The sequence below is a fragment of the Sparus aurata genome, chromosome 23 (genome assembly GCF_900880675.1).
Source record: "Sparus aurata chromosome 23, fSpaAur1.1, whole genome shotgun sequence".
In the NCBI taxonomy this organism is placed as follows: domain Eukaryota; kingdom Metazoa; phylum Chordata; class Actinopteri; order Spariformes; family Sparidae; genus Sparus; species Sparus aurata.
The window spans coordinates 5,218,417-5,290,505 of NC_044209.1; the positions used below are offsets into that span (position 1 = coordinate 5,218,417).

The 72,089-nt window shown below is 40.1% G+C and overlaps 1 protein-coding gene across 1 annotated transcript; it reads left to right on the top strand.

Annotated features, from left to right (window-relative positions):
• Positions 1 to 44,773: 44,773 nt before the first annotated feature.
• LOC115575040 (homeobox protein Dlx4a-like) lies at positions 44,774 to 58,567 on the top strand. The gene is made up of 3 exons (XM_030406810.1): positions 44,774 to 45,609; positions 48,984 to 49,180; positions 57,788 to 58,567. Exons 1-3 carry the CDS (start codon positions 45,282 to 45,284, stop codon positions 58,028 to 58,030), a joined length of 768 nt encoding a protein of 255 aa, XP_030262670.1. The 5' UTR covers positions 44,774 to 45,281; the 3' UTR covers positions 58,031 to 58,567.
• Positions 58,568 to 72,089: the final 13,522 nt, after the last annotated feature.

Below are 72,089 nucleotides of genomic sequence, written 5' to 3' on the forward strand. Positions count from 1 at the left end.
GAGGCTTCTTCAGTTCTAACTAACTGAAGTAACATAGGTACATTCATAATTGAAGTAACACAGTTTTTTAAGCCAAATCACAGTGTTTTCCTGAAATTTTACTGCCTAATTATAACCAAACTGCGAGCATATGACATAGGTGCTGTTTTGGTCCTGTTTTTTTGGGAATGGTGATATATGTCATTTTGGGAGTCTCTGGCAATCAACATATTCATTCATTTAGATATGAGGACCACAAGGGAAGTGGTATCTATATTTCCATTATATCTGAGAGGCAGCAGACATCTCTACAGTTGACATCTCCAAAACTCAGCTACTCACATCAAAACGGTCTAAATGGATAAGTAGCACTACAGGTTAGATGAAAAATATTTAGATTTTTATTTTGGGGTGAACTGTCCCTTTAAGTACAGCTTCAGAAAGCTGATTGCATGGCTGTAAACTCTTATTGCACTGACAATTATAATAAGCAGACACACAAACACTGCTATGTCTCTTTCTTTTTCTTCTCAGATTTCCTCCTACGCTTTCATTCTAGTTCCTTCCTCTTCCGCCTTATCCGAAACTATATCTGCCCTCACCACCTGCAAACAAAACTCAGACATCTAACGGACTGACTAGATTTTCTTCTTCTCTTTTTTGTTTTCCATCGTCATCATTCAGTGGGTCACCTTGTGGGTTCAATTCCAGTGTGCAGAAAATCAGGTTGAAAAGCCTCAGGTTTGGGACAAAACTCTAACACTAAAGGACCGATGTCAACACACATACACACACACACACACACACACACACACACACACACAGACAGAGGAAGCTGGAAAACTAAAGGAAGCTATGGTGACAAACCATTTCCCCTGTTCAGCAATTACCAACAATTCAACTCTGCACTGAAGCTCATTACACCCAGGCCTGGAATGACATTTGGAAACGGTTGAGGGGGGCCCATCGAGCGCTGCACTTTGTTGTTGTTATTATTATTGTCTGTACTGAGAGCAGCCCATTAGCACACACTCCGGTCCTCCCTCTGCCTTTCACTACCGGCACTTGTTAAAGAAGCTGATCCAACTGTTGTCCCATATCAGATGTTTGGTACAAATTATTTGCTATATTCACTGCGGATATAACAGCCCTGCAGAAACTGATAATATGTTTTGTAATATCTTTGAAAAGCAAAGAAATGGCCAGTGACAATTCAGGAAAAATCGTGTATACGCAGTATGTTCATACATTTGGAAGGAACTCACTCGGCATATTTAGATATAAATTGTATTTCTTAAATGATATCGCTCTGTGTGAGATTAACCCACAATGTATCCATGTGTGTTCAAGTAATTTCTCTTTTTTCCCCCCCCAACAGTTTAGATATGATTTAACCCCCGTGTTTTTCATAATGCCTTATAATTAATGACGGAAGCATGAATTACAAATACACATAGCTACAGGATACAGGATAGAATCACAATTCCAAAGTGAATCCAAAATATACAAATATATCTGTTACAAAGAGTTCTGTCCTGTTTTCTCTTAAAGAAAGTCCTTTCTTACTGATAATTCTAGGAATTTTTTCTACTGATTTTCTTCTTTCTAAAAATGAAATTATGAAAAGACAAATGATCTGTGATGTTTGGTACAAAGCTCGATAATGAGCATATTTTCAAGTGATAAGTCAAGCACAGCTGCGGTCAGGTAAATTAGCATTAGCTTTAAAAATAGGCAGGTTTAACAGTATCCTTGAAACTGTAATGGTATTTAAGCAAGACTGAAGACAGTCCATTTAATGTTTCATTGCTTGATATACAATTTAAAGACTACAGTTTTCAATAAAAGTTCCTGGTAACACTTTATAGTAATAGTCATAATTAATAAATAGTACATTAGAATTAATTCAACGTTAGCTAATAGTTATTTGACTGTTAACAAACAATGAGATGCTTTATAAACCATTCATTAAGAAATTGTAAAGGTTTATATACATCAGTTGTAACTTATAAGCATTAGTTGCAAACTTACAATTATCAATTAAGTAGGGTGCAATAAAGCACACATATAGCATTTGTCGGACAGACAGTACATATAGGAGACAGTATGCACACAGCAACACACAACACACCAAACATGCGGTACCAAACATCCACACTCAGGTCAGCTCAGCGAGGCCTGTTATTGAGGGCAGTTAGAACTGAGGGGATCAGACTCAGACCCAAAGTGAGCCCTTCTGCACCTCATCGCTCTGTAGTGGGGTTTATCTCATTTAGCTTGAGTGTAAAGAATTGCACGCAGGTGTTCCATTGCATCAAGCTATCAATGTTTTCCTGAAATAAAACAAAATTCATTCGATTCGAAACAGTGATAGAAGACATATTCAGATTCTGCATCGAAATGAAGTACAACTACTTGTTCTGCAGGAGGAGACTGATTGAGAGGGAAGGGAAAAGGTTTTACTGCATAAATCTGATCAGATCAAATCTTTTCTGTAATCTTTGCTTTCTTCTAAAATATTGAATCAATTTAAAAGTTAACTTGATTTAAAGAAGCTGAGACTCATCATTAAACGTAAAGGGGCCCTACAATTCACTGTTTTTTTTTGGGGGGGGGGGGGTTCACGTGCCAAAAATACTGAAATCTTGAAATGCCTTGTATCTTATAGGTTACGGTGTGTTTTCTAAGGCTACAATAACAATTCATTTTCTTTTTTTTTTTTTTTAAATGTATTTCATTTCGTATTTATCTTTTGGAAAAAATGCCCCTGAGATTTTTTCCTAAAACCCAAAGTGGCAACAGATTGACAACTAGCCTGCTTTACCCTAAACTCCAGAATTTGAAGTTATAATGATGGAATAAGACAAATCCATCAAATTGAAAAATTGGAATAAAAAAAAAGTTTGGCATTTTAATTTACCCTAAACTCCAGAATTTGAAGTTATAATGATGGAATAAGACAAATCCATCAAATTGGAATAAAAAAAAAGTTTGGCATTTTAATGATCAACTATTAAAATGCACTATTATAATTCTGTTTATTGACTAACTGATTCAGCTCTAATCCATTTGAATGTACAATCATTGTTTGAGAAGTGACTATCGACTACTGCTGTCAAATGTACAGTGGATTCAAATGTTTCCCTCTGAAATGGAGTATAAAGTAGCATGGAATGAAAATACTCAATTCCAAGTATCCTAATATGAGACTTGAGTACAGTAGTCGAGTAAATGTCCTTGGTTAGCCCTAACATCTACTCAGTTGTTTTATATTGTGCCTCTTTCTGTAGTGTGAACTCACTAAAGGACACGCAGCTGCAGACATCTATCTGTAGTATAGTCGGGGTACAAACACTCTGGCACTGACTACTAATGACTTTCCCAACTGTTGAACTGTTGCCTCTGTTGGTGATAATTGGTTTGTGTGGACAGCCTCGTGTTGGCTCTGATGTGCAGGTCACAAAAGTCACTTCATTTTTTCAGATAGGTTAAAAACCCAGGATCGGGTTAACTATTTGTTTGCAACCATCACACACGTACACATGTTTACCATCCTCCACTTCTGTCTGTGCACCAAATTTCAAATCATATGTTTAAGATATGCATACGTGGTAATATATACATATATCCATATTTATATGATAGAAGGGCACTATGAAGCACTATAGTAAAACAGTCAGTGTTTCAACTGGTGGTTCTGCACTGTAAATACAGAGTATGCCTTAAACCAATCATTGGATCTTTACTCTTCCTGAAACAGGCAGTAAGTGAATGCGCTCACTAAAGTGCTTGCTCCCAGTCATGACATTATGGCTAGTAACGTTTTCACTGTGAAAGTCTGCATTTGTCATCATGGTCAAACGTGTAGCTGGTTAAACCTTTTGTTGCAGGAACCAATACTGAAACTGTGTCAGATATAGTCACAAAGTAGCACATGTTCGTGTTTAAGATTAAACTGAACATTGTGGACCAACCCATGAGTACTGAGGATTCATGTAGTAATGACTACAGAGTCTTCATTGGTCAGAACGTGATCGTATTGATGGGTGTCGCAGCTGGTGTGCAAGACAGTCTATTGTTCAAAATGATATGTTTTGACAAAAACAGCTGATTACAAAACATTTCCGTCCATCTGTGTTACGTCAGCCTGTTTTACCTTCACCTCATTGCTTTTCATCCAAAAATATTTTAAAAAGCACACTGTGACAGAATTGAGCTTTATTACTCATTTTAGTTTGACTGAGATCAGGACTAAAGTGCCCCTCCAGCTGAGCCTTTAAAGTTTAATGGGAGCTGGAGTTAGGTGCTTAGATGTTTAAATTTGTTAAAATAAAAATTAACCTCTGGAATCCAGATGTGATGTCATGACTTCAGCTCTTTAGTGGACTCATGAAATGAGAGACGGCTAAAGCTAGCTAGACCCATTCATTTTTGTAGTGCACAACCGCAATGAGGGCCCTATTTAGACTATAGTTTTAGTATCTATAGCACATGGTCTAAAGCGCCAGGCACTAGTGCATTTAGGGCACACGTCGTAAAGGAGCTGTATTTAGACACTGAATTAGTCATGAGTGTGTTTTGGGTGGAAACTAAAATCAATCCAAGTGTTGTCTCCCATTTCCTTTAAGAGCCAGGTGTGCCAGGACCTGGAACATATTTATCAGTGCCCCACCATTTCACAAGAACAGCTTATAAACTTCATTGATTATTTAAAACTCCAGACTCGCCAAAGGGATCAGTTATTGTTTCATGTTAATTCATGTTCTATGTTCTTCTACACATCGAAAGGTCACACGCAGAGCACAGATTCATACAGGGTGGTGTCAAGCAGCTGTCCGGATAAATCCTAGGATCCTTTCCTTATTTAAGAAGCCACCACGTTTATTTCTGTTGCCTTTGGAAAGTTTATAACTACAGCTTTAGTTTTGCTGATTAAATGTGCCATGATATTTGTTGACATTACTGTGTGCATGGAAGTGTTTAAAACGACTGAAAGCAGCCTCTCAAATCATACAATTCAGAGCATATGCACGGTCTGAACCTGCCTGTGTTGGCGCTTGTTACTGTCTGAATAATGCATCCTTTAAATAGCAGGAAACAGACTGCACCTTTGACTTCAGACCAGCTTTTTGTTGGTCTATGGCGCTGTCACTGTCTGCTGCCTCAAGATAGGAATCTGCCACCAGTGCCCCTGACCACACCTCACTTTAAGACCAACACGCCCAGGGGCACACAGGCGGGAACAAGAACATTTGTGCTGTTCACACAACGCAGGTACCGGGCTGTGTCAGTCTGAAACTAGCAATGACACTTGCACTGCGCTAGAGGCAGCTAAGGAAATAGATCTCTATTCACATGGCAGCCATTTTCCTCAGACATGACGCTCAGGGTGGGAAGATCAAATGTTGTACTACTTCATTCTATCGCAACTCATGTAAACGTGTAGGGAATCTGAGAAATTGTTGACATTTCATCGATTCCTGATTGATCAGCAACTGAGAACATGATGGATAGTGATCATTTTGACGAACATCGGGCCATATTTCAAGATAAAACAAATATTAAATAACCTATTAGCAAACGTTTGACATTTACATTAGCATTCAACCACTTCATAGCTAACACGACTGATAGTGTGCCACAATACTAAAGGCTTACATTTATTGTATGTACTGTCTGGATGTAATTAAACGTTAATGTTAACTAGGGAGAGGTTGAGTGCTAACGTAAGCTAATTATTATCAGGGTTGAGGTAGCCTTCTACCTTCTGTGTGATGTAAGAGGAAAATGGCTGCCGTGTGAATACGGTCTCTGCTATTAAAATAACCTGAGAGAAAATAAAAATTCAGGGGCATCAGTGCCAATGTTAGCAAGCTAGGTTAGCTATCTTCCACTATCTGATTGTAAGCTAGTTAACCTAGCTTGCTTCCACCTTCCAAGTGAATTATGATGTCAACAGCACAGGGGCCATAGGTCTTCCCAAAGGTTTAAGTGACAGATTACTTAAAATGCCAGAGAAATACATTAACCAACACTATGTGGGCTTGTTGAATAAGGGGAATAATAGTCGGCAGCCCACCATGGAACTTGACAGCATGTGTCCTAATATCGCCAGCTTTTAGACGTCAGTCAGCAGCTGCCATAGAAACACTCACCCACTGGCCTGGAGCTTGGACACCCTTTTTCCAAAACAGTATGATCCTCTATAAAATAAAAAATAAAACAAATGAAACAAACACCCCAGCAGTATTACTACAGCTTACGTGCATCCGTGTGAAGAACATGTGTGAAGAACATTAAAACGCTCTACCATATAAAACACATTTAATGAAAACTGCTGACATTGTGTTCTTTGGATCATTAGGAGTAACAGGATTGCTGTGTCTGGGATGTCGCTGGTGAGAATTTGGAAAAACAAATAAGGTTATGTGGCAGCAGAATCCTCCATGTCTCAAAACCTGGGCAGATATAACCCCCTGCATGGCCAGATTCCACCAGAGGTAAGTGAGAAAATATGTTTTTGTCATTTGGGTGAACCGACCCTTTATAAGACAGACAAACTCAGCATAACCTCAGGAGGGAGGTAGAGGCTTCCAGGTCTCCCAGCCGCTTTTATGGGAGGAAAAGTGTCAAAATTTCCCCCCAGCTCTTTCCACTGCCGACACACTGCAGCATAGCAACCACAGACACACACTCACAAAAGCACACACACACACACACACACACACACGCCTGTTAGAGCTTCTCAAGATTTATACCAAAGACACTGAAAGAAATCAACAACAGTTGTTTGTGAAGACAATGAGGAGAGCAGGGCAAAGGTAGGAACAGCCAATATGGCTATCCACGTGAGCGTGCCAACGTGTGTGTGTGTGTGTGTGTGTGTGTGTGTGTGTGTGTGTGTATGCTGAGTGATGGTAGAGAGTGAGAAGCTTTGGCAAGGAATGTAGGCCAGTGTTTACATCATGGTGATATACATAACAGCGTAGCTCTACTTATTCTGTGAGATTATAAATCAGTTCAATTTGTTGTTTGATTTTTGGTGAAAGTTAATATTTAAATCACTGAAGAGTCCAGGCGGATTCTGACAGCCACAAACAGCCATCAAAGTCCCACAAGTTAAGTCAGGGGCCGGTGACCTGGGGCCTTCTCCAGCAAAAGGATTTTTATTTTGTTGACCCTGAGACTAGAAAACCTCTTTGGTTAGATCGAGGTGGATCTTCATTGAGGATGGTTACATCACAGCAAGGGTCATGAGCAAGGAGGCTCACTCAGAGCCAGGTGCCACAGATGTGTCCAACGTGGAAGGTTTTTAATCGGACCCAAATCAGTTTCAGTGATTGGTTGATTGGGCTTTTCTGTAAAATAAATTATGTTGCATGATTTTGTACCAATGTAGATTAAATACACTCTGACCTTTTCTCTCTTTGCTGGCTGGTTTCTTGTCGTTTGGACTGATACGGTCGCCCCTCGTCTTTGAACACTGTGGCTCCTGGTCTATCACTATCTATCACTCTTTTGTTCATCTTCCCAACTCCAGCATACCATTTTATTTCCCTTCATCACATCTCTGCACATTTCTCTGTTCCTCTCCTGACAACTCTTTCCTCCTATGTCTCCTTTGGTTCAGTATTTATGGCACTTCCTGTCCCTCATCTCAGCCGCAAATTGGAACCCTGCAGTGTCTTTTTGCATCTGACTGGTTTGGGCCAAATGCCTCCCATGCCAAATGACGAATCATATTAGTATTAGGGTAGTAACTGTAATTGGTAAGACCATACATCCCAACCCATTTTCTCAGGTGAGTCCCATTTTTCATTTCCCTCTCCTGGTTTCGTCAGAATGCTGCTGTTTTTCTTCACCTTTCCCCTCTGCTGTACAGCATGCATTCTAGTTAACTGTCTTTACAAAATACAAAATATAAAATTAAGTGCGGGGCCCATAAAACAGTGTCAACGAAACAGAACTTAAGAGGTAACTTTTTTTTTAACCTGGTTTCTATTTTCTCATGTTCTTTTGTGTCTAAAGGGACTAAGGAAACACACACCTATTTTTTGCGGTGGTCCAGTATTGAGCAAGACTGTATTTATTCTCCATTTGTTTTTATTTACGGACACTTATTTCAGCTTTTATTGATATGCAATAAACATATTTTGCGTGTCAAATAAGTGACGCTGATTACCCAAAGTCACAAGTATCACCACATAGCACCTCATTTTATCATCAGTGACAAACAAACCAGCTTCATCATGTATGAGTCAATATCCAGATGTGTTTAGAAGCTGCAGCTGGAGCATTCTTCTGATAGCTGAGGCTTTATGTCAATGATGTGAAAAAGTACCTAAACGTACCTTCCTATGATCAGCTGACGGTATCCCATTCAGACTGACAGTGACCTGACACATGACCCTGTTTGGGACTAATCTTCAGACCAGAGGAACCTTTTCATATTTCTAGGAACTTAATTCAAGAACTCCCTTTCTATCATTTTCGCACTGCAAAAACTGCAAAGAGTTCGTATTACTCCGTTTTAAGGAACTTTTTTAGCTCCTACTTCAGAACAGGTACTCCTCCAGCATCAGTCGATCTTTGAGTGAGTGAGTGTAATTTGCCATTTCACCAGTCGCCATTTTAAAAACCATGTCAGCTCTGTAAACAACAGACAACAACAGCTCATAAAGAAAAAGCCAGCAGGCTTACTTCAATTCAGGGCTCCTTTTGGCCTTACAAAAGACATCAGAATAAAAGCCCTCAAATGTGTATATAGTTCCTGGGGAACTCCCCAGTGGACAATCTCAGGGAGTCCCCAGAGCGGTCTGGTTTGAAAACGCCTACAGGTTAGTAAAATACTGCTCTATATTAGAGGTGAAAAACCAGAACTGTTTTTAAAGCACCTCATCATCTCACCATGGTGTGGTTTATTGTCCTCCAGTACAGTACAGCACAGAGGGAGACAGTCCACACTCACACACAGAGCTGTATGCAGCCACATCAGGAGTGTACTCTCAGATCTGATCTCAGCTCTGCAGTGTAGTTCTGGTCTGCTGACTTTATGGCAAGGGGGGGAGGACATGTCTGTGTATGTGTGTGTGTTCCATCTGGGTGGTCAGCCAATACATTAACCAGCGCAGATATAAACAGCAACCAGCTAATGAGGCACAGTGGCCATGAACCTGATGTTTATTTTAATAGTTACACATCAAAAAATCATGTAGCTGTGGAATCATATATTATTTAGTTTTGTTTTTGTCGTCTGCAACCCAAATGTTATGGGTTTCCACTGCCTGAAAAGGAACTGAAGAAATCATTTTCCTCTCCGGTAACTTTACACTAAAAATAGCTTTATCATTATAAGGCTGGTGCAGTGGTCATGGGCCGATTTAGGATTTACTGTCCATGCTCAGGAAAACCGTGAGGGAATTTCATCACATTTGGCACAAGCAGCCAGGTTACTGTGACCTCACAAAACACATAATTGGCCATAACGCTAGAATTAATCCACTTTGACTCTTCATATCACAATGTTTTTTGGGTAGTTACTCAGTGCCATAACTTCGGAACAGACGGGGAGATTGTGACTGAATTCCACAGTTGTTCAGAAAATACATTTGGTGATGCTCATCTTTGCTGTCCACCTTGAAACTGTAGTGATTGTAGAGATCGTCTGCGCTGTCAGGTTGAACATGTGTGCGAAGTATCCAAGTTTTTAGAGTGTGTTGTGTTCCGGTAAGCAAGAGGTGTGAAGCAAGGACGTAAAGCACAACTAAGCGGAGGCATACAACCGGGATGCGGTGACTCTGGTTTGCAGTGACCTCAGTTTCGTGCGTCGACTTGTGTTATGGCCACTGATTTGGCCACTCACCAACACAGTCAGCAGTTGCAGTTGCAGTCTGTACCGTCTTCCACACGTTTTTAAAAAAAATTACAGTAAAAAGCACTCCTGCAAAACTTGCCAGGGAATCATCACGCGTTTAAGTGTATTCAATATAAAAGTAATGCAGTGATAGTTGTCTGTACATCCATGGGTACATGGAAAATCGGCAAACTCATGCATTTGGCACTCGTTACTTTTACTGGTACCAATTTACCAAAATGTAAACAAACAGAGGCGAATAACTGATAACCCTTGGATGGCTGTGGAGAATTCACAAATTATTGTCTTTTGCAATGTAATTTGTACATTGCTTTGAGCGCCATTACAGTAGTATCTGAGATCCTGATGGCATAAAGCTATCTGCACAGTTAGATAGCACTAAATGTAAGTGACAGTTGGTGTGCATATTTATTTTGATGTATTTATTGTTTCTGATGAAAGGCCAATATCTGTCTAAATCTAAATCTAATTCACCAAACTGCAAACGGATCTGGTTGACGTGTGGAATGACTGACATTTATTTCCCACACCGAGTTTGACTGTGACATCGAGGGAATGGGAGAGAAGTTCAGGAAAGGGAGAGCAAAAAGGAGCGTGAGTGAGTAGGGGAAGGCAGATAAAGGAAATCCTCTCTTTCACTGTCTTTCACTCTCTCTGTCTCTCGCTCTCTCTCACTCTCTGCATAAATTGTTGAATTAAGAGATTAGCGAAAAAGGGCTGAGATTACCGGAGAGACACTGAGGATTAAGCTGCTCAAACATGACCATTAACCAAACGCAGGATTTTTCCGAGCATCACACAGCCAGAAATGGGGAGGCTTTACAGCCCTGCTGTAATACTGGAAAAAGGAAATCTTGAAATAATTTAATTTAATGGGATTTTTTATCAAGACATATTTGTGAAGTGCCCCTCCCAACCTCCCTAGTATTGCGAGTTACTTGCTACAACCAACCTTGTTTTCATAGTATAGATTCACACTCACAACTGACTGAAGTAAGTTGAAGAATGTTTTAAAAAAAAAGAAATGAAGTTTTTTGTCAAGTATGTCTTTTAATGTTCTTTACCATTTCCATCGTATTTAAAAATATTTACATTCTTAGTTTTTTTTTTTTATTCCTCTGTATAATTTAAACGTGGTTGACGAAAGATAATTAATGTTAAAAGAGTAGGTGTAATAAACCAACGCTTCAGCCCTCACATTTCTGTCCTGTTTTGTTTATTTGTTTGTGTTTGTTTGTTTGTTTGTTTGTTTGTTTGTTTGTTTGTTTGACTTGTTTTTCTGAAGCTAGACACTACCAGTGTATTTGCCTTTTTATAAGTTGGAAAATGACCGAAATAAACTAAACTAAACCAATAATCTTTTCTTAGGTGTCATCAAATTTGACTTTAAATGACTGACCACAACTTAACAAGATTTCTTTTGTCATGACAATATTCACTTTTTCCAGCATCTTATGCATTCAACCTGAAACTAGCACATATCTGCACACACTGTGTCTTTTTTGTATAAGCAAGCTTGTGTCTTCATAAAGAAACATAATATTTTGCCAAAAGTAGTCTTCATAGAACAGCTAGCATTTACAATCTAAGCTGTTCTAAACAAACACAAGTTATAGAGCAAATGACAAACATATTACATATTACCTCATATGTCAGCATGTTCTCTACAGTTGTACCCTCAAGATGAATCCAGTATTGTTCCTGTGAGCAGCAGTGACAATGATGAGAGCTGCAGCTGTAGCTGATTTTCTAAAATGATAACAGTGATATCAAAGGTCTGTAAGAAAAGTTTATATTTGAGTCTCATTCCCAACGAGTCAAATTCTGATTCTTTGCGGTGGCGACTGTCCCAACCCACCATCCCAGAAGCATTAGTATTTAAGCAGTTGGGAAACCCAAAGTGTAAGTACTTGAGGAGTTGGGATTAAGACTCAAAAATAAACTTCTCTTACAAATAGGACCTTTCAGAAAAGTTGCCTGATCACTGGCTATCCTGAATGCTCTTCAGCAGGCAGGCTGAGTCTTGTCTCCTCTGCCTCTCCACCCTTCAGTCTGGTTTGAAAGGTGACTGCTTTCATAAATGTTCTCACGAACAAACTGAAACACTCTCACACACACGCACACAAACAAAATCTTGATTACCAATTAAAGCAGTTATTGAACTCAACAAGGCCTGAATTTTTTTCAATTGCTTCAGTATGACCATATTTCTGACTCCTGACAATATGACGTAATGACCTTCGTAACCATTAAACAACAACAAGCATCATCAGTTAACGCTGTATTATAAAAATATATTATTCATATGGCACTTATTTGCAACAAAATTGACTGGATTATGTGTTTTATCAACAATATATGAGGAAACATGGCCAATTAACATATCTGCAAAGTTGCAAAATGTTCATGATGAGCATATGGATATGGATGGATATGTTTCGACACAAACAGCGCTTAGTTAGGATTAGAGGAAAAGACACAACGTCAAGTTGAGGTGACTTCAAGCTCAAGGCACACGTTTAGTTTATTACCATTTATTCAGAACCACTGTTTTCCCACACCTCGACCAACGCACTTTTTAAGCCGTGACAATGGTTCACCCAAAACTGAAACATATCAACCATTATTGGACAGAATGCCATGAAAATTGACACGAACATTGCAAGCTAGATGTATATGTTCTAATGTTGTAGTTACATATTGCCAAGAAGTACAAGTACCATTCATTTTAACCACAGACAGTGTTACATCACTCACAGTTGGATCACTTGTACAACTTGGATCAGTTAAATCACTACAAAAGATTAACAGCTGAGAAAGAAATGAAGATTTTTTTAGAAAAACTTGCTTGTGCTGAGATATCAATATTGTTGCATTTGACTTGTCCCCTATGCTAATATGATGGACAAACATAAACTCATGTTCAGACTAGGGGTGTCAACGTCTACACGTGTAAACGGATACACGGATAACAAATCATAACCGTTTAGAAAAATCAATAACCGTTTACACGTCTTTTTTTCTTCCTCCTCCTCCTCCTCGTTCATTTCTCATCAATATATATAGTATTCAGGGTTTCCCCTACATGTAATTGACTGTGGCGCACCGCCACGGCAATAAAAATTAAGGCATAAATAAATCCAGTGAAAATATTTTACCGTCGTCTTCCACCACAGTCTTTGGCGTTAACTAGCATGTTGGATATTTAGCTTGATAATTGGCTAGAGGATTAAAATGGTCACTTAGACCAGAGTCCTGCACTGGTCACCGCATCCGACCCGTTATCCGACAGTAGCACAGATTACATTCCGTACCAGAGCCGACCCGCTATAAATTGATACCGACGCCCGAAGGAAAATTGGACGGACGCAATTTTTAAAAGTGAAAGTAAGATAATGTTACCTGAAAGCTTCAGATAATAACATTAACTAACTATACACTTAAATGTTCCCACTAGTGCAGTTATCCGCATACATAATAGATGAATGGGGCACAATGTTACGTTGATATAAAAAAAAAAAAAAAAACCCGCAGCCACAGCCAGTGTCGCGTCACGTCACGTAACTTCAAGTTGACTGGGGGACACGATGGCGGCGGTCAACAAGCGGAGCACTGTGTGTTTTTTGAACAAACTGCCAGTGGAAATCAAGTTGAGTGTAGGCTATGTCAGGCAAAGTTGGCGTACAACAACAGCACGGGATCCATGCTAAACCACCTGTGATGGAAACACCCGAACAAGTTGGAGGGAGAGACTGCTGCTGGCATCGGTGCTACCGCAACTGCGATAGAAAGAGATCATAAATCTCCAACGTGTAACCGTGTACACGTCGGTTAGAAGCCCCGTTTACACGTGTAGAACAAACTGTAAACGTTGACACCCCTAGTGCAGACCATAAACCTATAAGATCCTTACATCTACAGGGGGGTCCCATGTTTGCGTGTGAGGTAGCACTGGGGATACTGTGAAACACTCAGTATGTCATTTCTGCTGCCGGAGGTCTCTCGATCCAAACAAAAAGACGTAAGACGGGTGTGATCGTGGGAGTTGTTGTCTTCATTGTTAAACAACCATCACTTTATGCTTAGTCACGTTCTCCAACTTCCTTTGTCTCTCTTTCAGACTCTCCCCTAGAAGTAATATATTGACATGGAAATAAATGCAACGCTATGTTACCTTACCTACAGCTCTATTGGATGATTACTGCAAAATAAGATAAAGACATTCGTTGTCTCTAGAGGATGAATTGTATCAAATTTGATCCTCTGAATGGTTCGTCTGGCGCCATTATCAGTATCAGTTAGTCCCTATGCTAATACACTAAACTAAGATGGTGAACACAGCTAACGTCAGAGTGTTAGCATGCTGGTGCTAGCGTTTAGTTCAGGGAACCGCTGTGCGTAGCTACAGTCTCACAGAACTTCTAGCCTGGCTGTCGACTCTTGTTTTGCCTGAAATTAAACACACCCAGGAGTACAGATGTGGACGTCAGTGCTTCAGTTTACACCCAATCCACCGTGACCACCTCCTTTAGAATTCACTGAGGCATAAGAACGCAGCACTGAACGTAATCCTAGAGAATTGACGCAAGTGGAAAAAACAAATTATTAGCATATCAATGTGATTTCTATTAGACTGGGTTGGATCTGATTTCTTTTATTATGACAACAGAAGCCTAACAAGCATGTTTATTGCAAAACTATAATCATTATCACGCGCACAACCAGTTCTGATTGATTATTTCCATGACATTGTCTGTCAAAAGACTAAACAATGGTGATAGAAGGTGTGTCTCTGTGTGTGCGCACGTCATGTTTTTTTAACGTAGCTGCAAGTGGACACCCACACACACACACACACACACACACACACACACACACACCAAATGTTTAACACCATATAAATTTCAACCAAGCTGTTCCTCACAGCCTCACCTTATTTTCCATAGGCACCCTCATATATACTCATTTCAAAACGGAAAACTTCACGACTTTCGATTTAACGCCTCTTTGTACTAAACACCAAAGCGAGATTCCCAAATATAGTTTCAGAAACATGCAGTGATGGGTTGTTGACTATAAAATGTATTAGTAATTTTACTGATATAAGGCTTTTGCACGATACTTCATAATGCCAACAATGTTCAGCACACACACTGCACATTTCATTGCTCATTTTCTTGACTGAATGCATTCACTTTAATTACCTAGTTACCCATTTTACTGTACACGCCTCACTGTATTATCAACTCTAACTCTCAGGTCAAAGATTCTCCTCTAACGTTTAACTGAAAAGTGTGAAAGCTCACTCTTGGGCTTGGAAGTAGACAATACAGCAAACTGTCGACTTAAAGCTGTTGTGATTTAGCAAGCTTCCTGACTGTTTGAGCACCACGTGAACATACAGTGGTAATCATGGAGTTCTCTGGAGTGATTGGATGAAGTGGGCAGGGATACCAGAAGATGCATTTTCTCTGTTACTGCAAGAGCAGGAGGAGACGAGACATGGGCTACTGACCAAACACTCTGTAACCTTGATTACTGTTGTATAGAGCTATTTAACACAATTGAAATATAAATAATATAACACTGACAGCAGCTTTCAGGTCAACTAACAAGTATTTTTCGAAGATTTTACTTCATTACAGTTTATCTGAGCACAAAGTTTGAGCAAATTTGAAAAGCATCAGGAGTTTAGCCACAGTAGAGAAACAATCGACCTTGAGTTGAGGGCTTCTTCAGTCTAACAATCTTGTCATTGTTATGTCTTAAAAAAACAATACTTATGTATTGAGTGGAGGGCTGATGGACAAAGAAAGTTTAACTAATCTTGAAAAAAGAAAAATATACCAAACATAAAACAAATTCTGTTCAATTTTGTATTTTTTTTTTTAATACAAATGTTATTATAAATGAGTGCTTTGTACAAAAGACAATTGACAAAAACAGAAAATATTGGCTCCCACCGACTCTTTCCTAACAGTATGGGAGTCAGTCTGATGGTGCCTGATCCGAAAGCCTCTGAGTTCAACTCTAGACAGGCTGATAGATGACAGCAATTAAAGCTTTCTTGTTAATGTTGTTTTAATCTAATCCATCCACACAGGGTATTCATCATTTCCCTTTAGCGCTGCGCATACATGTGCATGTGTTTGTTTATGTGTGTGGTGAAAAAGACACGGAGACAGACAGTCAAGCTCCTCGGTCTGTTTCTTTTGGCTTGACGCTGCTGCTACAGGAGCGGTCTGGGAGAAAGGAAGTGAATTGCTCAATTTGAACACACACGCATGCAATATGTATAACGACTGCACACACACAGGTCCAGCTGAGCTTTTTAGTTTTCTTCTTCATTCGTCATTTTTCAGTCACTTGGCAAAACGGCAAATTTGAAGATGAAGTTATTTCTTTTTTTGAAGGATTCGTAAAGTATCATTGTGATAAGTATCTTGAATCATTTTGATGACGACGATGATGATGACCATGATGATGAGATGATGACTCAAATGGTGATGTTGTTTAAAAAGAAAGGGTCTGAAATATGGAGACATGTTGATGACAATGATGTACATCAATCATGAGCAGTGCTTGGGACTTAGTGTAAAGGCTTAGAACCTTTGAGAGGTGGCAGTGGGCTGAGAAACAGAAAGCAATGGAATAAGAAGGGAATCACTACCACAGCTTAGTAATTTATGAGGTCGTGTGTAATTAGTAACTTGCCCAAAATTGATTTTTGCAGGCAAATAACATGATGGTCTTTTCCCTACTGTCATTATCAGATGCCTGTTTGAAATTTAAAGCCATCAGAAGTAAAGCCTGGCCATGTAAGCACCACTTTTAAAAGTAACTTTACAAAATTATATCCATTAAAAAGTATATATTGTTTTGCAATTCAACTGCCATCGAAAAGGTTTGATTATTTGAAGTACATGAAAGTCAAGAGAAACCTGACAGGTAGTGGCTGCGCAGCTCTTGGCTCAGATCAGACAGCAAACCTAGCAGAAACATACAGTTTTAGCCTCTGTCTCAACAGGAAAACTTTGTTTCATTACTTTGGATAAAGCAGGCCTTTAAGATGCATATTTAAGAATGACTTTCCAAACTGAGAGGCACTTTCCTTGAGATAAAACTTTCTACTGCGGCTTGATAATTTTTTTCCTGTTCATCCTCATTACAAAGACATCTCTGCACAGAGTCCTCAACAGCAGGAGCCCCCCAGGGCTGTGTGCTCAGCCCTCTCGTGTTCACACTGTACACCCATGACTGCACTCCCAGACATCAAGACAACTTTACTGTGAAGTATGCAGTCGACCACCATCATTGGTCGCATTGCAAACAGCGACGACAGTTCGTATTGAGGGGAAATTGACAGTCTTGCAGAGTGGTGCACAGAGAGCAATCCTCAACATCAGAGAGACCAAGGAGATGAATGTTGATTTTAGGAAGATGGAGGCAAAGACACCTGTCTACATAAGTGGACATGCGTTAGAGCAGGTGTTCTAGGTACCTAGGAATTAGCATCACTAGGGAACATGGTAAAATAAAAAACAAAACACAAGAATAAATCTTTGAGCGAGATTCTGGCCAACTGTTTGTATACAAAGGCTTTTTGTCAGGAGTTGAAATGGTCTGAGACTCCTGGAGCTAAACTCAGGACCAAATGGCACTCCAGCTGAGATTTAAAATATCTAGATGAATGTTTTGTTATGAGAGAAAACTGCACATGGAACTGTTTATCATAGTTTTAGTGTGTGTGTGTGTGTGTGTGTGTGTGTGTGTGCGCGTGTGTGTGTGTGTGTGTGAAAGGATTGTTTCTCGAGCTGCACACATTTTTTTCATTCTAAAGTGAAAAGTCATCATATCAACCTCTATATGATCAACAATAACCTGCCGCATTGACATTTTATGGATCCAGGAAAGGTATTGTTGATCAAACAAATAAATAAATATCTCATTTAAATTCTTTGTGTTCTCTCACTGTCTACTTTAATTAAAGTCATTATGGTATGATACCTGTTAGATCCCAAGTATACCCCTGTCTAGGAGGTAATGGACCAGCTCTCCGTTATAAAGGTTTAGGTCCCTAGACCTACAAGGTGTAACTTTGAAATGGGATTTAAATAGGGATTTAAGCTGGTAGCGAGGAGACTCACCTAGCTTCTCAGTCAGTACGTTTACATGCACAGCTTAGTCGGATTACAGCCATAGTTCTACTATGCTACTCAATCAGACAACTGCAATTGTCCGAGTATACATGCTGGTGAGAAAATCGGATTATTGGCCGGAGCATGTCATACCCCGGTATGCTAGGTGGCGCTGTACCCATTTCAACTAGTGGTAACAGAGCCACCTCCGGCTGACCTCTTTACGTCACCAGCAACAACAAACTGCATCGGCATCCGAGTAAGATGGCTTACGAAGAGCAAGACGAAGCTACATCTTTGTACATTTCGTATATGGTGTACATGATAATTACACTAACTAGATGCACAATAGCGCTCTTGCTTGCGGTTATTTCGGAGGAAAGACGCCGCCGTCCTTCTACTTCCGGCTCACGGCCCCAGGAAAGAAATCTCGCACCTGCGCAGAACGCAAAATCCGATCCGATGGAACGCATACATGCACCAGCATAGGCGCCGATCCCGTGGGTGCTCCGGTGCTCGAGCACCCACTGACAACGTTGAGCACCCACTGGCCAATCGGGATGGCCGATCAAAAAAAAAAAAAGAGTATCTGCGGAGGCTGAGAATAGCCCCTCTCACACAGAGACGCTGCATTAACGCTGCAGTGGCGGTTCGTCAATTGTCCGCCATTGGTCATTCACACAGAGCGAAGCACCGCTGGAGTAAAGATGAACCGCCGTGTAATTCACACAGAAAGCTGCGCTGCCGCTCCTAAAGAAACGTGACGGTACGTCATGATGATGACGTCGGGGTGTTTCCCAGGTGTCCCCCCTGTCACTCTAAACCCGGGGACCGTTTATAATGTGTAGTGATTCAGAACCCGCTAAATTACATTATTACATAATCGCCATCAGTAAACAGGTCGCTGCGTGACTCTGTCACTTGCGGGGACGGAGGCTGTTTTCTGGGGGAAGTTCACTGAAGTCTTGGTCGGGAGGGCTGACCATCGCGGTGATTTCTATCAACACAACCACTTGAGTGAGTAAAAGGTTTTTGCCGGTGACAGATGCTGTTTTTCGGGGCAGAAATGTGACGAAGAGTTGGTAGGACAGGCGGGAGGACAGACGCTGCTCCGCCTACAACTACGGTGTTTTTTTCCTCATATAAGTTACCAACGACTATTACAGTTACTACGTTACTTTTGTTTGGTCATGTAACGTTAAATTAATCGTTAGATTAGTCACGAAAAAATAATCACTAGATTAATCGTTTGAAAAATAATCGATTGGGACAGCTCTAAATAAAAGTCCTTTTGTGACAATCATTACCTTGGTGGTAGCCTATTCATTTAATTTGAGCACCAAAAAAAAAATAAAAAATTGAGCACCCACAGGCAAAAACATAAATCGGCGCCTATGTGCACGAGTAATGTGACTATCAATCGAATAATCTAGGTGTTTTAACTTGACTATGAGAAATCCGATCCAGTCCGATTTTAGTCAGCCTAAGGTGTATACATGCATCTTAAAAATCCGATCATAGTCAGACTAACCCAGTAATTCAGTAAGATAGCTATGTATTTAAAGTGACAGTTCTGGTAATATGATGTGGGGTTTTATGAGGTACTTATCCCTCGCCAGTGTATTACCTGTAGTAGATGGTCATCAGCACTCCCTCTGTGTGGTGCATTGACCGGGAGGACAGCATGACGATTAGTGACGAGTTCCAGTTACTCCATTACATGCACTTGATTACCTTTTTGGGTAAATTGTACTTTTCTTTGGAGTAGTTTTATTGCAGCACACTTTTACTCTTACTTGAGTAGACTATGGCACTTCTAATGGTGCTACATTCATTTGTAATCTTATGCAGTCATGCACATTTTGTTAAGAGGCAGGTGGTTTTGCTGGTCCCAGGTCTTTTCGATCTTAGCCATGCCTCCAAATGGCTTAAAGCAACAGGACGTTTTCAAATGACGCTAACTGCTCATATTTACAGATGAATATGGGCATAGCGCATACCACTTCCATTGTCTTATTGTCTTCACGTGATTGGACAGACCTGGATATGGGGGGCTCACACCTGATTGTGATGGAACTGAGACATCTGTGCTGAAATAACTGAACTTTAAGGACACTGTAACATGTGGACACTCTTTATATTTACTTTTTGACTTAACAGACACAGCCTATAATACACAAGATTTGCTGATTTATTTGCCAAATCATAATATAAAATAGGAGACAGCAACCAAAGAATATTACAGCGTAACTTCATGTATAGTAGCGTATAATGTAACATTTGCAGTCAGAGAATATTGTCGTGGTGTAAATGTGGCATATCATCTAATCAGGAGATGATGATTTATTATTGTGTCACAAATAAGCACAGTCGTCTGCTCACTTCTTTACCTGATAAAGACCGTCTTTGGTTAAAATAAGTCCAGTCAGACTTACTCACCATTTTAAGTTAGTTATTTTGTACTGTTACTTATGAACTTATGAAAAGCAACAGTATGTAGTAACATTTTATTGTAGGTGACATAAGTGTTAACAAAGCCCTCATCGTTTCTGCATGTACACATCTCATTCATATTGTTGTTACAGAGAATAAACACTCATAAACACTCCATAACCGCACCTATTGTATCAGCCCTTTCACAGTCTGAATACATCGGGCTCTGGAATGTCTTGTCTTTGTCTCATCCTCACACCAGAAGCTAAATCTCCTCATTAAAGTTGGCCAAAGTTGCACCCCTCTAGCAACCATCATAGTTCAGGCTGGCATGCAAAGAAGAAACCGACCTGTGTGCACACACCTTGAAATTAAAAAATAGGGTGTGATTATGAAACAAAAAACAAAGGCAGGATGGCGTGCACACACAGGAAAAACAAGTACACGCGTTCTTGGAGGTCAAACTTGGCTCCCACTTCTGAGAAACCATGGATTTTTGCCTCAGGTCATATTTCATGACTCAAAAGATCCCTGAGTTAGAGTATGTAGTACTGCAGGTGACTGGTATCTGGTAACAGGTGAGGTGTTATCTCAATCTACCTGCCGCAGAAGTCAAAGTGTTCATAAAAGATGTTCAATTAGGTGGCTTATCCTGATCCCGCTCCTTTAACCCTGCTGGTCTGTTAAAACACTTGTTTATTGGTTTTCCAATCACTTGTGCATGTGCGTCATGCTTTCCACATCAAAGCATAGCTGTTTACCGCTGTTGCCAGGAAACAATGTGGCAACCGCTTTGACATACTGTATGCAGGGAATACTCCCAACAATGTACAGGCGGGAGGAGTCGAAAAGGAGTGCAACCTCCTCGAATGTGAGATATCAAGTAGAATCAGAATCAGATTGGCTTGATTGACAGCCTTCTCCCTAAATGTATACATATAACATGTGAACATGCACACTTTAACTTCATTTCTGTGGGAGTAACTGGGCATGAACCGTAGGACAGTCATATCTAGATACCACATTCAGTTCAGGTGACAGTGCCATTTTCTGGTGAAATGTTCTTCCAATTTTTATGACATTGCCAAGGTGATAATTCCCACAGAGGGTGCACCATGGAGGCAAAGAAGTTAACTTGCACTATAGCTAGTAGCCAGATAGTTTGTTCCATAGAACCTTCTGGTAAGGCACCGCTTGAAACTGGCGAACTGACGAACCATAGGTGTACCAGTCAGATTAACAGCAAGACAGCGCTGCCACCAGTGGAGCCAGTGGGAAAATCCCAGCAATTCCACTGGTTGCATCTACATTGCAAAATGACTACTCTATGGTTTTGCTCCTTGCTCCGTCGTCCATCAACCCCTACGGCGCAGCACGCCCAGACAGCTGGAGTTGCAGGACTGAGGAGTTCCCACGATAATTATTGAATGATGCTTGACCACAGTTATACGTATGTGTTATAAACACAACAACAAACAAAAAGCTTGGTGTTGCCAACCTAAGGACGAGAAAAAGTGCTTGGAATTGTCTCCTTTTTGAGATTTTTGTGCTGGCGAAAACACTGAGTGTTGAATTATGAAAATGAACTGGATGTTGTGTTGTTGTTTAGGTGTCGACTCCTGTGCCAGATTTGTGATGAATTCGGCTCAATTAATGCCCCATGCTGCAATGGAGTAGATACGCAATGCAGCGGAACCAGTGGAAGTACACACATAGACTAGCGTGAAACCTATCAACTCCGCTGCCAAGGCAGATTGGACATGGACCGAATGCGGATTTGGTGGAATTTATTGGTAACTGAAGTCAGTCAAGAGAAGAGCAAAAACATATTTTCCATCAAGAAAAACCTTCAGGGCCATTCTTTTCTCGTCTTTCATTGAAGAATGCTCTCCAGTTCTGATACAATGGATGTATTAGCAGCTATGCTAACCTCTTCAGGAGCTGCCATAGTTGTACTCAGTTGTACACAGTTCATATCATAACCGGACTATTAAACTGCAAAAATTCTACCAAATTATAGAATTAGCTATTGGCAGAGCATGTGAGCGGAGCTGAACGGCGAGAATTTCCACTCCCCGCTTATGTGGGTGTTCGCTCCTTCGCTCCATCGCTCAAAGTTATACCAGACAGCTCCGCTCAAAGACCGCTCTCCGCTCACCTAAAATTTCATTCAGCTCCGGTGAAATCGCTCCATGCCCGCTCAAATTTAAAAGAGGGAGCAATTCCTGACGTTGCACCTATATGACCTGTCTGCTTGCTTTTCGAAATATTTTACAAACTCCATCTCTCAACGAATGACCTCTGATGTAGGCTAACCCTTGAAGGCACATGTGAGTCTGTGTGGACTTGTGCATGCCCTAGACTCGTGGAGAGCGGTATCGGAACGGAACTGGAGCGAAACGGAACCATTGCTCTGGCCTTTGGATTAAAACCCGCTCTGCGTTCTGACTATATTTCGCATGCTCACATGCCATGGCTATTGGCAAGGTAAAATTGGGCTTAATCAGTACAATGTCATCTCAGATTTAGAGTCAACACTATAGCAGATAGGGTAAGGCTGATTGCTGAGTTAAAATGCGACTGCTATAACGTTAGCCGATCACCCAGGTCAGCCACTGTGAAATTAAAATGTTTGGGGGTTTTTGGTTTTTTACATTGAAACAAGTGAAAATTCACTTGTGGAGAATTCTGGAAATAACATGCGACACTATATTGTCTAAAACAAGTCCCTATATCTGACTAAAAAGTTACTTGTTAGGTGATTGTGTCGAATATTAATATTTTGAAGAGATGAGTTTTGGCAGTAGAGTTCAATAAATTAGATGTATTTTGAACTTGATATTTGAACAAATGATGTCACTATTGTGTTTATGCTGTCTCATTTGTAGGACCTTCATCATAGAATTTTGGTTCGAAGCACATACTGTATGTCAACGTAAGTGTCCTTGAGCAAAATAATAAATACCCAGCTCCAGCGGTTCTGTATGAAGAAAACAAAAGGATTTGGTTGTAGCCTCACTCCTCATACCACGTTAACACAGTTTGACCACAGTGGTGATAATGATAATTATGAGGTATTTCATTGTTTTGAAGTGGTTCGTTGGGGTTTAACCAAGATCATTTACAGGCAACTTCTCAAAGTAATCCTCGGGACTATTCAAGGATTACCAGATTCCTTTTGTACACACGCTACAGATGAATGAAACATGCAAAAACATGTCCACAGCTGCATTCTTTTGCACAATGGAAAATTTGTCCATCCTAAGTATTTTGGCAAGCGTTATGTAGTGTTATGAATTCATACCATAAGTAGAGGCTTTCCTTTAAACAAACAAGTATCAAGCCTTTAAGCAAATACGGTTAAGTCACACCTGAAAAGCAAAGAGGAAGCTATGGCTGAAATATACAGAATGCATCTGTCTGCTGATTTATGCGTCATGCCACGCAGAAGCACATTGTACTGAACACAGTTTCACTGACAGTCGAAAGCACCCATGGGTTGGTTGATCACAGTCGGCACTTCCATTCTTCAACAAATAATGGTCAACTGTGTCCCTGGGAGATTTTTTGCGGCCAAGAAAAGTGACGTTATTAAAGTTGGAGAAGTGGCTTTCAGCTACCCAAGCAGCGCAATGGATGTCGCTGTTGGTTTATGGGACATCAGTTGTTTGGTTGGTCTACCACTTTGGTTAAGAATAAAATATCTTAAAACTGTTGGATGAATTGTCATTAAATTGAGTACAGACATTCATGTTTCATTGAGGATTAGGCCTTCTGACTTTGGTGATCCTCTGACTTTTAATCTACCGTCACCATTATGTCAACATTTATTACTTGGGTTATGATGAATCACCTGCAACACTAATGGTATTCCCATCCACTGAACTAAAGGAGTAAACATTATTGCTGTTAAAAATCAGCATGTTAGCATTGCTAAACACCATTGTGCCAAAGTACAGCTTCACGGAGCTGCTAGCATGGCTATAGACTTTTAGTCTCAGTGATAGCAGTAGGAAGTAACTCCATGGAGCAGAGGCTTTTGTGAAAAGATGTCTTGGGTTTTTTTTTTTTTTGTTTGTTTTGTAATTAATTCTGTGTTTTATTGTTTGTTTGTTTTTTTTAAGTTTTTTGTTTCTGGGTTAGATAAGTACATCAATATGTAGTATTTTCTACTACATATTAATTGGCAAAGCAGTTACAAACTGAAATCCTTCACAAGAGCGCTAGTCAGATGGATAAAATGCTGTCTAGTTGCCTCTTATACATTGAGTTTTTTTAATGTTGTAGGTTGAATGCAGGACTAATGTTACTAATATTAGTGTTGTTATCTGACAGTTGATCGTCTTCTGCTCAGAGGAACTCCCAGATCCCTGTCTTATATATCATCAGAAATTTTCAGTTGCTGTTCTTCTTTTCTGAGTAAGCTGCTGCCAGCTTTTTTCTTGTATCTCGCAGTTGGAGGTCGCAGACATAACACGTAATCAAAATGTGACACCTCTGTCCCGTCCAGTGGCAGCTCACTCTTTTTACAAGGACATCGATTCAGTAATAATTCCATTTCTGCTACCGGCTCAGAGGCAGAACAACACTGACCTGCCATTATGCCTTTGTACCTTCAATAGATGTACAAGAAACCAACTCAATCTGGTTATTTCTGCCCTCAGAGCTGCCTTGTCTGAAGACATGTTTTGCAGAAATAAAAGCCCACTCAGCCTCTGAAAGTGTCCGTTGGGGAAGCTGTATGTCATGATGAGTAAAATTACACTGCAGTGTCGCCGCATATGGTCCCTCTGTCAGCTGTGTGAGGGGACAATTAAGACATGCTAAACTTTCCCAGAGACATGTTTTCTGTGTTGGCAGTTTAAATGGGATGATAAATACTCTGGGGTCAACTGGAGGATAAGGGCAAGATCTAAGAACACAGCTGCTGAAACCGCTATCATCTGTTCTTTCATCTCATTTTCTTTTTCTTATGCAGGATGTGAAGTTCACTTAGCGGTCACACAATTTTGGTAGGTCTGCTCATATGAATTTGAGAATCGCTCATACATTGACAATTAAGTTAATTTATTTACTCGTCCTGTTTCGTTTTTGGTTCCACAATAGGCCAAGAAAAAAAAAACAGTTTCCCATATGGATAATTTGTTTTGTAAAAGACAAAATGTTGTGTGAAAGAAATTATTTTTCAATGAATCTGATCTCAAGAAGCTAACAGAGGTCTACTGACCAAAATATCTTATTAAATGTTGGTAGAGGTAACTGACAGTTTCTATTCTATTCAGAAAATTATATACAATTTATAATTCATTGAAAGTCAGAATTGTTTGACTAGTCAAGGTGGAGTTCATTTGTCAAAGTGCAAAGTTATAACACTTAAAATGAAATCTTTAGATCATCAGATTTATTTTGGCACCTGATTACCATAAACTGGCAACAAGGTTTTGCAACTCTCTCAACAGAGCGTGCGCTATACAAGCACTGGTGGACCTCACAGGACCTTATTTCAGAAAAATGTTGCATGGTAGTGATCCTGCTTGACTAGTGCTATGAACAACACATATGTGTTTGTCAATTTAAAGCTAGGGTCTACAATCCTGGAGAGCTAGCAAGAGAGCTAGCAAGATTTGAAAGTGGCACCTCCTCTAAGTTCCACCCCCTATCCCGTCAGTGCTCCGTCCAAAGCCACTCCCCCACAAACTTGAACGCGCATCTGTTAGTGGGACCAGAGATGTTCTACTATTGTAGAGACAGATCACTCTGATCATTTTGAATGGGGAAATCTGCGACGCCAAAGATGGCGCATATCCCGCCCCTTTCACCAACAGCCAATCACCTGCGTTGTCACAGCTGAACCGGGAAAATTATAGCCCAATCATGTTTCACCAGTGCATGCGCACGAGTAGTTTTTACGACAGAGACCGTCAAAGTCCTTCTAGGCCGCATAACATTTACTCCTTTCAAATGTTTATCTAATTTATAGAGTGAATGATAAGAAATGATGTATTAGACATTATCTGGTCCATACATCAATGGTCAGGTAGAGTAGAGCCAGAGCACAGCAGCCAGCACAGATTCAGCCGTACGATGGACGTCGGTGTCGTAAATCCACGCGCATACGCAGTGGAGTTCTCCCTGTAGGAAAAGAGCGTTTAAACATCATTTCTACGGTAAAGTCAATGTTTTTTGGTTTTTATTTGTATCTTATTTCACTGGCGTGCATGTCTGTACGTTTTTTTCGTCCTGCTATCACGTTAAAGGGTGGATTTGACCATGCCTCCATTCATTTAGATAGGGGTCTGGTCTCTTTGGGCTTTTCGATGCGTCGCCAAGATGGCCGCCGTGTGGCATGACTTGCCTAGAAGGACTTTGGTGGGACTCAGCAGGGAGAAGGAGATGCGGGAGCAAGACGCAGCAATTCAGCTGAATTTAGCATGGAGCAGACAGGAAGTCAAGCGCCAAAATAACACACTACATCCAGTTACTTTTCAAAATTAAACACTCCGTGTTGACACGCTGTCTACCGTACTGCGCTGCGGCGGACTCAAACCGCAACTGCTGGGGATTGCTGGAAGGCGGAGCAAAACCGGATTGGAGCCGCAACGCAGTGGAAATTGGGCCGACTCATTAGCCATTCTCATGGCTAAAAACAACACACAAAGAAGCTAACGTTAGCATTGGGCTAATACGAGCACAAACGTAGCCAAGTTGGCAAACCTTACTAATTTCATGAAAATAGCAAATCCCCCTAAAACAAACAAATAATTACCTGTCCAACAGAAAGAGAGCAACCTCTGCATCACTTTTCAAGCCCTTCACATGCCCCAGCTGTCTCCACCGCACGAACTCCGCACCGATGTTTACTCGGTACGACTTCTTTCTTTATCCAGAGCCTTTGTCGCAGCCTTTTCTGCCTCAGGCTTTCTTTTCCTTGCCTTTTTAGCGAGGTGAGCTGTTACAAGTAACGCTGGCTGCATTTTCTTTGCCATTGTAACCAAATGAACGTCTTCTCCTGCAACTCTGTATTTCTGCAGAGGAGTGTGCTGAATATTTCCGGCATCAGTGAAACGTAACGTGTGTGCACTCGCGGAGGAGGGAGGGACAGAACGAGACATGAAAGCATCTGACCAACCCGTGCATCTGACCAATCCGTGCTATCCGGGCCGGATGGCACAGATTGGTCAGATTTTTCTCAGTCCTGCAGCTGCCACAGAGGTCCAATTATTTTCGTTCCTTTTTCTGAATACATAATGTATTGACTACTCTCAGGATAGCAGGATCATTTTACCCAGTATAACAAAATGTGTTTCTGAACAACATTACAGACCCTAGCTTTAGTTGGTATTTTTTTAAAACAAGAAAGTCGCAGTTTGTCGTAATTAAATACAAATAGCATCTAGCTTCATGTTAAACCGCTCAGTGAACCTTATTGTCCCGCTTAACACGTCATGAAGAATAACATGTCGGCATACAGAGGGTACTAAAAAAGGTGAAAACCACAATAAATCTGGTCATATTGACAACTGCAGTCTGCAGTCCTCAAGGGGAGTTGGTCGGTTTTGTGAGCTGCTAATATACAGGACCAGGGCCCGTATTCACAAAGAATCTTAAGGCTAAAAGTAGCTCCTAACTGGCGAATTTAGGAGCAGCTCCTAAAAATAAAGGGCGTGTCAGTTGTAACTTTTGGACTCCTAATTTTTGAAAATAAGAGTTATTCACAAAACATTTTAAGCCTAAAAGTTGCACCTAAGTCTGGGAGACCTTAGAAGTAGTCCAGAGAACTCCTAACTCGCTAAGACCTGGTCACAGCCGAATGTTTTGAAGACGCTAAATAACAGGGAATTATTAAAACGATGTTGGATGGACCGCGAAGGGATTGAAGTTGTGGTTGAGTTGGTGAGAGACGCAATGATGTCCCCAACCAACTGAAACAATCCAATAACGCCAGAGTTAAAGTGTTTGGCAACACTCATTTGTCTACGGGAAATGCAGCTCTTCACACGGGACTAGTATTGCCTGGGGACCTCAAGTGATTTAGAAATTATCCCACCACGTCCGTGTTTCGTGTGGTGCATTCGCACAGGATAAGCGAAGTCTGTGTTTTAACTCGAATTTACTGACATTATCCCTCGGGTCGATCGCACCGGAGCCCTTGCTAGAGCAGCACAACGGTTAGATATGGATATTTTTAATATAATAACTGGTGAGCCTGTTGAAAGATGGAAAAATGCTCCTTACTGCATGCTACCATGCATGTAATCCATCTAATCAACTTTTGAGATTTCGCTCTTCTGATGAGCCTCCTGAATTTGCACCCAAAATGCTGTCAAAACGTTCATTTATAATTCCCAATGCAGCCTCCATAATTCTCGACCAGGAAAAAGGCAGAAAAAAGGTGTGTAAAACACAAAAAACCTTAAGAAAAACAAAAAACGACCCCAAATCACAGAGATGCCGATTCGCAGGGGACTAATATCATCAAATGACCTCTGTGTTTGGTGAAATATGGTAGGTAATTCACGGTGGAATTTTTACTTTACAAATTACGAACGTGGCAGATTCGCATGGGATTAAGATCACAGATGACCTCCGCAATTATTACAAATTACTGGAGGTTCCCACGATATACTAGTCCCATGCGAATAGGGCTTTTGTCAATCATTGAAAGTTGCATTCCATCAATACACAAATTGTCTTTGACACACGTTACAATATACTGGACATTGTTGCGAAATGGCCCGGATCAACACACGATTCCCGAATTTTAATGGAGAGTGGTTTGACGCAGCTTTTCGAGCAAATGCCGCTTTATTGACAATTCACGTTTTTCATCGCAATCTTCTAATTTGTCATTTTTGTCCAAAGCGTTTTTGTTTGGGGGGGGCACTTAATTCTCCTCATAAATACATTTCTTTATCCAATATCTTTTCATAGGCTTTTTCATGGGCTTGTAGGCAACTTCCTTATTTTCACTTCATGCATTGCATAGCCTAAATGACTTTTCAATGGGCTGCCCTGTCACTCAACAACCAATCACCGTTGTCACCGCTTCTAAGTGCGTCCTTATAAAATGACGTCATCCATAGCAACAGAGAGTTACTTCTAGTTTAGGAGTTCACTGTTTTCATAACCAAAAGTAGGTCTCAGCAGCTTTGTGAATTACTTTTAAGAAAAGACTCCTACATAAAAACTTTTAGGCCAATTTAGGAGTACTCCTAACGTTAAGATAAAAGTCTTTGTGAATACGGGCCCAGCTCTACAATGTTTAAGTTATGGGTTTTGGTGATCCATCAATGAGACAAAGTCACTAACATGACAGCTGGCTGTGTAGTAACATAATTACGTATTTTCACGGTGTATTTTCTTGAGTTTTATGACAAACGGCGACTTATCTTTTTAATTGAAGTCAATCATACATGTGATTTGTGAATAAATACGAACAGGGTTGAAAAACTATGTGTCTTTCTTCAATCATTACCATACAAAGTTTTTTCTGAATTAAGGTCCCATGGTGCAACATGGAATGACTTGCAGTTTTCTACTGTAAACACTCAGTAATAACATGTATAATAATAATATATATATTGCACTTTTCTTAACAATGTTACAGAGTGATTTACAAAAAGAAAAAATAAGGCATGGCAGATAAAATTAGAGTAAAGGATGTAGTCCCTCACAAGGACTTTACTTAACATTACCTCAATATGATGGTGGCTGTTTGAAAAGATTAGAAATGTCAAAAGTGGGCGCGCAGGTGGTCGAATGGTTAGAGCGCATGCCACATACACTGCTCACCCTGGTTCGATTCCGGGCGGAGGTCCTATGCTGCATGTCACATCCCCCTCTCTCTCCCATATTTCCTATCTGTCTACTGCTTAATAAAGGTGTCTATGCCAGAAAAAAAACAAAAATCTTAAAAAAGGGAAATGTCAAAAGTAGAAACACTTTCAGGGATTAACAGCCAATACAAAACAGTTTTGATAAAACTCTGTCTCTGCTCTGCTCTTCTCTCTCAATCAAAACAAAACAATGGACAGCTGCCTAGCTCTGTGCTAGAGAGGTGGGAGCAGAGCCATACCTTCTGGAGGAATAAATACTCTAAATTACTTAGGATTCTGCCCATCCTGTTTCCCAAGTTGGGAAGTCATTTTTCAAACTTAGTGTGTTTGTGAGCTTCTAAGTTATAAAGTGAAAAATGACAAAAAGAAAAAGTTATTTTGTCCCATTCATGAAATATTGCTTTACCAGACTTGTTTAAAATGTCCATGTATCATCAACAAAACGCTTACTGTCAATGGTAAGGTCATGTTTCATGACATCAAAGTTGGTAAGTTGTTTACAGTGCCTAGAGGAGGCTGATTCTCACTCACTTTTTGATGTACCTTGAGTTGTTGTCTCATAACTACATACTACACAACACCTTGTCTATGGTGCCAAGCACCCCGAAGCACTGTCTGCTCCAGGGGCCCTTGTCTGCAACATCAATTCAGCGAATCTTGCAAGACAACTCGTGAATAATCTATCAGAAATAGTGTCAACCACTGTTTATGATTGGGTTTTTACGTGTATATTCCTCATTTCCTCATTCCTCCAGTCAGCATTTTACACACACACACACACACACACACAAACAACGGGGAGAAACCCTTCCCCACAGATCATCACACAGGTAATTTCAACTTCGAGAAAAGGGGGAGAAGCACCTCAGGGTTTAATTAGTTAATTTATTGTCTGCATAAGTACAACCAGCCACACTGATAGTCAAACAGACATCATCTGTTTTTTGTTTTTTCTTATTCTGGCACTTTACAGTAGATTACCTTTTTTCCAAAGACCTTTCAAATAGTTGGTCACTTAGAATTAGGTCTTTACTGACTTAAATGTTATTCGTAACACTTGTGCATTTTCTCCCGTGACGAGTAAAATAGTCTGTTAAGTATTAATCACTTATCACCCATAATCTTTCCATGAAAAACAGAATTATACCCCATCTTAACAATTCATTCATGTCTGTATTGCTTGACACAGTATGCATGCGTCTTTGAGAAGTTGTTTTTGTTTCGGCACGCCACACGTGGCCATTGAAAGCCCATACCACAGAGATTCTAAATAATTAGAGAAGTTGTCTTAAGGCCATTTGTAAGTGTAATTTGTAGAGTATGGCCATAATTTTAAAGGTTGCTCCAAAAATATAGGGAGCAGCATATAACCACATACATCTGCTGCTCCTAGCTAACTACCTTTAGCTTATTAGCTCAAGATTATGTTAGCTGTGGAAATAATACAGAGCAGTTAGGTACATCCAAAAACTTGTTGGTGCTGAACCATTAAAAGTTTAAAATATAATAAACTTGAAAAAAGTCTGCACAATGTAGCTGCCACAAGTTAACAAGCAACGTTTCAAGCTACTGCTATTCCGCAGACTGAACAGACATACAGATTGGCTATTAAAACTATTTGTATTACATGGAGGTCACATGATGATACCGATTGAAAATACCAAAAGAAGATATATACAAAAAAACATCAACGACAGTGATGTGTATTGTTGCACATCATAAAATACGTTGAGTTATTTGTGGAGTCCTTGGCTCTAGAGTTTGCCGGGACTGGGACCTCAGATCACCACAGGCGACAACCGTTCAGCCGAACTGGATTTGGCAGCCTGACGTTGAGAGTGAACTTAGCTGGACACCGAACACAACCTTCAAGACTGTCTGAGGTAAGTTTTACAACAGGGGATACAGTAAGGAGGTGGTACAGTGGCTCTGACTAGGACCATGACTTCAGAAATGACAAGACATGACAGATGGGGATTGGAGAGGTGTGCAGCACAAGAGAAGCTCCAGAGATTAGATACAAGCTGCAGGTGGAAATCGAGTGTGGAGCCAGAATATTTTCATATCTTACTCTGTGAATGAGGACTTATAACTCCAGTAGATATTTTTGCAACACACAACTAGATGTCTTTGACATTACATCAACATGGATGTTTCTCTACTCTTGGTTGATTACGTTAGGTCATTGTTTGAATGTCCTTTTATGTTCTCCATAAACCAACATTCCTGGTTGGTTGATGTGTCATTGAAATAAAATACACTAAGGTTAATTGTCCATGACAAAACATCCTCTTTCTCTCAATATAAGATGATGATTGACTCATTTCACGGATGAACATGTCTTCATAAACCACACAGTACACAGTTGATTGGTATGTACTTCAAACCTTGACTTGTCCAATGACGGTCTTGGGTATGTGTCCAACATAGACAAAGTACAAACATGCACGCCTGTCACAGTCCCTCTCTCTTTGTCTCACGTACACCCTTTCCCTTCCCTCCCCACTGTTTTTATGCACACATACACACACACACACAAGGAGACACACGTGGGAGGGTTGACGCCGCACTGTCTGCACTGCGTTGAGGAGTATTGTTATTAACTACGGTGTGAATAGAGGCAGCAGTACATCCCCTGCTCTCTGGCTGCTGCAGGGCTGCAGGGCTTACCTTTGTTCTGCGCTCCATAATGGCACGCCATAATTACAGTCTTAGCAGAGAAGGCACACAGGCAGTGTCTACCTTACCCCTCGCCTCACCTCAACTCGCAGGGCAACAGAGGCACACACAGGCGAATATCTCTTTCAAGTGTGTACTCAAGTTAAATTATGTCAGCCCATGATGTGTCACTGTCACAGGAACAGGTTCCCATGCGCTTGTTAATCTGGCTTATTCTAAACCCTACTCACTTGCTTCTCTTCCTCCAGGCAGCTCCTCTGGGCTCATAGTCATAGATAAAGTTAATAAGCAAACTAAAATTACTTACATTTGCAGACAAGCAAGTGTATTTCCCACTCATATTGCTCCATGACTGGCTATTGATGATGACATCAGATGCGTAACACAAATAATAGGTAAAAATATAAAATTTTGTAGGCTGGCCAGGCTTTGCCTTACCCCAATATTCCATAGGGCAGGGGTCTCAAACTCAAATTAGCTTGGGGCCACTTCTGGTATTGTCGTATTGTAGTTTTCAACAGTGCAATGTCTTTCTAATAAATAACTCATTAAGACCTTGCACTAGGCTTGCCGTGGTAGTTGGTTATCCCAGCTAACACAATTATATTACTTGGCCACCGACCTCACCATCGTTCTGCTTTTTAATAAATCAATAGTGGGGCGATTTATAGGTGTTTGTTACAGGACCCAAAAGCAGACAACTAGACTTGGAAAAGGTTAAAGTAATTCATTAATCAAACTCAAGTGGAGTGCAGAGGTAGTGGTTGCAGGCTCAGGCTGTGGTAGCAGGTGGTGCCGCAGGGCTCACAGTAGAGTCGGCAGTGGCTCAGTGGGGACACAGGCGGAGACTCAGGCTGTGGGTCAGCTGGCATGGTAGCTGGGCTAACCATGACATCAGCTTTGGCTTGAGAGGAGACATTGCTGGAATGAGGAGAATCAATCCAAGGGGCAACCAGGGGGTCAGATTGCCTAGCGGGGGATACCCCCTGGAGGCCAGCAGCAAAGGCGGAGGCCACCTGGAGGCCACAGTGAAGGCAGAGGCCCTCAGGGGGCCTAGTGGGAGACCGGCGGCAATGGAGACTCTTTGACAAGTGTTGGCCGGGAAGCAGTCAGAGAGCCGCTGGCATCTGTTGGCCAGACAACTAACACCAGAGCTGGTGCGCTGGGCAGGCTTAGCTCCGGGGCGCTGGGCAGCGGTGAAGACGAACCCCTGGGCAGCAGTGAGGAACGCCACACCAGGGAGCCGGGTGTCAGGGAGTCAGGGTGTGGTCGGGGCACCCACTTTTTCTCTGGTAAGCTAGGCAGCTAAGCGAGACACTTTGGGCGTGTCGGAGGTGTCAACTGTATCGGGCTGAGGAATAGCAGGCCCTGGAGCTGATGGGAGGCTAGGCAGCTAATAGCTAGCAAACACGGGAACTATCGAGAGGCTAGTTAGTTGGTGGCTAGCAGACACTGAAGTGGACAGGAGGCTAGCAGTCTGGTGACTAGCTGACACTAGAGCTATCGTCTGAGGCATTGGGGTGTTGACAAAGTCCATGCAACAAGATGGTACCTTGTCTCTCAGCTAGGACTTTGAGGAAATCCTTATGTTAGCAAAAGAAATTACAGACTCTTTTTCTGTCTTACATAGTTGGTACTCATACCAAATCCTGCATTAGCTTGAGTAGTTTGTCTGTGATGTCTGCTGGGTCCATTGTGGCAGAATGTTCTGTGATGATTTGTAAGTCTTTGTAGCAGGACCCACAGGCAGACAACCAGACTGGGGAAAGGTTTAAAGGAATTTTTCACCAAACTCTAGTGGAGTGCAGAGTTAGAAGTTGCTGGTTCGGCTGTGGTAGCAGGTGGAGTCGTGGGGCTCATAGCAGAGTCGCCAGAGGCTCAGTTGTGACAAAGGAAGAGATACAGGTGGAACGCAGGTAGGGGAAACACAGGTGTAGACTGTAGGCTGTGAGTCAGCTGGCATGGTAGCTGGGCTCACCAGGACATCAGTTGTGCTTTGAGAGGAGATGCTGGTGGAATGAGGCACGGAAGGTCCAAGGTGGAGTAGAGGCTGGTGGCAGAGGTGCAGGAGGCTGGGTGGCATGGTGGCTTGTGGAGCAAGGGCTCTGAGATAAACCACCACATGTTGTTGAGTCGAAAACAATCCGGCAGCAAGTGGACAACAGGCCAGAGTGTTTAAGCTCGCAATGATGATAAGATGGACTGCAGGTGTGTGAGGTAGGAGCTGATAATCAGATAGTGTAAGAGAGGAGGCAACTCCAGCCATCAGGAAAGCCTGGCCGACCCTCTGCAGAGCACCTCTGTAAACACCAAAGCATAAAAAACACAAAAAGAGCCACTTCAATCCCAATCATTACAAAAAATCCAAAGATGGATGCTACAGTGAGTATCTACTCACATGCAGAAGCGGCATTACAGGTATCTCATAACAGGTAACCTGATCAAGTTAATGAGGGAAAAAGTTGCCCGGGGTCCAGCAGTTTAAGACCCCTGGCATTGTGTTTTGCACTGGTGCTCACTGCAGGCATTCTAGACAATGCTTGCGGTTCCGACAGCTGTGCCGCGGCACGTTTCAGGCAGGCATGATGCTCAACTATAGAAATGCTCCCTGTGGGATAAGAAGCAGTGCTGAGGTCAAAACAAAACCGTGTTGACACAGAGAACGTGCCTAGTGGAATCAAGGCATTGGAGATAGGGTAAGGAGATTGGTCATCCAAAAGGGAGCTGCAAATAGAGCCGCTGCTCCTTTGAGTCAGAAGGAGTAAGCTGAACTGATTCTGGCAGCTGAATAGAATGCCTCCTGTGTGCCCCCATTTGGAGGTGTTCAGGGCACGTCCTAGGGTAAAAGCGAATTTCACTGGAGGGACAACTCTTCCGGCCTGGGAACACCTTAGAATAATTCGTCTTAAAAGCCTTTTATAGAGAGAGGCATAGCTCAGTTAACTGAGAAATTAGGGTAGCAGAGGTAGTATGTGAAGACTGAAAAAGACAGCTTGCGTGACAATCGTGGGATAAAGTGAACTGCTTGTCAGATTGTTGGTTTGGGATTGGTACAAAACTTGTAAGACACAGCATTAGGAAAACAGTTGCAGACACTGTTAAGTTGTGGTCAGACAAAAGGTGAAGCACATTTGATGTACCATCTGTACACTGGACATTAGCTGTAAGCTAGCTAGAGACAGACACACTGACCCTGCGTGTCTGTATGTTTATGTAGTAGGGGTTTTTTTTATCTCCTAGATAAGCACAAGTATTTTGGTCAAGTTAAAACATTTTTAAGCTCTAGAACAGCAGTTTACTCTGCCACTGGCAAATCCATGCGTAACCACATCTTTCAATTGACCTTGCAAGCATTGACGCCACCTCTAAAATTCGACTTGTGTATATTGACCACACTTGACAATTCCATGCGCTTCATTTGCGGTATACAGAGGCCTTTAAAGTCTTCACACATTGAGAATAAAATAATAAATAAATGACACAAAAAAGACATACTGGTTGGTCAGATGCATTCCTGTTGCCGATGAAAAGTAGGAAAAAAATGACCTTCACATGGGGAAATTTCATCATTGATGTTAATGACTTCACTGACAAGATATTCATTCAAAATATAATTGATGTATGGCAAAATCAAAAAACCTTTGAAAACCTTTAGAGTCACAACTTGAGTCCAACAGGTTGTAAACACACCTCCAGTTTCAACAACCTCATTTGGAAATCCATGTAAAGATCCATTATATTAGCAGATTTGTTTTTATTGTAGTTGCATGCACACACATTCTTTCTACCCAGTGAGTGCTGATTACTGATATTTCAGATATGATGACTTTTGGTGTCACCTAAAATTGGGTGGTTCAGATAATCTTGCCAAACTGGATATTCCAACCTTTCATAATCCAGCTAGTCCTGCCCTTTAGCTCTTTTGTAACTTGTTTGTCATGTCCCCAGATCCCAGCGATTGATGTAGTTAGAGAAGGAGAGTGAAATACAATATTACAATATTATAGAAACAACAGCCAAAATGACATAAAGATATGACTGTTAAACAGTTATGTTAAAGCTGCACCACTGAATATTTTTATACTAGCAATTGGTCAAATAAATGTGTTATTTGAAGGGTGTCACTCATAGTGACAAACCCAATATCTATGGCTTAAACACAAATCTCCCTGCTCCAGAGAGTTTTTCAGCATCCTTCAGCTCATTTTATTTGTTTTGGTTTTTTCAACATCACTGTTGTCATTCATTGTCATGGCTGTCATCAATCTTGCTTAAATTGCCCCACACGTCCCCAGTTTTGTTGCCACTAACATGGCTGGATAGGTCCAAACGTCTCATTAGATGTCAAAACACCGTCTGGAAAGGTGGCCTCTGTAACAACTTCTCTGTAACTTCTGTTTCTGCACTTCACTACAGTTACTGGCAGTAAGGCATGTTGTTGACAGTGACCCACCACAGACACACACTGCTGGACTCTTCAGCCTCACAGCAGAAATGTAGGTTTGTCGTCTGATATGTAAGGATTACTTTGCGCTACAATTAACTTTTACAGTTTTTAAGCAGATGTACTAACTGTATTATTGCTATGTATTTGTTTTGCCAGTAACCCTGAATCTGTAATGTTTTACAGATCATCTGAGTGACCTTGTGAAGATCAGTTGTTCCTGCTGGACCCAGGGGAGGAGGAAGTTTTAGATTTGAAAGTGTTGTGCCTCAGTCAAGTGAAAATCAGCTTCAGAAAAGGTCTGGGTATCTACAGAAAGATGCATCAGGACGAAGCACTGTGACCTGAGAGCTCCAATACCAGCTGACACTTCACCTCAATGGAGGACCTGTTGTGGCTGTGATACTTTGTGCAGTTATATACATAAAAAAAGTATATTATCTTAGTCATTTCTAAATGTAGTAGTAAGGGTCCTGTCACATTAGAGAAATATGTTATTTACAAAGGTCTAATGTCATTTCACCGTTTAGAAAAGATGATAAAGCCTTGCGTTTAGGAGAGCCAAAAGAACTTGTTCATTTAATCCTGACGATGGAGATGTTTTGCTAGTTATTCTTTGATACAGGTAGTAACACAAAACAGTCAAACTTTATTACTCAGTTGACAGATCACAATACAACTTTTGCAATGTTTTCTACAGCACTAAATGGATATCAAGCATGTCATCTGCAGCTTTAACAGACAATTTAAAGCGTTAATATGGCAACAATATTCTGACAAGTGAAAACTTCAAGCGAAAAGATCAGTTTTACTCTAAAACATGGACACAGTCCTCACAGTAGCTGCAGATACTTTGGTTACTGTCTAGGTTTTTCCACAACATAAGCAAGTCACTATATATGTCACTACAGTAGGTTCATTCCCTCTGTTTTTTTCCTTTTCTTTTTTACCCTATAAATCATTTTAGCAATCAGTGTGTCACAGATAATTAACGTAATGTGTTAACATTACATGCTGTGCTGAATGTGCTAACATATTACATATGTAGCTCCCTCACATCAAATACTTTATAACATTACTTCACTGTGGTCTGTTGGTCACTTGTCACAAATGAACCTGTAAAAGACAAACGTAAACCAGAGTGTATGTTTAGACAGTTAAGGTATAAAATACTAATCTACCCTAAGCAACATCGTGTGACAGGGACAAATGAACAACATTATCAATATTTAACTGAGCAAAATGTCATTAAAAACTTTGATCTTGTTTGCTGATGCTGCGGATTCTCTCCCCGATTCAGGATGAGATTCCTGCTTGAACCTGTGTGGTTGTAAAGTTATTGATTTATAAACAGTTATTGTGGTGAAATTCACAGTAGAAATGCACCCAATCACTGCAGTGTGGCTGCTGAATATCCTCTTGCTAGCACTAAACCTGAAGGACAACACAATTGCGTTCGAACCGGAACTTCTCACTTCAAACACTTCTTCTTCGGTGCAATTTCTGGTCAGTGTGGACTCAGATTCAACAAGCAAACTCCCGCCCACTCCAGTTGACAACATTCTGATGTGATTTCTGGCTAATATCGTTGTGGTTTTGGAATGAGTTATCCTGCTTTCCATCTTGCATTGTTTTCTCTGACTTGCTTTTGTTTTTTGTAACTTGACGTCGTGATTCTGATTTGCTGTTGTGATTTGCACTCGTCGGCCATCGTATTATACAGTGCCTATGAGAACTATTTCCCCTTGTGTTGGTTTTATAATTGGAATCATGGAAAATAAATCTTCTCCCAAGTTGTAATTCTCTTGCATACTGAATCAGGTTGTCCTCCCGGATTTCTTTTTATTTGGCTGCATTCATTCTACGCTCTATCTTTACAAGCCTTCCAGGGCCTGCTGCTGAGGAGCATCCCCCACAGCATGATGCTGCCACCACCAAGCTTCACAGTTTGGGTTTTGTGTGTTTTTGTGGTGATGTGCTGTGTTTGGTGTTGGCCAAACCTAGTGTCTAGTCTGGTGGCCAAAAAGCTCCATTTTGGTCTTATCAGACCAGAGAACATTCTTCCAGTTGACCTCAGAGTCTCCCACATGCCTTTGGGTGAACTCTAGTCGAGATTTTATATGAGCTTTCTTCACAGCGGCTTTCTGTTTGGCACTCTCCCATAAAGCTTTGACTGTCGAAGAACCCATGCAACAGTTTTTGTATGCAGAGTCTCTCCCATCTCAGCTACCGAAAATCCTTCAGAGTAGTCATAGGTTTCTTGGTGGCCTCCTTCACTAGTCTCCTTATTGCATGGTCACTTGGCCTGATCTAGGCAGATTTATGCATGTACCATACTCCACTTCCACTTCTTATGGATTTAACTGGACTCCAGGCGGAGTTCAGTGACTTTGAAATGTTTTTGTATCCATCCCCCGGCTTATACTAGGAGTGTTGTTTTGTCTTCATGGTGTAATGTAGACAGGAATACAGATTAATGATCATGATTTCATGAATAAAGCCAAAAAAGGGAGAGAGCAATTAAAGAGGTGAATATTTTTTATAGACACTGTACATATGACATGTACAATGATCAGCATATCCTTATTCTGCAGACATGTAAAATGGCAACATTTTATAGACTGGCCTGGACCATATTGTTTATTGTCCCAGTTGGGTTCATCAGTCAAATTAGCAATTGTTTTAATGTCAATGACTCTAATGAAAGACATCATTCTTTAAAAACAGGTCACATATAGTTTGAAAATGGAAAGGTTAAGATCTATTTTCAGCCACAGATTACTCCGCGTGAGGTGCTCGAGTGAGTATTTCCTGCAACAGTACAGTGTGTGTGAAATTGACTGAGTGTGTGCCTTGAAGGTAATAATGGAAAATGACACCTAGTGCAAGAAGCTCTGTAGCACAGAAGAATACGATACATCAGGCTTACGCTGAACTTGTTATTTGAATCAAAGATGAATTTTCTATCACATCTTTTGCTTATTTTGCTACAGAACAAAACAAGATTCACTTTTGAACTTTGATCAAAAGTAAATTCTGAACATTACATTTCAAACTCGTCGAGATTGACTGATTTTGCCTTTTCTCTTTTTTCTCCTCTCTCTCTCTTTTGCTCCCTAAAGGCGTAAACTGACCTGTTCGTGTTCCTACAAGCTACTGCGTATGAGCTCCATCTCACTGCTGTCAGACGGTAACTCATCTCCACTTGATAGCGGATGACAAATTGCCTCCTTGCAGGCCAACAAATCAGTGTAGTTGTCTGAACGCAGTCATTAGCCTGTGTTACTTGTTGAATCAGAGAGTTTAGCAATGTACCCAAGTTGTAAATTCATCCATATGTGTTCCTAACTGTAATGTGGCAGCAAATAAAGACATCAAAACATACAAGCAGTGCAACATGTATAAAACTTTGGCCAGGTTAATGTCAAATGTGATATAAAAAGAAATATGAAACCTTGCATTCGCTTCAATTTTGAGACCGATTCCTCATGTTGAGCACTTTACATTCCAGATCAAGTACTGGAGACTGAAATGTTGGAGACTTGGAACCCCTGGGCCTAAATGCCGAATAGAACCCTCAATTTTATGTCTTGCACAATTGAGTTTTAAAAGAGCGATAATGTTCTCCAATGTTTTGTTTCTCTCCAGCCATGCCGACTGACCGTTTTGCCTTTTTTTTTCAGTCGGTGTTAAAAAAGCAGAGGGAAAATTTTGACGACTTAGCAAGATTGTGCCACTAAATAACAGCATTGACACAGCAAGGAGGGTGTGCCTGGCGCTCACAGAGGTGTAGTCAGGGAGGGGAGGAATGTTGGCTGCAGATGAAAGCAGGAGTGCAGGCTGGGATGTGTAGTAACTCTCCACACATCGGCCTGTTGGTATAATAAGCCGGATCCTAGAGGCAGGAGACGAGAAAGGAGGACGAAACATGCCAAAACATCTCTCACTCTGCTCTGTGTGTGTGTGTGTGTGTGTGTGTGTGTGTGTGTGTGTGTGTGCGTGTGTGCGTGTGTGTGTGTGTGTGTGTGTGTGTGTGTGTGTGTGTGTGTGTGTGTGTGTGTGAGTGCACGCGCTCTCCTCTATGCTGACAGTTCAAACTACAATTGTGTCCGGTCGGTGTGACAAGATTTATACTGTCAAAGCTAATACTGATGGGAGTAGCTGACTGTCATTGATTCATTCATTCTACAACTTCGGTCCAGTCAACTGTATTGGCACACACATCTGCATTTCAGACAGTCAAATCTTGTCTGTCTCTTTTTCTTTCTGTGTGTGTGTGTGCTTGTGAAAGACAGCAGAGGCTTTAAAGAGCTGTCAAAGCTAAGATTAGAGGCTAAAGATGGACCCTCAGGCCTCCGGGGCTGGTCTGAAAGCACCGCCATAGCCTTACTTTTAGATCCAACTTGTAGGATGGTAAATCCTCCAGGAGCACTAGCAGCGATGGACATAGTGTTCGGTTCAATCTTTTAACTGGCTACAAAACAGTTCCAATGTATCTACATAAGCAAACAAGACCATCTGCGAGAGGACTAGCTTTTTTTATAATTAATATTATAGTTATTCCTAATGACTGTTAGGATAAGGCATTCAATTAAAACTATTTAGTTCTGGCGGAGTGCTGAGGATGTATTGAGAAGTCTCAAAACCTGAGGAAAGAAGCTGCTCTGTAGTCTGGTGGTATGGCACTAAGACAAAGTTTACTCAGTTTCACCGTTGTCATCTTCCATGGACAGGCATCAACAAAAAAATGACATTTCCCTGTTGTAGTTTAAAGTAAAAGCAGCAATGCAACCCGGTAAACATTTTTTCATTACACAGTAAAGTTCTGCATTCAAAACCTTATTCAGAAAAGTACAGAAGTACCATGAACTTTCAGAATACCTGAGACTGATCGCTAGCACTGATGCATTCATGTGTAAGCAGCTGTGTTTGCATCGTAGCTATTGGAGATGGACTCATATTAAGTAGATACTGTTAGTTTAGTACAGAGGGCCCCGAGTTTAGGCTCTGGGCCCTCTGAAGGTCACAAGATAACTGAGAGGGGTCATGATGTGATGAAAGAAGAAGAAATTCTGCCACACAAATTTATATTGAATTTTTAAAAATAGTTTGTCGAATGAAAATGTAGATAGCTCATAGTAGATAGAGCTCAGGATATGGCTTTGAAATAATTTTGGCTACATTGGCATATACAATATATTAAAACATGTCGGTATTCCGAGATCTTGTGTTAAGCTAGGAGTCGGCAACAATATCAATTATCTGAATATTTTTAAGATTTCACAGAAGTTTGTCGTATAGTTTTGAGTAAAATCTTGAAAAGAAAAGTAACTGGTGATTAAACAGCGGTCAGATATGTGTGGTGGAAGGAAAAGCACAATATTTCCCTATAAAGTGGGATAAAATGGAAAGATTCCAAATCATACCAAGATATTTGACTATCTGAAGCTATACTTCCGCCTGCTGAAGCGCCAACAGTGTGACTCCATGATGCTGGCCTATCAGACTCAACCTAATGTCTAGATGTCAGATGACATCTTGCTTTCTACACGGGACTTTATTGCAGGGTCACGTTGGAAACAATGCTGCTTTCCAAATGGTTCCCTTACATTAATGTTACTGGAACTATCAAGCGGCTTTGATACAAATAAAGGCAGTGGCAACACTATCACATTAATGAATGGAAATCATTAATGAATGGTAAACAAGTTAATTACACTTTGGTCGACAGTTGTTTCCCTGTAAAGGAACAATAAAATGATTTATAAACCATTTATTTAGCAATTGTTAAGTTGCAACTTTACAATAACCAATGTATTTAATGGTTTATAAAGCATTTAATTGTTTGTTAGCAGTTACAAAACTATTAACTAAAGCTTTATTAACTATAAATTCACCATGTATGAATGATGGTAATAACAAAGTGTGTACCACGGCTGTACAGTCTACACTACACACAAATGAAGTTGCAGTTATTCTCAGCAACATCCTCCCACAATCTGTATGTTGTGTTTTTTTTTTAAAAAAACCTGGTGATTGACAGTGATGAGTCCATGTCTAATAATTCCGCTGAAATAACTTCATCCTACATTATTTTTATTCTTATGTTTTTTACATGTATCTGGTAATGCTGTGGATTTTCTGAGTTTAATTTGAAAGTAGGCTCTACAGTCCGGGATTTCCACCGCAGATGAGCATAATGACCGAGAGCTGAGGGAAATTACAGTGTCCGAGCCTCTGCTCTGCCAAAATCACAAGTTTAGGGTTTCTCCAGAAGGGCGATGTTTGTTGTAATTGTCCCTCGTGTGGGACCACAGGCCGTGCCCTCAGTGTGTGTGTCTGTGTGCGTGTGTGTGTGCGTGTGTTGTTATTACGTTGGCGTAAAATCAAGCTGATCTCAATTAAGGGCCTGCCTTATCGCCTCAGCTCTTTTTAGACAAAAGGGGGGTAAAAAAAAAAATTTTTTTTAAAGGAAAAATAGAACAATATGGTGTTTTGGGGGGAATCGGATTTTTGTGGATTAGTGTAAGTGTGTGTTTAATCAAATCATTTGGATAATAACGTCTGCGGCCTTTCACCAGCCGCTTATGAAAAGATAATTTTGTTTGATCCGCCTTTTTTTTTTCTTCTTTTTTTTTCTTTTTTGCTTTTGGCAGGGCGGGAAGAATTTCATTTTGGGAAAAGCCGGTGGGTTTCATGAGTCAACCTGCTGCCGTCCCATTTTTATTGAAATAAGGCGCGGCGTTAACTTTAAATAGGAATTCTTCTAGTCTGTCTGTCTGTAGACACGGTGGTAATTTTGTTTTGTTTAATTTAACGCGAGAAACGAGATAGTTTAACCCCCAGTTGCGTCTATGCGGATGTATTATTAGCTATTTAATTATTTTGTAACATGTTGCAAAGTATCGAGTGAATCAAAGGCCACATGCACTCACTTATCCTCTCATAAAAACACGATAGATGAGATCAAATCCCTCTTAACCTATTTCAAATCATCATCAAAAGAAGCCAAATATTCTAGCAGCTATTGTGACTAATCTATTTGCTGACTGAGTCATTTATTTGTTCGTTTAATCAGTCAGTCGGTTACTTCATTTGAATAAAGAGGTGAATCTGAATTGTATCCGAGCTAGGCGTTTTGTAGATATTCAAACCAGAATTTCACACTTGCGGAATCATATTTTAATGGTTAGAATGGCTCCTGGTGTCGCATGAAGGCCTTTCTGTCCGCCAAACCGAGAGCAGCCGGTGCTGATTGTGATTTGTGTGACACGGTGGAGCGCCGCAGCCAATGAGCGCGCCGTGTGTGCCAAGTGGAGGCAGAGAATGGTGCGTGCGGACGCACAGTGCGCTCCGGAGAGGAGGAACACACTCACTCCACTCATGTGTGCTGCCAAGCGCCTCTTCGCAAAACGGGAGCGAAGGAGAGCCGGGCTGGTTATTTTGGACGGAGAGAAGGAGGAAAATAACCCGATTTGAAGGATATTAAATCACTCTCGCGGCCGCCATTCGTCAGGAGTTCCTGCTTTGTTTTCTTTCTTCTTCTTTTTTTCTTTTTTTTTTTCCTCCAAGCGCCGCGCGTTGGCCTCACGTGCGCCCTGTGTTTCTTCAAATGTTTTAAACACCGAGCGTCACGTTTGTGGACCCTTCAGCCGGGATGTAACGAAGGGCAAATCCTCATAAACCCGCCTCACTGTCGCCTTCTCATTCAAGGGGAATATAGTGACTTGTATCGAAGGTGAACTGAACGGCTGCTGTCGGTTTATGGAAAGCGAAAAACTTCTCTGAGAGTCTCCAGACTTTGCTAACATTGATGGTGGGTTGTCTTATGATGACCCCCGCACGGAGGTCATAGCCGACTCCTCTTGTTTCCCACCGCATCACTGCCCCTCACCCCAATGATGACTATGAGCTCTATATCGGACACTTTGGTCCCGCCTGATCCGTCCAAATCGGCGTTTTTGGAGTTTGGCGGTCACGGCTACCCCGGACACCAGCAGCCCTCCCCCGGCCTGTCCCACAACCATTATCCGGTCCACGGGCTGCACGCCGTCGGGCCCTCCCAGCACGACGGGCCCTTCTCCTCTGGCGCATCCTCGTACGGTCGCCCACTGGGATACCCGTCCTATCACAGCCCGGTGAGCGCGCACCACCCCGGGGCCTACCTCCCCTATCAGCACGGCGGTCACGGCGGCGCGCTCGGACACACCAGACTGGAGGATGCAGGTAGGTTTACTAAAGAATATTAATGTGAACACTTTTATTTTTAAAAAATCACAGTTTGCTGTTGTCACCAACACGGCCCTAGATATTGACCATGTGTACTTCGCTGCACAGTGACATCGGTCATTCATTTCAGCCGCTCTTTGATTCGTTGTCGAAAACATGCCAGTGAAAACACACCAGCGGCAGCTTAAGTCTCACACACTCCTGGGTTATTTTGATTTTTTACATGGTGCTACAAAATGTGTTTTTCATTCATGGTGCTGTGTGTCCTCCCGAATAAAGACCGAGAGTCAAAATGATGCGGAGTGTGCCATCACAGACATTAAACGCAACACCAGTCTCGGGGGGGAAAAGGAAGAAAAGAAGAATTCATTCTTCACAGATGTCTCATTCCGCCCCATTAAAATACTTGAAGCGGGTCTACATTGTATTAAAAACACGAAAATATGTCAGAGCGGAGGACAATAATTGGATCCACACACAGGTCGGCCGCAGTCATGTTCAGTGTGCTTTGGGGTTGGACGGGAGATGAGTTTCAGGCCTGCACACACGGTGCGCCTCCCCACAAGAAGCAGCCGGCCCCGGCCCTGTGGTGTCCCGCAGCGGCCCAAACCCAAAGCCTCAGAACTGAGCCCATCATCTCCAACTGACATCCACTGTGTGTGTGTGTGTGTGTGTGTGTGTGTGTGTGTGCTGCCTGCTGCCGGCACACACACACACACACACACACACACACACACACACACACACACACACACACACGCTACTAATAATGATCATAATAACGATAACCACAACCAAACACTGCGATACTGATGATCACAAAATGATCATCGAACCAAAAGTCTTTCCCGTGAAAACATTTAACCGTCTTTCAAAATAAAATAACATGATATTCATTTGCCAGCACAATTAAAATAAATATTCCACATTACTTTTAAATACTATATTTTTTTGTTGTTGTTGTCATCCAATTTATAAAAGCTTTACCAACAAGACTTGGAACTTGAAATAGCCACGAAGAGCTGTTGCATTTGTTTTAACGCACTGTGTGTTTAAAATAAGTTACATTGCCTCAGTGCAATAGGCCACAAAAAAACATACAATTCCAGTTTAACTTAATGACATCGGGAGCACCAATTCTGTTTATACTGACAGCAACTATAATACAAGATGTTAAATCCATTATGTTCATTTGAAAATATCAGATGTTTGGGGGTGAAGAAGAGCACATATCAATTTTGTTAATCATATATGTTGAATTAATTGTTCAGTTATATAGAGTCTGACAATTTATAACTACCAATAATAATTCTTTCTTTCTTTCTTTCTTTCTTTTTCATGTTCTCTTCTGTAAGGCCTACCTACCATTATCAGAACAATTTTGGATATAAATTCACTTTTCATCTCGTGCATTTAATACGTTGTCCATAAATTAGAAAAAATGTGCAGCTCTTTAGTGATAGTTATGATGACAAGGAATTAAAGTAAAGGAATTAAAGTATAATGATATACTGTAATATACTGTAGACGATTCAATTCTAAATCTGTACGTCGTTGTAAATCTCAAAAAAAAAAAAAAAACTCGTAGCGAAGCCTAATTCTGTTTCGTTGACTTTAAGACCTGTGTTTTTGTGTGGTCTATCTGCGGACATAAATCAGATGAAGAGGGGAAACTGCCACATCAGCACTTCAGACTGTTTTGATCACCTCTACATGATATAACATTAGCAGAAATAAAGCCTCCTCAGATGAATACACTGACTCCACAAGCACACTTGGCATTTGTTTTATCACTATTATACTTTGTGACAAATTTACTAATCCTATGAGAGTTGCCTATAAACTCATCTTGAACTGATGACATATTGGCAGTGACTGTGAGCTGTACGACACGGTTAAACACAGCAGATTGTTTCTTTGTGTCTTTGGACTTTAACAATACATCCCCCTAAATATGTTGTTTGTATTTCTCTAATTTGAGGGGGGGGTTTTTATCATTTATTTATTTTTCACAAGAGGTCAAACAGAGAGTTCAACCCCTCCGGCGTCCAATTGACCCAAAACACAAGTCGGATAAAATACTGTACATTTCTTTTGTATTTGTTTGACCTATTGGAAATGAATGTGTTCACACATACCGTCCACATTACATATAGAGATGACATATTTGCATATTTGGTTAGATTAACACTTCAAGTTAAGTGTTACCACCTCAGTATTATTCTGCACGTGGAGTAATGTTAGACCCGTTGGAGAGAAGGCAGGAATAAAACAACAATTCATATGACAAGTCCTTTTTTAGAAACTATTTTCACATATAGAAATTAAAGCTAATGTCAACAAATGAAGAAGGTTAAAACAGCCGCGCAAGTCATACATTTAAGTTCCCAATTTCTTACAGCGTTGATGTATTTGAGTGCGGCGGTGCTCAGTTACAGAATGGGAACATCCTGTGGGGCCTTGGCTTGTCCGCAGCTGTTCTCTCCTGCCACAGCAGGCTATAAGCTCATGTCATAACACAGATCAGTGTGAGCGCACACACACTGTCGTATTGCTTTCTTTAAAAAAAAAAAGGAAGAAGAGGAGCAAAAAAGGAGGACAAAGAGGATTTATCTTTTTTTACCTGCATCCTTTGACAGCCATTCTACTTAATTTACAGCATTCTCAACATGCTGTAGTTTACATTACTGAAGTGTCGTGAAGTGGTTGTGGCATTTTTTTTCCTTGAGCTCACAGCACTCTCACATCAACCGCCGCGTGTTCTCACAGAATTGTAATGATAGTCTGTCACGCAATATTTCAAAAAGGAATTGATTTTGAAATATGATAAAAGAAAACCGTTTTATTCTTTTGAATTGTACGTAAAATTGCCTGTGAATTTCTATTTACTGTTACCAACGTACATCGTGCTGGAAGAGAGAGTCAGAGAGAGTGGGCTACTGCACACAAACAGAATGGATTCCTTCATTTCAGTTTAAACGTTTAAATCTACATAATACTGACATTCTTCTTTCTTCATCATTTATGGGGAATAGACATTTGGATTTGTCAGGAAAAACCCACATTGTTTTGTTTTTTTTTGTTGTTTGTTTTTTTAAAATTGGACAGACCTGAAAAGATCTTTGAAGTAAAAACTACAATATATATCAAGAAGCAGGACTGTAGTGGTTTTCTTGTGAGAATGTCTTTTCTTCTCAACCTCCCTGAGGCTTCAGTGTGTTATTAATGGACACTGCGAGATTAAACATTGCGACTGATCTTGTGATCTTTCCAGGAAGGCGAAATATTCTGTCCCTACAGAAATCCCCCTGTTGATATTTATCTTTGTAAAATTGTGCTCTCCTTCTCCTCCTGTTCCTCGTCTCCTGCAGAACACGAGAAGCCCACAGCGGTGATAGAGAACGGAGAGGTGAGGCTCAATGGAAAGGGGAAAAAGATCAGGAAGCCTCGGACCATTTACTCCAGCCTGCAACTCCAGGCGCTTAACCAGCGCTTCCAGCAGACCCAGTACCTCGCCTTGCCCGAGAGGGCTGACCTGGCAGCCAAACTGGGCCTAACGCAGACCCAGGTACTGTGATGGATGACACACAAACACACACACACACACACACACACACACAGATACAGACACAAAATAAACCACCATGGGCATGAATATTTTTTTTTTAATATATATGTATATATATATATATATATATATATATAGATAGATAGATAGATATAGATATAGATAGATAGATAGATAGATAGATAGATAGATATATATATATATATATATATATATATATATATATATATATATATTACTGTATGTCAATACATAATATAACGTTTTAAATATGAGCAGTCTTTTGGCTAATTTCTCTACCTGAAGACATACGTGCATCACCTCACCCTAATTTACAAAGTTTATATGACACACTATGAGGGAATCCCCTAATCAATCAGTGGAATTCATGACCAGAACATAGATATGGACATAACAGACAAAAATGTTGTTTTTTAATTCTGGTAAATACAGATAGACGTCTGATTTATTCTTGAATCTGTATCTCTCAACAATTGAGTGGAACTGTAATTGTGGAATTGAATTTTGAATAAATGACGTGTTCCTTAGTCCATGGCGAAAGGGTATAAGGGATGTCAGTATAAAAGAGGCACTGGTACATATTTGTTAACTCGTGTCACCTCATGTTCCTCTTTGTGTCATTACATACTAATATGTACCCATGTCATGTGAGGTTTAGTCACGGATGGTTTGTCATGAAATCATGGCACACACACAAAAAAAAAGGATGCCAAGAAGAGAATAAAACAAAGAGGCCTGCGTAAGCGTGCACGTGTCGGGTGTAACAGTGATTGTACAATTGAGATTTGTTTTGTTTTGTCTGTTTTTTTCTCTCAGAACACACGCACACACACATATACACACACACGCAGTCACGGGCAAATAAAGCCTAATGGCAGCCATTTTGTCTGTTACATGAAGCCAGTGAACCATTGGATGCTGTCACATTTGAACAAGTTAAGTTTTTTTGCCTCTTGTTGATTGAGTGTATATATGTATGTATATAATTAACGTAGTTTTTATGAGATGCTTTGGGATTTTATTTTATTCGTCAGACTCTGATATTTGCCACTCTAAACAGTCTGGGAACATTCCCCTGATATAACAGGACAGATCTTGATATTGTATTTTGTATTTTTTGCAGGCGTCTTACCCTCTGCAAATTATTTTATATACTCTGTCGCTTTATAAATGACAAACAGCTTTAAGAAAGGGTTCTAGCCTGTGAGGGGACGTTTTCATTACTCTAGAGATTCAGGTTGGGTTGTGGACGGCCAGAGCTGTCATTATCCTGCTGTGCTTACCATTTGTTTGATTCATACAGTAGTTAATGTTCTGTACTACTCAACAAAGGCAAAGAGCAGTAAATACAGAAGCCCCAAAGTAGAGAAAATATTGATTTAGGTTTTTCAGGATGGAAAACCATGATTTCATGGAAATTATCCATTTATATGACACAATACATTTTAAAACAGGCTTTAAAAGGTCAGATTCAGGTCTTATATTTGACCGAACCTGTCAACACATCCTCATACCACGTTGAGTGAGGTCAATTGCCAATGTTAGAGCCCTATGAAATGCATTTTTTTCCAAATACCACTTTAGTTCTGAATTCTGTTTTTTTTTAACCTACAGTAAGTTTATCAGCAGAAGGTGTTTAATAGGCTATTCGCAAGGGGATGTCCGACTTGACACAAACAGCCACAAAGTCCTGAACAAATCCTCGTTTGGAGTCTACTGATGGGCTTGCAGTAGTACTGGTTGTTTCACCTTGTTATTCACATGGGCTTTACACTGATCATTGCATGTATTTCTACAGGTCCAGTCAACAGCTAGTTGACCCAAATGTGTTTATTGCCTAACTCAAAAAAGTCATTTGCTTTTCTCTGCTCTGAATTCAGTGATGGATTTAGAATTTCGTAGTTTATTAGAGGACTTGTCTCAGACGGTCACCTCATCAATGCCGGTCCCCTGTGCGAGAGGTCCCCCAGAACATTGTCCCCCGACAAAACATTCAGTTTTCTCCTTAAAACAGGAATGCAAGTCAAATGATGGCATATTCTGCAACTTTAGCATTTTACAGTTGATTCCATTACCATTGCCGAATTCCACGATTATGTCCGTGTTTTCCACATGACCATGGCCTACATTGACTACTAAAACGACATATGTGTATCACCATTCCCAAAATTACATTGTTGCAGCGCAACAGTGGCCATGATACCATCACAGTTTGGTTAGGTCGAGGCACTTAAATAACTTGCTTAAGTTCAGGTACTCTGGTACTTTTTGGCTAGGTTTAGAAAAATTGTTTGGTTTGGGTTTAAATAGGTACATTTTTTATGTAACTTCACTTACATACATACATAACTAAATGACATTGTGTATGTTGAATGAGTTAAAAACATTCTGGAGTTAAAATTACTCACCCTTGAGTTTTGGTTTCAGACCGGCCACAAACAGCAGTTTGCTGGGTTAAAGTCAAGTGTTTGACCTAACTGCCCACCCCATTGTCCCTCTATGCTACTCTCACTCTTTATACTCAGTGACCTTTCTTCCTCCTTTGCTGTTGTTATTACATTACTACAGCCACTAGAGGTCACCACCTAAGAAGAAACTAAACTAAACTAAACATGGTTAGGAGAAAGCTGCTCTCCCAGTTGATCAGTACAGTCAGGTTTTGATGTTGATGTGGATGGGCTGAGGCTGGTTACAGTGTTCTGGCTTTGTAGGGCAGTGTAGTTTCTATCGAGCAGATATCATCCAGACTGTGACTGTTGGCCTAACCATTGTTCATCTCTGACAGGAGGAAAACAGAGGGTGGCACATTTAGCAGCGTTGTGCCAGGAAATAATTGTTTATGTGACCTATAAATGGTTAATTTGTAAACGCATTTGAGACATGATACCTGCATGCGTGTGTGTGTGCGGGTGTCTGTGTGTGCTGAGTATACATAAGCAGCTGATGTCATCAGATACACTCTTCTAATCCTGTATGAAATAACTACCACAGCCATGTTTACACTAGGAGTAAGAGATGATCTATTCGTTTGCCTTTGTCTTTTGTAGTGGCAAAGTGGTTTTGAATGTGGTCGGCTGAAAGTCAGACTCATATGCACGATTACCAAATAACCCCTTTTTCTTTACCCATTCCCTCTCAGTACTCTTTGAGGTGTTTTGGATCAGAGAAAGTGGGCTTTAACTGATTGTATAACAGTCTTTACAGTATGTCATTGTTGGGCTGATACTGTAGTGCAATTAAAGGATATCTCTGGCTATAGTTTGTGGAGTGCAGACATTTTTGTGGGCTTGGGATAATAAAGAATGGACTTGCATTTTTTTAAGCAGTTGATTCTTTCTTGCGAGTACTTCAACTAACTAACTAACTAACTAACCAACTAGTTAATGCCCCAAATTTAGTTTATTTTATATAAACAGGTCAGTGGCAAAGTGAGACCCCTCTAGAAAGAGCAACACTGCAAAGGGTTTCCCACAGTTTGCCTGTTAAGAAATGTTTTGGTTTAACGTCATGACGCCATTGTGAATTACACGTTACTTTAACTTCTTAACGCTAAACTTAGTCTTGGATGTCTGCCATTAAGAGTCACTGCTCCCAATAAAGTGATAGTCCACAATGTGACACCTCAACTTTCGTACAGATTAAACAAATACAATAGAATATGTTAATTGATGCGCTTTAGAGGTACTGTTGGTGGATTCTGCTTTGGGCTTTTATGCTAAGCTAAGCAAACCAACTGCAGGCAGTGGCCTTATATTTAACATACAGACGTGAGAGTGGTATACATTTTCTAATCAAACTGATTGAACAAGCATATTTCCAAAAATGTCTTAACCTTGTCTTTAACCAAGCATTTGAGCTGTCTAACCTGCCTTTACCCCATCCACAGTTTATTCACTATAAACACAATCTCTGATTGCAGCAATGATATTGCCAAGGAATGCATTACAAGATGGCAACCCATTAATTCCTTTGAAAGTTCAAAGTGTTTTATCTCTACACACAACCACATCGACACAATAAATGTTGGCAATACATTCTGCAAGCCATGGATATGTTGACACTTCAAAACTTAATGTTTTTGTACTTTCAAATGTTTCTTGTGAGATCCCTGTGCTTATGGACTGGTTAGGTTTAGGAACAAAAAATACTTGGTTAGGGTTGGGGGAAGAAAATGTTTTGGCTAGAAATATGTAGTGGTTGCTACAACCACAGATAAAGATTGACTTCCTATCAAAAGTCCACACCAACGTGGCTGGAAATTGTCTGGAAGTCACTTACAGATGTTAAAGCACAGTCTCGAACTGCAGTCACTGGCTTAGCCACCTTCCCCCCTAACTCCACCACATTATGTACAAATGTCAATATGGTAGGCAGCCCATCATGCATACAAATGTGAACCAATCAATGGTTTGCAGAAACATTACCTGCCAATATTCTTTCTGACTGGGGTATTACACAGCCCTTCCGTTTCTTCGAAATAAATCTCACTAACTTTAGGGTTTGTTTACAATCTATCTGATTGCCTGACCACCTGCGTTTGTTCACCTATTGCGAATGTTAGCAGTGTCATACATAACCACTAACCATTTAATTTGCTGTGTGAAGATAATATCATCTGGGGTTATGCAATATCTCTCTGGTGATAGGGTCAGTGCTGTGGCCTAACCTGTAGTATCTAAGTGTAAGTCCAGGATAAATGCATAAGAGCTCAACCAAACATTCATTATGAAGTACTGATAATGGATAGATGGATGGGTGGATGGATGGATGCTGTAAATATGAACATTTGGGTAAACAGAAACAAGGTATTCTATTATTCAGAATGTAACACACTGTTGTTTTTTGCAAGCTTGTCTGCTCTACTTTGGCCAAAGAGCTTGTATTGAAACACAGTCATGCTGCTCTCAGTCAGCTGTAATGAGCCTGGTGTGCATATGTTACTGTACAAGCACATACAGTGCATAATGCGCACATACACACATTCCTCACATGCGTGGATGCAGTTTAGTTCCGACAGACACACACACAAACACACACACACACACACACATACACACACATACACCCATGTATTTACTGAAACATATGTAGCTTGTGTGCATTTTCATACACATATGCAGATGGAAACATAAACACACACACTTGAAGATAGTGATCATACACCATATCTCTGTCCTGCCTTTATGCCATTAGGCCGGCAGCCAACCACTGACCACTTTCCATCTGAATCACTAATGTTCCCAGACGCAGCTGAGAAATGGCACGTAGCAGTTTTTCCTTCAAACCCTAACTCTCTTTCACACACACACACGCACGCACGCATACACACACACATACTCAAACTGCCCGTACAGCTTAAACCACCCACCAAATAGAAGTTTCAAGAAAATGGCAGACACAGACTGCAAGTTATACATATTCACACACTCACTGTACACACACAGACACACACACACACACACACACACACACACTCAGTGGCACCTGGCCTGCTTCTCAGCCACCCTCCTCCGCTAATGTCGGTGTCATTAGTCGCGCTCTCAGGGAAGCTGTCAGCTCCATGTTGCTGCTGGAATATGAAACCAATAATTACAGCAGAAATCCTCTCACTGAGGCTGCATTAACTTAACGTGCTGTTGATTGACTCCTGGGCTCATAAGCGCCGTCCTGCATACTCACTTTAGGTTTTTTTTATCCGTGAGCAGCTACTACTGTTTAGCACTCCAGGTAATTTTTATACAGCAGGCACTGCTGTTTGGTGGCTGTAATTTTTAATTACATTAGATCATCGTAAAGAGTAGTTTAAAATGAGCATGCCTGTAAACAACAAGAAGGAAAACTAAGTTCTTAAGATTACAGATACTATTTTCTTTTTCAATATTAGTAGATTATTACAATTTAAATAAATACTTATATACTCAGAACTGGCGAGCTTGCGGTGAGATTTTGAAGTTGATTTCTTAATAACAGCATTGCGTGCTGTAATTATCATGGCATTGCAGATTTATGGAGTGACACTTTAATTTTATGTATTTGTCACCATACATACTACTTCTAACAGGCTGTTATTGACGTCAGCAGATACACTGGAACAATAGAGATCAAATTAAATGTCAAATTTCACTCTGCATGACTTCTTGGCTGTTTGAGTTGAAAGCTGTGTGTAAAAAGCCGGGTGCCTTTTTGATTACTGGGCAAAGGGATAATTTTTTCCACATATTCAGTTAGACCAGCCTGAAATTAGATTTTTTATAGAATCCAATATCTCTCATAAACCACTTCAACCATCTTCATAAATACCTATAAAATCCCAGGGTAATAATTCCCAGGACTGTCAGTTGAGAGGAGAAAACCATTTTAGTGCCAAGAGTGTTTTATCTTCTTTTCTTTTCAGTTTTATCCTTCTCTCCTCTGTTGCCAGCCAAAACTTTTTTTCTCCACGCAGCACAAGTCCTTTGGGCGTTCGCTTTTTCGTTTGCGGCGCAGTTAAAACCTGTTTGAGACAAAAGTATCCTTCAATGACTGTGTGTAATTATTTATGATTCATGTGTTCCCGCTAAGCTGACAGGTTGCCCGTGAGGCATATTCATGTAATTTGATGCTCAATTTGCAAGCACGCTGGAAATAAAGACCATGCCAGTTATATCAACAACAACACAACTAAATCGTCTTTAACCACTAGAAAAAGGTTTAAGGATAAATCAGTTCAATATTTTCAGATATTCTAGTAAAACAAATCTATCATATTCACATGTAGTTTATCTGGACAGTATCACTTCAGATTAAGTAGACGCATCAGTGTTGAACCCATAAAATGTCATCTTGCAAGTTTTACATCTCACATTTTTAAGGTTTATTTTTTGTACCCTGTTAAAACCTATAGGGTCGAACTACGTCTCAATAGAAACACTTTTTGTTGAAATTATCTTAGGATGCTTTATTCTTATTGAACTGCAGGCTTCTTAATTGCATTGTTATCTATTATGGCATTGGTAGAATTTGTCTCTGTGGTAGAACAACCTCATCATATTTTTTTTTTTTTTTTTTTAAAGTAATTTAATCATTTTGATTTTCAGAATATTTATTTAGGTTGAACTATTTACTTCTCTTAAAACTAAAACTTCTCCGTAATAATACTGCTAATACTGCTACAGCTTTGGTGTTTCATGGAAGCTGGATTCGCGGACTATAAAAACTATTCACTTGCTGGTTTTAACTTGATAAAACTCAGAAATAAATAAATGGAGCCTTTAAAAATATCAAGAGGATTTTAGCTGAGAGCCAACATTAATGTACTACTGATTGGCTTTACACATGAAAAACTGGAATGAGTGAAAGCAACATTACATTTGCATGCTGTGGGCCACTTGATAATGGTATATTTATATTAACTTACCTTTTTACAAATGTCTGCCTGTTGGCCTGCATGTAAGTTTGCCAATGCAGTTTTTTTAAGAAGTGATTATGTTAGATAGGACTTGAGAGAATTATTAACTAATGTTACTGGCTGGGACTTCTAACCAATTTTCAAAGTGGCCAAACCGTGTAACTACAGCGTCATGTGATGCCCTGCCTTTATCCCATAAGCTAACATTGAGATAGAAGGTTCTGTAAAATGGTTGGTACATTTTTTGGATCATCGCAACCATGGCAAAATGACTAATTTTGTTGTCATAATTTGAGCCATTCGGTCCAATAACATTTGGAAAGTCTAGAGAAGCCACACAACTAAATTATTATATCCTCATCCAAGTTAGCCGGGTGCTAAACAGGGAGTTAGCCAGCTCAGTCAGCAGAAGTCTTTAATGCTCTACAATGCAGAAGCTATCTAGCTGTCTGAAGCTTGCTTTCATAGGAATGAAAGGGGCTCCACCTTGAGGAATGTGGCCACTTGTTATAGGTCCATGCTTATAACTGTTATCGTTAGCTAACATTGCTGGCTAAGACTTCAGAAACATCAATTTTGGTTAATATTACTGGCTTGGACATGAAACTGGTAACGTTAGCTTACATTACTGTTCAAGACTTCAGAACCAGTAATATTAGCTAGCATTACTGGCAAGGACTTAAAACTGGTAAAGGTAGCTAATATGAATGGCTAAGACTCCACAACAAGTAATACTAGCTAGCGTTAGTGGCCATTCAATAAGACATTATATTGCATTATTATTAACTATAATGATTTATAATCGGTTAAGTTGTTGGCAGTAGAAGTATACTTGGTCATAGTTTGTATTATTAAAGCTTTTATTTTGTTTCAGTTTTGTTTGAACAGGTTATACTTTTTTGTCAAAAGTTTCTGTCAATGAAAACACATTCTCCTTCCCACACGATAAATCAATGATAGACCAGCATTAGCTGCACATTGATACTTATTATACAGTACATTCACTGATCCATAGCCTAAAAATACAACACAGGTCATTAAAAGTGGCCTCCATGTTGTCCAAGGGCATGTAAACAATGACCATAATCAAATGGCAGTTTAAGTGTGGCCTGGGGTGAGGACCTTTACTGTATTTGTCTCCTTTACTCCACAGATCTCAATCTATTGTTTCAATTTTTTCCCTTTTACTTGTCCTGCAGGTGAAAATATGGTTCCAAAACAAACGATCCAAATACAAGAAGATCATGAAAAATGGGCCCTGTGGACCTGAAGGAGACCACCTCGCCCCTCCACCGCCATCCTCCTCTTCTCCGTGCTCCCTGTGGGACATCAGCATGGCTGCCAAAGGCGCACCGGTGCACTCCGGAGGATACATGAACAATTTTGCTCACTGGTACCCCGGGCACCAGCAGGACTCCATGCCGAGGACTCAGATGATGTGACAGACATGAGGACGCAAGACTTCCAGGACAAATAAAGGATTTATACCAAGCAAGCTGAGTGGAGCTGTCAGGGACATAGACATTGTTAAGAGTCTAAGCTGCTCTGGAGGTGAAAAAATAACTGGCAGAGATCAATTGCAGTAAACGGATATGTGGCAAGTTACTGTTGGCTGAAAAAGGCAGTACAGCTGAGATAACTAAAAAGACAATAGAAAGTGTTTGTTTGAATTTACTTTGTTCCCAGCATTCACCAAATACAGTATGTCATCAGGACAGTAACCACAGCAACAGAGTAGGGTAGTACCTGGCTACATGATAACACCATTGCAACCATAGCATTATAAGTCAGCCCGGTAAGACTGGTAAGACTGCTGAACTTCCAACCAAATTGATTGATTGATTAATTGAATGATTCAATAGCCATTGATCTGAGACAGAGTCCTGCACGGGTCTTATTTTGCAAACCCGCACCCGCCCGTACCTGTCATACTTAAAACCGCATCCGACCCGTTTCCCGACAGTAGCACAAATTACATACAAAATTAGACTGACGCAATTTTTAAAAATAAAAGTAAGCCAGCGTGGGGAATGCGAGTTCTGGGAGGGCGCAAGCACGCATGTATGAGCTCATATGAAATATACATGTTTATCATTTTGAAATGCAGGCATATTTTTGTAGATGTGTCGCTAATGATTTTTTGGGGTTTTTTTTGTTTGTTTTTTTGCACGTGACGCCATGAAAATGACAATCGCAAAACCCAACCCGCACTCTCTAGGAGTCCGACACGATCCGCACCCGTGTCCGACGCAGGACATTATTTTTCACCCGTTTCATCCAAATTGTGCGGGTCACCCGTCGGGTACCCGCGGGTACCTGAACCCGTGCAGGACTCTGATCTGAGAACTGAGCATTTGGTTCCATGCTAAGCTTAGCACTCACTAGCTAAGAGGGTATGCATAATTAGCCCAGCAGACCTTACAAACACAAGCAAAGGTGCAGACACACAGAATCTGGCCGGATGTATCTGGATGCACCAGACCACCACGCCAATGGGTTACGTAACTGTAAACTGGGCTTTTGCTTGTCCGCTATCATCATGGAAACCAGGTCAGAAACATTCTTCAATTGCAGCTAAAAAGCACACTAAAATATGTTTCTGAGAGCATTTCAGTCAAGAAATAGGCAATGCAGGAACAGAATCTTGATTCATATTTGATCATCACTGCATAGTTTGAAGATATGATCTAATTGTTTGCGTCATGCTGGATGGATTCATTTGCATAAAGCTGATCAAGCCATATCCATTATGCACCACGTGACCTGATCTTCTGTTCTCCATAGAAAATGTAAAGGATTTCTACATCTGTCAACTGATCCAGTGTGTCTGTGCCTTAAGCTATGCTAGTCTATGGCTGTGTGAGGCTAGTTTATTTGATATCGCCATGTGGGTGTTATTCCTAGGACATCATCATCGATGTTGTTCCAGGACCATCGTTGAAACTGACCAAGCATGCAGTTGTGATGTCATAGCTTTTCGATTCACCTGGATTGGTTTTCCTGCAACAGCATAATGAATGTTGCTCCAGGTCTGTCAACTTATGTAACAGTGATGAAAACTGCACCTGGATCAAACTGAGTGGGCGCAGGTACAGGTCTCACACTCAGCAGACATATTATTATACTGTTCACTTATTTTCAGTTTCTTTTAAGTTTTCTGTCATGGTTTGGTTAGGTTAAGGGAATTATAATATTTGGTTATAGGTTTAGGAAAACATGGTTGAGCCTCTTGCACAATGTAAAACACATGTTACAAAGGATAACTTCTCCCATGTACATAATTTTCATGTCTTTTTTCCTGAGTCGCTAAGCAGCGACAATACAAAAACATGTGATTGGTCAGTTTCGGTGATGGTCCAGGGGTAACATTAGTCCAGATGTTCCAGTAAGAACAAAAACACAGCAAATGCTAGTTTACCATGACCTGAGTTCCACAAAAAACGAAACTACGGGGTTTAATGATTTCATTTCAAGACTGTTATTTCACTGCATTCACTATTTTCAATGTTTTTCCTGTTTGTTTTCCCAGTTAGCTAAGTTGCAATTGTGTATATTTGAGTTTACCCATAAAATGAGACTGTGTTACCTTTGCTGAATACCATCCTTGGCTACAAGTCACACTCACAAGATATTTGGAAATGCCACATCTCTTAACGTAAGCTTATATAAACGATCATAAACTACTGGTCATCCCTGACTATCTAAGGCTTTCACTTAGAGTGTGTACTGAACAGAGCACTTTTTTTTTCTAATACTTCATCATTTGTAATAGGAAGAATGTGGAATGTCATTGTTCACAAGTTAACATAGTCCCACTTTAATACAGAGAGTCAAGTTATTTGTCTCGAGGGGCTTTGCCTGCCAAGAATTGTTTGATAAAGCTACAACTCAAAACTAATACCAGTCCTGCATCTTTGTTTCTGGTTCTTCAGGGTTTCTTCACAGTTGTTTTTTTATGGAACTTTACTCTGTTGTTAATGTTAAAATACAGATCAAATTAAAGAAATAAAGAAAAGAAGAAAAGTTAGTGCGTTTTTGAAAATTCAGGGTGTAACTTAAGGTTCTGATGGTGTATTTTTGTAGGCTAACCCAGAAGTTAGCATCGCTCTGGTTCCCTCAGAAAAAAGCCTATCGGATATTTCAGTTGGATTTTGTATTAGTGCAGAAAATACAAGTTTGTTACAATGGTTTTCTATCGCAACAGTGAGTATATGAGTCAATGATGTTTAAAGGTTCTTTTTGTAACAAAATTGTAGGAACTGTCGGCAGCCATCCCAAAGCGTCAGTTTGTGATGAGGAGCTCGCGAGAATCAAAAATAATTTTTTGTACAAATAGGTCCTTAATGTCCCTGGCAACCTCTGCAGTCTTAATTAGCCACCTTTTTGCAACCTGCTTTTGTCAAAGACACATAAACGGATTATAATTCAAACATGGGGTATTTACTGACATATTTTATGACATAGAACAAAATGAGAAAATCTCCTCAACTTTTTGTTAACCACAGACCTTTTTCAGATATTTAAACGAAAGCTCATTTAAAAAAACCTTCAAGATAAGGAAAATGGAAGTGTAAAAATGCTAATCTATTTCCCAGTCTTACAACTTTACTTTAAAACTCTATAGACCGTTAAAGAGCTCAGATGAAACAGCTGATCGAAGAACAAACACGAGCTGATAACATATATGAACAAGCATATATGAACATGGTTCTTATATTCTAAATGGACACTTTTGGATATATATATATATATATATATATATATATATATATATATATATATATATATATATATATATATATATATATATATATATATATATATATATATATATATATATACATATATATATATATATACATATATATGTAATTATACATAAATACTTATATACTTATGGCTATATATATACACACATATATATACATATATATATACAATAAAGGATGTTACTAGTTAAAACATGTGCTGTTTTGTCTTTTGAATAATTAATTAAACATAGTTGGGTCTATCACTTCACTAGTTTCAAATCAGTTGAGCCCAGGTAAAGTAGTTTTGGAGTCTTTGGTGAAGAATGATGAGTTGGCAAACACAGCAATGCAACAAAACAGGGTTTGATTAATTGCAGGTCTTAGGACTGTGTGTTCGTCCCAACTGTTTTAGGTTTTTTAGCTTCCCTTTTGAGACCATCCTAAACTCCTCATGACCTGCAGTGGAAGCTGTTGACTGGAATTTCTTCAAATGCTGAATTAATATTTTGCCAATGATATATTGGTTGTGAGTCAGGTTGCACTATGTTATTTGAAATAAATCAAACCCAATGATCATTGATTTTGTTTATTCAACTTACATTCAACAGTGGACAGAATTTGTTTTTGTACTTTTAACATGTAATATCAAATTCAGGCCTCAGTGTAAAATAGCATATTCCTTTTCAGTGTGCCCCAGTGGCCTGGATCCATTTTCTCTTAAGTCATAAATCAGAAGGAGCAGGTCAAGTCTTTGGCACTGCAAACATCTGGAAAAGCAAAAAGAGTCGTCAAACATCATCAATGATTTTATAAAATGACCACGTCAATTATAGGTAATTTAGGACACAGCTTGTTAAATAAAGCTTTCACTCCAACGTTGTAATTATGTGTAATTGTCAGCCAAGGGAATATCCTTCTGCCTCCGGCCCTAAAGGCAAAGGCTAGGAAGTAGTGGATTACATCAAACTGGATTACTGGGGGCTAATCCTTTCACTACAAATTGATCTGTTCAATTAACATTGAAAAATGAATTAATATAGTACTGCATCATGCTGCTTTAGGGTAGATTTTTAACGTTAACACTCAATTTCAATTTGTTAGGTAACAAATCATGAATGTTTAGTTACTGTTCTTTGGGGTTTTTGGGGGGGTTTTTTGCTAATCAAGGGAAAAAAGTAAAGTAGTTGGAGTATATTCAGTTGCTGTGTTAAAGAAATCCAGCAGTCAAGTGACTGTTTCGACTGATCAGATGGACTGAGAGGGCAAAAGAAAATGACCTTCATGTGCAGTTTATAAATGGAACAAAAGACCATAATGATTTCATGTGTGTCTGAGAGAATATGCGTCCGAGTGTCTTAAAAGCAAATGAAGTCATTCCTTCTTCGCAGAGAGAGAGAGAGAGAGAGAGAGAGAGAGAGAGAGAGAGATGCACTGTTGCACTGCCACACCATGGTATGATGAGTCCATTGCAGTTATAAACACATCCAGTCGTGTGAAGACATATAGCACTGGTGTGATGCTCATACAATCATCTCAGGGTGCTTTTTGTTCAGACCAAAAGGTTTGTTGGTAGCAAACTAGGATGGAATCAGCTGACAAAAAGAAGAAGATATCCATGATAAAAAAAGAATGACCTGTGTAGGTGCTCCGTGTACAACTTATTTTATGGCTTAACATCATGTTATTTAAAACTATTAGTATACTATAGTATTCTTATAAAAGCACTGGCTTACATAGTTACACACAGCTACATTCCACTGCTGATCCTATAGGACCCACTTCATCTGTAGCATTAGCATCTTTCAGCATCTGTTTACACCTAGCATAAACAGCCAGCTGTGACCCTCGATAACCCTGAGTTAACACCGTTCAACCCTGAGATCCATCCTCCAGATTGAATACCTGTGTATAACTGATACTTAAGTGGTCTATGTAATGCATCTTGTGTTGTCATGTAAAGGATCTTAGTTAGTTAAAATTTAAGAAATGTTATAACAGATTTGAATTAGAGGTGCTATTTGAAAAAAAAAAGTTTGTTCTTGAGTCTCATTCCTAACTTGTCAAATAACGATGCTTTGGGATGGTGGCTGACCCTCTGCAATCCCAGAGCCTCATTATTTGACATGTTGAGAATGACACTAAAAAAAAACAACTTTTCTTACAAATAGCACCTTTAAATGTATCAAGGTTACTCATATGTAGTTATGTAATTATCACTTGTATCTAGTAGTTTTAACCGTGTTGTCATGTGACACACAATGACGATATAAACTGATGATTTAAATGCACCAGTTGATATCAAGGTAAAAATTTAGACAAACAATCCCTGATGAAATTGTTGGAACACTTTCAAAACAAATCAGGATGCACATATTATTCATCTAATTCAACCCATTTTATTTCAAATTAATCGATTTCTCTAACATGAGTGTATACAGTTTTACGTATGATGCAACACATTTTATACAGTTTATTTAGAAAATCACAAATGGAATGCAAAATAATGTTCAACCCAACAATCACCATTAAGAAACGTATTGTTAAATGTATGTATATTCATTGCATCATTTTGTGGTTAGTGTTAATAAAAAAGGTTATCAATAAGTTTATGAATGCTTTTGTACAAAACTATAACTTCGTAACTGGTGCAAAAACATTTAATAAATGCTTTATTTTACAGCACACTCAAAATTGTTATTAGCTGATGTATATGTTAGTATATCTATAATATATAACATTATAACTGTTATTCATTGTAAACAATTTTAAACCCCCATTTTAATTTAGATATGCTCATAAAAGAACAATTCAAACAGTGATGCAGCATGTGAATCAGTGTATCAGGTCGGTCGGGTCGTCTGTTGAGCCGTCTCTTTTCTAGAAAAAAGTCAACTGCTGATTCGTTCACCTTCTGTAAGCATACATGATGTCAGGAGTTTATCCCACAAAATCGGTGTGTTTCTGTTCTGTATATTTAGCATCAGGAGCTGTTCCAAGATGCAGGCTTACTGAGCTGTCTGGATAACTTTACAAAAGGCTGCTGCTGGCAGGACTTAGTTTGGTACATTGGATAACTGAACTTGAACTTCACAAATACAGCAGGTTTATACATAAACAGGTTTGAATCTCCTGAAGACATAGACATTTACTGTGTGAAGCATATATTAAGGTTGTATTCAAAGTTATGAATGTCTCATAGAAGAAGCTGTCAACAAAGACAATAATAAATGCACTGGAGGCTTTGTTCCTATTCCTCTTAAATCCAATGGAGGCTGCTGACCACAGAAATACATGTTGGGGAGCCTGCACATTTTTTAATGATATCAGTAGACCACAGAGAAATATAAATGGCATCACGTATTTACATTTGTGGCAAACTCTCATCAACCCTCAGTTATATTTCATACATCTTTTGTCATTCTCTTTTCCTCCGAGGATCAGGCGTCTCTTCCAAAAAGCCAGACAACGGAATCTTTTTTAGAAGGCCCCGACTTATTTAATCTGCTACTTGGACCAGCATCCTGTTGCCTCTGGCAAAGTTCACACTGTAGAGTTTTATGGAATGCTGTGCTTCACAGACTTCAGACACGTTGTATTGTCCTAATGAACTGATGGAAGCCTGTCGGGGGCAGAGGGAACATGGTAACAAAACACTGGTGAAAGAGGAAGGACGCAACGGAAAAAAAGAGAACCTCACACTCACTCAAACAAACGTGCACTGTGAGAAGCATTCAACTGTTTAAGATTATGGACTTTGGATATTGTTCCCTATCTCCTCCACTGGTGCAGAGCATGAAGGTAATATGTTAATGTTTTGTATTTTTGTCAAAAGCGACTTATTGTAATTCATAAGTACATTCATACACTGATGGCGGTGGCTGACATACAAGCCAACCAACACATCAGGAGTAGTTTGGGATTCAGTAATCCTGCCCAAGGACACTTCACTATGCAGACCAGGGGAATCAAACCAGCGATCTTCAGGTAACTAGACACCGGCTCTACCCCTGAGCCACACGCCTCTACTGTTGCTAGGTGTTGCTCTAGTGGTCGTAGTAATTATTATTGGAGCCGTAACGGAGGAAGTCAGATGATGTACCATAGAAAAAGGGTGACGGAGTCCACATAGGTAGTAGGATGGGCTGGATGGTTGGGTTAAAATAAAATTCTGTCCATGTCCTGTATGAAACTGAAGTTACAAACTTGAACTGGCAGTGCACAACTTTTGTGCTTTGACTTTGTGAATGCTGACTGCACAGTGTAATGGCTGTAAAACAATGACACCATCTATTGGTTTCTCAGGGAGGGGCATTGTTATCCCCGGTCATTATCCCCAGGTAACGTTGGAACAAATGGAATAACTGTGGAAAATCTACACGCCAAAAAAAAAAAAAAAAAGAAGTTTGCTGATGTAGGAGACAAATAAGGCAAAGTGGGAGCGTGATAGAAAACCGAAGTAAAATAAGAGCGAACGGACTGGCATTCACTTGATGGAGAGTGCTCTGGTGTTGTGTCAAAGTCGGTTCCACCAATGACATGTTTTCCTTTCTTCCTTCCTCCAGACAAGTAAGTAACAAAACCTGCCTACTTGTTAATACAAGCAGATGTTTTACTCTGCTTTTTCATAGCGTTGAGATCAAGGTATCTAGGCAAAAACTTCTATGGTGGTCTTTTGATTTGGACAGTAACCAGGCCAGTATCAGTAGCTATTTTGCTAACGTTGTCTTTGCGATAGTGGCAATAACAATTACACCCCAGGGAAACGCTAGGGGGGCAATAATATAAAGCATAATCAAACTGCAGCCGTACAACAAAGGTTCAGTTGACATGTTAACAATAAGCTTCAGTTTCCAAAATGACGGTCATGTCTATAGGATAAAGCATAGCCCTGTGATGCTCTGCTACTGATTAGGGATGATAGGGCCTTGCATAATAATAATGAATAATTTTCTGGAGCTGCCAAGCAATAAAAAACACAATTTCTGATTATATCGATAAACAAATATGTATTAAACCAACGCAACCTTGACCTGGATGAACTGATGAAGGAGTGAATGGATCAAACCAATTCAAATTTTTCACAATGAGACAATTAGCTTCCTAGCTCCTATAGTTGTGGCAGTGGCAGTGTTTTTATGGCATATATGATATCTATATGTAACTGCCCACTGATTTAAATGTGTAATTGTATATGTATGCATTTGATCTTGCCTGTAGCTGTAATAGTGAGAGTGATTATTTAAGCGTTGATGATGGTGCTAACCAAAAACTCCACTAAAAAGGGGCTGAAAAGCCTCCATTGGCACAACAATCCCTCTTTAGGTCTACAGGTGTGTCACATCATGCAGTTGGATACATCATCATTTTATCACTAACATGGCTGCCTACAGCAAGTAAAAGAAATGAAAAAAATAATTACATTAATCCAAGTCTTTTTTGGGCCTCCCGAGGTATTTTACAGAAATAAAATTGACTTGTTCTAAACAGCTGGAAAAAGTAATTGACTTTTATATATCAAAGATATGAGCAGTTCATAAATAGTGTTTGCTATAAGCAGCTGTCCCCAATGCTTTATAATACGGAACCTTCGAAGAATACAAGTATGGGGAACATCATTTTTTAATCTTTAGTGTATAGATATATACGTTAGTGTTTATTTGTAAAATAATAAAACAACAAGTTTGTGGAAGACACATAGGAGATGGAGGGGCAAAACTCACAAGCTTGCGTGAGGACAAAAATGTAAAAAACTATAAAACTGAAGACTTCACAACTCGCTACTGGGCAGATGACAACATCTGACCCCCTACAGAGTAGAAAGCAGAGAGAGAGAGAGAGATTCATAGAACGAGACATATTGAGAGAGCGAGAGACATGGAGAAAAAAACACATTAATTAAAACAAGTCATAAACAGTGGGGGTCACTTTATATTTGCTTGTTAAACCTGACCCATGCAGTGCCAAAACACATACACGCTTAGTGCAACTGAGATACTGCAGACCTGTGCTTGCGTGTGTGTGTGTGTGTGTGTAAGTGAGAGTGTTCGTATGTGTGTATGTTTGCATGCATATTTGGGGGTTGGAATAATGCGCTATGCATCGGTCAGACCGATACATTGGGCTGATATTGATAGGCATGTTGTCCACTGTCAAATTTTTTAAAATAGTTTGAGCCTGGGTCAGACGACAACAATATTGGCTGGTTGACCCTTAAAAAACTAAGAAAATAATGTCAATGGCATGTACACTCCATTCTGCTAACAAGTGTAATGCAACGTTTTTTATTTTTAGAGGTGTAATAATGAACAGTGATGCAAGTCTACCCATCACCAAATAAGGTACCCTTTGGAATTTATAAGAACTAGTAGCATTATGGGACCTACGCATGCAGTTCGACAGCCGGTGTGCACAAAAATAGTGTTGCCCAACAGGAGCTATATCTTTGTGGCCATGTTCCTGCTAAGGTGGTTACTCTACCCAATTAATATGCAGAAGATCAAACTGTGGTTAGTTCTAAATACCGAAGAGTCTTATGTCCCTTTCCTTTGACAACCGAAGGATATTTAAGAATGGCGGAAAAGTGAAAAAGAAATCAAGGTTTGGGTTAGAACTACTTGGATTCAAACCGCAAACAAATCCCAGTCTGGTGTGAAAGTCCTGTACAGATTCATCCACCCTGAACTATACAGACTTTGGCGCTCTTTATATACTATATTTGTCCTTTGCTTACTGGTACATACCTACTTGCGTGCATAACTTAACTCACGTCATTACGTAATTAGCATACTTATAAATGATCTCTTCCTAAACCTAACAAAGTAGTTTTTGGTGCCTCGGTCTAATCAAACTGTGGCTGTTTCACAACATTAAAAACACAACCTACTTAACTACATATGCACTTATATTAAGAATAGCAGTTTGCAGACACGGTCAGTGCACTGGTGAATGAGACCCTCAGTGTCGTGTTCCCAGCAACAGAGATATCTCCCAAACAAAGAAAAGGAAGAAGACGCATGCTGATAAAAAATAGTTTAATGATGCAATAGAGGTCAAAAGAATATTTTGACATTTTGGGAACTATGGATATTCACTTTCTTGACAAGAGTAGGATGAGAATAATATCACTCTTGCGTGGTAAATATTAAAATACAGCCAAGGTGGCCAGTTCAGCTTGGTCCGAAAGTTACAAAGATTATTGACTGACATGTTTAATCAGAGTGCAACATCGCTGTGTTGCCAAGTGTGGGATCAGTCTGGTATTTTCCTGAAACCTTTGCCCCGTCTACAAAGAATGACCATCAATAATGCCAAAATTGCCGTAATATACAATAACTGGACCACTGACCATTAACCTCTATTAATTCATTTAACATTCATGCTTCATTTATTCATATTCTGTCATGGTCAGGATAGCAAAATATGTATTCTACATCTCATGTGACCTCTTTTCAACCAATCCCTTTCAGTCTCCTGCCACACGACACTCATCCAGTGCTATGCGGAGGGCGAGCTTGTATCTTCTCACTAGGGTATGATGTGTTCTTGTGGGATGGAATGCACCAGGAAGCTCATTTTCTCTATCTTAAATATATCTTCAGTAAAATTACACATTACACCTATTTGTTCACATGGTAATGATTTGCGTGTGACAATTTCCCTTAAAAACTGATCATTTTAAGCCTCTGGTACAATAGTTTCCCATCTTGCAATGCTGCTGTCACTGAATGGGTGCGGTGGGTTTTTGCAGTTTTTAAGTGCATCAGAGTCTACGGGCTGCTTCAGATTGTTTCCCAAAAACTGATGTTTCATATAAGCAGCCGCAGTATATCCCTTCTTCTGTAAAAAAAAAAAAAAGAAAAAAGATAATAAATACAGGCGTTGGTGTGAGCATCAGCTATCAAAACCAGACATCAGTCTAAGCACAGTGTGCGGATCATGGCTGTAGGCAGGGAGAGGAAAGTAACGTCAGCTCCAAATCTTTCATGACATTGTTATAAACTTTCCTTCCGCTGCCGACTTTTTCTCTCCCCTCAGCTCGCAGCAGCTAATGTCATCACCTCATCTCACCCCTCGTCAGCCTGCCTTACAGTGCCAAAGAGCTGAACTGTCACCTCAGTTCACCTTCCAAACACTTTGTAGAATTTTTCCTGGATAAATAAATGATCAGGCATTCATTTTCTCCATGTATCGAGGCAAACAATGACGAAACACTTTGGGAGGTCATAAGATTCACTTAATGGTGCTATTTGGGATTGTAGGACGGGTCGGTCAACATCCCAGAGAGTTTTTTGACAAGTTGGAAAAACCCGGAGCGTCATTATTTGATGAGGTGGGAGTGAGACATAAATAGCACCTTTAATTCATGGCTATGAAAAAAGCCAGATGCACAAAATTCACCTGCCGTGTAAGTATATTGCTGTTAGCTCCATGGATATAAGGTGCTGTTTGTGTTTGAGTTATCCAGACACCCACAATGACTTTGGTGAAAAACGTTTTTCCTCTGGAGTGCCGGTCACAGGTTGCTACAAGTCACAGTTGGCTCTCTCTGTCTGTCTGCCCGTGATGTTCAGATACATTCCTCTCTGACACCTGGAAGCTGAGGGCTCAGCACAGGAAGGTAAGAGCCTAAACAAACATGGAAGGTGTCCTTGTGGATCTGTGGTTTTGGGTCCACACCCTGCACACTTGTGCATTCAGGTGAACATGACATGATAATGTGTCTTCCCTACTGAAGTCACATTTTTCTTCACTACACTATTAAAACTGATGGTTTATCATTCTGCAGTCCTGTTTATTGAGAAAGGGCCGACCTTGCTCAGCATCTTGCTTTTGCATGCTAGTGTGTCAATATTGGCAAATATCAGCAGAATAAATGTTGGCAAAGTCCATTTCTTAAAAACCAGGGATACATTCAAAATGCACGTTTCTTTATGTTCTTTATGTTTCTATATGGGTGAATAAAATGACACAACAAAGTGCATAAACACTAGAAGTGTGTTCCTTTCTGCTCCGTAACTTACTAAGGTTACATTCAGTCTCCAGCAGTTGTCCACTCGTTGTCCAAAGTAGCTCTCCGAAGACGTTTGTTTTACACTCATTTTAGCTAGCTTGAGGGCTTATTTTTTGGGGTATACCGTGGCTGAAACAGGTAGGTGTGAAGCGCGCCAACAAGAACAGACGGATGTTGTTAAAAGAGAATCCGTTTTTCAAAATAAAACAACTTTCCGAGTATGATCGTCAATGTAACGGAAATAAAACAACGTATTTATTCTTTCTCTGCGGCCTGGTACCAAATGACCCACAGACCGGTGCGGGTCCGCGGCCCAGTGGTTGGAGACCCCTGCCCTACACTACCTAAAGTGAAAGCTGGCCAATATGCAATAGAATGTGAACGTGAAATGCCATCAAATCTAGTGCAAATGTCAAACTCAGACATATCAATGGTCTGCAGAAAAAAAAAAATTATATCTGGGCTGCAACACACACAAAGTAGATAAGGCTGATTGATCAAAATGGGAACTTTGACATGATGGTGGTACAATTTATCCTGAGGGACATTTGAATCTTTGTACTAAATTTCATATCCATCCATTCAACAATTATTGTGAAGATTTAATATATAGCTCAGATTTTCCAATAAGCCACAGATGTCCACCTGGCACTGGTCCTAGAGGATAAGTCAAGGTATTGCCAAAGGCAGTAGGATTCATCCTCTGAGGAACATGAATCTCTGTAAAAAGCTTCCAGGAAATCCATTTGATAGTTGTTGAAATCACAATCACATTGCCTGAATGGGCTTTACAATCTGTACAGCGAACACCAACCTCTGTCCTTAGACCCTCGATTCGAGTGAGGAAAAACTTGCCATGTTGAGGGGAAAAAAATCTTTCAACGGGGGGGAAAAAGAAGATGGAGGAAACCTTTCTCAAAACGATGTTGTTAGTTCCAGGCTGGATTATTGTAAATCCATTGTAACAGGCTTTCCCAGTAAGTCTGTAAGACTCTCCAACTAATTCAGAACTGGCAGAAACTAATCTGAGAGATCATTTTCTGCTCCTGTTATAATTTTAATTGCTTAGCCTCCTAATATAAGTGTTGATATGTATATATACATATCTAAGTTGGGCTAAGTGTAAAAAATTAAGAGAAGTGTAACAAATGTGTGGTCTTGGGTAGATGCTGTATATTATTGGTTTCATTGTCTTGATATCACAAGGAGAATGCCAGACTTGACATAATTATTCTTGTACAGAGAGCAAAGTTTGTGCTCAGGGACCCATTTGCCATCATTAGAGCCAGGTACACTATCAAGAAATTGCCAGGAAGATTGATAAAGCGTTGTTCATCCAGAAACAGCACCACTAGTGACAGGTAGTTATGTTTGGTTAGGTTTAAGAAAATCAAGCAACTACTTGGTTAGCTTTAGCAAAATAGCATGATCTGGGTTAAAAATAGTTTCCTCAGTTAAGTCATGTTCATAAATTGATGATGCCAGTGTGTATTTTTAGGAGCAATGGGCCTTTTGTTTTCAGAACAACATGCTGACAAATTAAATGGGCTTTGGTCCAATGGGACTTTATTGGGGTTTTGAAATAATGGGCCACCTGAGTCATAGCATGGCACTTTGTTGACGGGTTGCCTGGTGTTGTGAGTACTTGTTAATGCTTGTCTTGGACACGCACACACAAAACTTAAGCTAAACCGGAAATTTGCTAAGTTAGTTTAAGATTAGAATTATATTTGTGATGAT

Coding starts and splice junctions, on each gene's coding strand:
- LOC115575040 (XM_030406810.1), top strand. CDS start 45,282: ATGATGACTATGAGCTCTATATCGGACACTTTGGTCCCGCCTGATCCG. Junction 45,610..48,983: donor CACCAGACTGGAGGATGCAG/GTAGGTTTACTA, acceptor CGTCTCCTGCAG/AACACGAGAAGCCCACAGCG. Junction 49,181..57,787: donor TGGGCCTAACGCAGACCCAG/GTACTGTGATGG, acceptor CTTGTCCTGCAG/GTGAAAATATGGTTCCAAAA.